Genomic DNA, 72,089 nt, shown 5'->3' with positions numbered 1-72,089 from the left:
AAAGCAAATAAATAATTAAAACAAAGCAAAGCACACTTTTGCACTATAAAAACAAAGTAGTGATCTCCAGAAGAGAAAGAAGAAGAGGGGTGGCTAAATTGGTAAAGATATTAATTATACATTGATTCATGGAGACTAGATTTTTGAGGTAGGTATAATGTAGTATATACATATTGACTTACAAGGCTATGCACCTAAAATGTATGTATAGCCATAAGCCAGTTACTTCAATAAAAGAAAGGATATAATAACTAATAATAATGTTAATATCTTTCACTTAAAATATGACACTAAAAATTAATAGATAATTTATAAACTTAATTTAATTGAATCATGTAAGATATATATGGTTGCCCTTATGTTACAGGTGAAGAAATTGTCTCTCAAGATGTTAAATTACCTGCCAAAGTCTATTTAAATAACTCTTAAATGACAGCGGTAAATGCAAGCCAACATGAAGCTGTTATGCCTTTCTGTAGGAGTCAAGAAGATAATTATTAGAATGCATGGAAACTAATATAAAAAGCTAGGAAGTATTCTGGGTTTTATTGTTTTTTGTTTTTTTGGTTTTTTTTTTAAAGATTTACTGTGCATACAGAACTGGGGTACAGGTCAGAGGCTCAGCGGTGGCGAGAGGCTTCACCAGAGACAGAGTGGGGAGCAGAACAGGCAGATCTACGAAGTACACTGCTGAGGGGAGCAGCGGGCAGGTCAGGAGAGGTTTGCCACACCATGTGGTCACCTCCGAAGCAGGCGGGGATCGAACTCATGCAGAAGTGGCTTTAGCTTCTTAGTGCAGTGCTTTAACCCGCTGCGCCACCAGGGAGGTCCCGGAAGTATTCTATTTTAAAAAAAAAAAATGGTAAAACATTTTGAAGAAAATAAGCCATTTATTAGCTATATTCTGTGTAAGTTTCTATTTCTTCATTTCCAAAATGAATAATAGTACCATCTGAAAGCATATTCAGGCTCAGTTGATATGATTCCCTCAACCGCTGCATCCATGAATGACATCAAAGTCCACCCATCTATATACTTCGAGCTCATTGAATCCTCACACCTGTACCTATTTTAGTCCATCAAATACAATTATTTTCTGTTCTGTGTAGTTTTTAATATCTATCTCTTAAATTTTATTTCACTAACATACATTAGTTCATACCCTGTCAATTTTCAAGTTTATTCTCAATATTTTTTTAATCTATTCTTTCCATTACTATGAGAAAGATCTTACTAAGGGGCTAATTTTATCAATTTCCTATGGTTTATAATCAAGCATATGCTATTATCCAGCAACTCTTGTTCACTTTTCTTTGTAGTACATGTCAATAAAAAGTATGGAAAAAATAGAAAAGAAATCCTTCACTCATTGTCTTTTGCCTCTCATCTTTTGTTTCTCTCCTATATGTACTTTTCATTGTCAGGGTTCTGTACAGTAACAAAACCACCAGGATATATAGATAGAGAAAATTATTTTAAAGAATTGGCTTATGTAATTGTGGAGGCTTGTAAAATCTTAAAACTGTAGGGTAGGGCAGCAGATTGGCAGACAAGAAAGAGCTGTACTTGGAATGCAAAGGTGGTCTCCTGGCAGTTCTCTTCAACTGATTAGATAAGGTCCACCCATTTATGGAGGATGGTCTGCTTTACTCAAAGTTTACAATTATATTTTTTAAGATGTTTATCTCATCTTTAGAAACACCTTCAATGAAATATCATGTTTGACCAAATATCTAGTATCTGTAATCTTTTTAGGTTGGCACATAAAATTAATATCATAGTGCCAGCTGTTGTGTCTTACTTACAGTTACTCAAATGTATACATTTCTGTAGTCTCTTTTGATTTGTAAATAACCTTACTGCTCCATCCCAAGAACTTTTTTTAGACTTTTGTTTATCACTTTTCCTTCTTCCTGTTCCTGCTTCATTCACTCCCACTCATACTTCATGTCTTTGTTCAGGTATTGCTTCCTCTCGAAAATCTTTCTGACCATTCGCCTTTGTTTAGTTTTATCTCTGTTATAAAACTTACCACTATAATATTGATTGGTCTAGTTTTCTTTTTCTTCCTCTAAGTCAATTCATTTCTTATAGACCAAGAAAGCATATATATTCTTAGTTTAAATCAAAGCCATCTGTACTTATTTGGGGATCTAGCAAGTTTTGGAGACATGGAAGAAGACCAGGAGATTTAAATAAATGAAGGAAAGACTTATATAGCACATATATTAATTTTATAGCTTCTAAAACAGATTTTCTAGACACTATTATTTTTGTACAGCTTTAGCCCTACCACACTTTACTTGCCCTTAACTTTTTCTAATATACAAAACTGTCATTATAATCAAAGATATTCTGATTACTTGCTTTTAAGATGATCATATTGATTGTTACTGAGCTAATAGCTTTGCAAAATAATTGATTACACCATTGAAAGTGCCATCTAAATTTCCAGTTACTTTAATGCATAGTCAGATAAACTGGAAATAGCATAAATTCCTTTTATTGGAGTTTTTACATCTAAAATCAGATTATGTTGCAGGTTAAGAAAAAAAACTCTCAACTACTCTTTTTTTTTTTTTTTGATAAAGTGGTTTACTGATGATTTGTACCTTATCTCTTACAATTTCTGAGCAAATTAAACATGGAAGAAGACCAGGTCTTCCTGTTCCTGTACCAGCATGTCATTAAAGATACTGTTGCTTTCCGTCTGATAAAATATAGTCCATAGACATTAATGAGAAATTTATTCAAGAAATCAAAAGATCATTTTTAATAGTAATATTGCTTTACAGATTATTGCTTTGTGCTAAATTATGGTCCATTCTAAAAATGCCTAAGTAAAAGAAAATCTTTGTTGGCTTGTTCAATGAAATTTAACGTTTCACAACTTAAAAATGTAGCTTGTTAATAATTTTCAACTTCATTTCCTTCTATAAATTAATTTTAACATTCCCAAAATCCAAAAAGGTATTTCATCCAACAGGGGAATTGTGTATTTAAACGTTTTTTTTTTTTTTAAAGATTTATTTATTTATTCATACAGAGCTGGGGTACAGGCCAGAGTTGCAGGGGCAGTGAGAGTCTTCACCAGAGACAGAGGGGGTGGGCAGAACAGGCAGATCAATGAAGTACACTGCTGAAGGAAGCAGCAGGCAGGTCAGGAGAGGTCTCCCACGCCATGTGGATCTCTTCCAGGGCAGGCGGGGATCGAACTCATGTGGAAATGGCTTTGGATTCTTAGTGCTGTGCTTTAACCCACTGCACCACCAGGGAGGGCCCTATTTAAACGTTTTTAATTAATGATACATATAACATATCAGCTTGAATAGATTCACTGAACTTACTCCTTCTTACAGTCTTTGAAAAGTCCTGTTGTAAGAAAATATATTCAACTCAACATTTTCCTAAACTTATATAATTTCCTACTTTTTAATCCAAATATGTTGTATTCATATATTCATTTTTAAAATTTTATCATTACAATTATTAATCTTCACTAATTTTTATTATGGACTTTCTCCATGAAGGGCACTATATAAGTACAGAAACTATAGAAAGCTATAAATGTGAAACCTAAAACTTCGAGAGGAAAGTATTTATTATCTAGATTAGGCTATTTTCTTAAATTACATTAAAAAATTTATAAAAAAAACCATAAGTTAGATTTTATAACATTTCAAAACTTCTTTTTTCTAAAAACACAGCTAAAATAAGGAGTTTAAACATAAACTGGTAGACAATACTTGTAAGTCAAATATTGCTAGAGGTCTTGTATTAAGAATATATTATTTTTAATTCCAAATTTAGCAAGAATATAAACAATTCAATTAACAAATGGGTAAAATACTTAAATATACTTCATTTAAAAAGATATTTGGATGACAAAATAAGCCCATAAAAATCTGGGCTTAATTAGTCATCTTAATTAGTCACTGAAAATGTGTAACTGAAAACCACAACAAAATACCACCACACACCTTTTAGAAATTAAAATAAGATCTTGTCATTCCATTCCTAAGTATTTATTTAAGATATATGAAAGAAGATTGATGCAAAGATTTAAAACAAATGTCCAAAGCATCCATGTATTTATAACTGTACTTGTAATTTTCATGTATTTGTAACTAAAAAAAATATTAGAAACACCATAAATATCTATCACAGGTAAATGGATAAACTAACTGCTGCACATTGATACTCCAGAATACTAATCAGGGACATGTAGAAAGGACTGTTTATATATGCAAAAACGTAGGTGCATCTCTCATTATACTAAATGAGGGAAATAATTTTTAAAAATACAAACTAATCTGTAGTGAAGCTGTTGCCTCAAGAAAGGAAAGGAGAATAGATTGGGATATTGCAAATGAACAAGGGAGAACTTTTGTAGTAATAAATCTGTTCAATATCTTCATTGGTAGTGCTGCTTTCATGGATGTTGATATGTTTAAAGTTATAAATTATATATTTTAAATGTATAACCCTCATTTATATCAATGAAAATTCAGTAAAACAGTTCTATGAATAAAGTGTGGTATATTCACACACATAAATAAAAATATGTTTATGTATAATATAGAGTTTCAGATTTTCAATGTATAGAAGTTCTGGAAATTAGTTGCATACCAGCGTGAATATGCCTCATAGTACATTTAGAAATGTTAAGATGGTTAATCTTATGTTATGTGTTTTATTTATGCCCTTTTTTTTTAATTATTGCTTTTTTAAGAAGTAGCTCAGGACACTGATTGAGTCATCCTTGGTGGCAGATGTGAGGTCGCTGCCTCCCTCTATGGCGGAATAACAGGAAGTGCTAAAACTCAGTAATATCTGAACGTCATCTATGGCTTTGTAATGAGTTTGATGATTTCTCACCTTTTGCATAAACAGATCAATGAAGAATAATTTCTGTACAAAGATCTCACAAAATGTTGCAAGGATTAGTTATTTTAGCACTTTATATTTGGAAAAGGTAGACAGTCACATTCAACCCACTTTATTGTCATGTTTATGAATTCTACTATTTCTGAAAATGATCTTAGTTGAGTGGAGAAAGCTGAGAAGGAAATTGTAAAACACACAAGGGGAATTTTACCCAAAACTGAATTAAGAACCAAGGTGTATTATAAGGGGGCCTTAAGTATCAACATTTTGAAGGGAAGAAGATATTTTAGGTATAAGAAACAGAATGGTTAAGTCCTAGTTTTAAAATTATATAGTGAAAAAAAGTGAAAAATATGATTTCCCCATACTGCTTTCCTAGCTTTTAAAATCTTTATTGAAATGTTTCTCAGACAGGGCTCCTAATAGCACATTGAACAATGTAAATTCTAAACTTCTATCTCTGTCACCTTACTCAGTTTTTCTCTCCTTTAGGTCATTGTCAGTACCTCACATCACATTATCAATTTATGACACCCATTCAGGTGTCACAAAATGTAAACCTGGAAGGGCACTAATTAATGAGATGCTTAGATCCTGGCCCAACTGACCTAAAGAAGGGATGATTAGGGAGCTTAAGTGTTTGGGGAAGAAAACGGTTTAATTAAAATGGAGAATGACACTTGATGATCTATTTTTAGTAGCTACTAGAAGGAAAGGTACCATCAACTAGTCTTAAGTGTTTTCCCATCTTCTAAAAAGATGAGAGCGAGAATAAACCTAATTTCCCCAACCTCCATTTCAAATCTTTCCCTACAACGTTCCAGAATTTGCAGTGTTTAAAAATACTTTTCTTGGACCCTCCCTGGTGGTGCAATGGGTTAGGATGCAGCACTGCAAGCAGGCCACAGTGGCTTCAGTATGATGTCAATCCCCCACCCCAGAGGTGACCCACATGGCGCGACAGACCTCTCCTGACCCGCCTGCTGCTCCCCTCAGCAGTGTACTTCGTTGCTCTGCCTGTTCTGCTCCCCACTTTGTCTCTGGTGAATCCTCTCCCCGCCCCTGCAGCTCTGGCTTGTATCCCAGTTCTGTATGCATACATAAATATATATATAACTTTTCTTTTGTGGAAGAACTCCTTTCTCAAGTTCAGGCTTGAAACCTGATATAAGCAGCAGATAAAAGAAGAGTTTATTTGGTGGGAGAGTTGGGGAGATAGCCCCCCAACTCTTTGCTTTTCCTATCCATAGCTGAAGCGATGAAGCAACTAGAACAAGCAATTATGAAACGATTGTTCCTTGTTGATCTCTGTCCTTTTTGCTATCAGTCCCATTCTTCTGCCCTTTTCCCTCCGTGGTGGCCTGGCCCTTCCCTACTTCTGATGCTTTCACCTTTCTGCATACTGATTCTCATTTATTAAAAACTAGCAACAGCTATTAGCACATTGATTGAAAACTATTCACATTAATACTCACCCAATCACAATCTAATTTGCCTTATAAGACTTTCTTTTCACTTTGATTGTGGGTTATAAACTCCTCTTCTATTGAACATGTCAAATGATTGGCAACAGTTTGGTATAATCATGTAGGTGACAGCGCTCCAGTCTGCCCCATGGACTCTAACCAGCTCCACTTATCTTAGTCATGTTTGGATAAGAATCAAGAAATATTATTTAAAATTCTCCTCTCAATTCTCCATGCCTGGGTTGTAAAGCTGTTTTAATGGGTGACATGCTTTTCTTAGTATCAATTTTCTAATTAGACAGAAGTTTATTAAGAAACTTTAAGTGTAATAGAAATACATTTTTATTATAGAAATTTTGTGAAAGACAAAAAATAAAAAGGAACTTTAATAGTAATAAAGAGCAGATTGTGCCTTATAATGCTTAGTACAATATCACCAACAAAAACATTTATTTCATTCTCTAATTAAAATGGACTGTGACACCTTTTTATCTATTTTCAGTAGCTTCTAAAAGGGAAGGTACCATCAATTAGTCTTTTGGAATTGGCTCCTATTCTTTTTCCTTAAGAATTATTTACTTATGCATACAGAACTGGACTATAGGTCAGAGGTGCAGGAGGTGAGAGAATTCACCAGAGACAGAGTGGGGATCAGAACAGGCAGATGTACTGAAGTACACTGCTGAGGGGAGCAGCAGGCAGGTCAGGAGAGGTCTGCCACACCCTGTGGGTCACTTCCTTGGCCGGGATCCAACTCACGCTGCAGTGGCTGTGATAGTTTCATAGTGCTGTGCTTTAACCCATTGCATCATCAGGGAGTGCTCCTGGCTCCTATTATTACTAAACAAATGCTCACCCAACCCTCCAGAACCTTCCCGACTTTGGTTCCTGCCCCACCTCTGTCTACTAGAGCACTAGCTATTTCTTCATTCAACAAATACATGAGTTCATTGCAAGTTAAAGACACACACACACACAATTAAAGTACAGGTCTTCCTTCAAGAAATTGACAGTTCAGTTATAAACAGAGAAAAGCTGTATGTTTTTCCCTTAACCATGCCTACCTAGGTATTTCACAAATTCTTAGAGTGGGGGGATGACAGGTGGAGAGTTGCTGATTAGTAGATTGCAATGTTGTGGTAGATGTATGTCTATATTCATAGATTTGTCTGTAAAAGGTGGTGGCTTCTCATCTAACAGTTGAATGAGTGGCATATGGTTTATTGTGTTAGGAGGAATCACAGTCCATTCCTCCTTACCTCGTGAGTAGGTGACACAGTCCCCACTATAATAATCTCTCAGTCAGCATCTGCTCTTTGGCTTTCCAGAGATTCTTTCACCTCTGTAACCAATTCCCATTATTAACCTCCTTCAGTTTTCTGTATTCCTTTGGACTTGGCCTTATACCTGAGATCTCTCCTAATGTAGGTCAACCTACTATACATTCAGATGTCTGTTGTGTGTGTCAGAGATAATGTAAGCACAGGCAAACTTACACTATATTAAGCATATTAAATGGAATGCAGTAATTGTTTAATGTGTATTGAGAGTGCGCTAACTTTAGGAAAATAATATAAAAGGCAATTCAAATGTGAAAACACCGAAACAATCCATCTAGTCTTTGAGAATGAGTAGTAGGTCACTTTCCCCTTCCCATTCAATTAGCGAGGTTCTGCTTTTATCTGTCTGATTTGTTAAGTTTTAGTAATATTTTTGTGCACCTAAGAATAGGTATATTATTGATCCATAGTATCCCTGCAATATCTACTCTGATTATAGATTCAAATAGAAAATGAAATGTGAAATACTTTACAATAACAAGAAGCAGAAAAGTAAGTTAATATAAGAGAAACCTACTTAACAAAGCATCCAGAATAGTAAGCAAATATTTTTAAGTTGATTAATTAGTAATGTGGCAAAATGAGTGAAAATTAGGATGCTATTAAGGTAATTAATGCATAAAATAACAACACAAATGACAATGATCATCACTTTATGGAAAGAATGGAATAAACTCCTGAAAATTGGTAAAGAACAAATGTTTAACAGATTTTTTTTTCCTTGACTAATAGCACACATAATGCCAACTTACATATTTGTGTCCTCTAAGAGGAGACAGCTACAATAGTTACTTCAGTTTTTTTTTTTTTTAAGATTTATTTATTGATGCATACAGAACTGGGTTTCAGGCCAGAGGAGGGGCAGTGAGAGGATTTACTAGAGACAGAGTGGGAAACAGAACAGGCTGACTGATGAGGTACACTGCTGAGGGGGGCAGCAGGGAGACAGGAGAGGTCTGCCGTGCCATGTGGGTAACCTCTGGGGCTGGGGATCGAACTCCCACTGAAGCGACTATGACCAGCCTGTAATGCTGCACTTTAACCTGTTGTGCCACTAGAGAGGGTCCTGGTCACTTCAAATTTTTAATCAAGATGCTTAGAGAAAGAGTAATGTGCTATAAAATTAATTAAAGGGGAAAAAGAATGGAGCTGGAAAGATGACTACTCCAGTTGGTGCACATAGGATGACATGATGGTCAAGATCCCAGTTGAAATGCTCCACAAGGTGGGAAGTTTGGGGCCTACAAATTCTCCAAGCTGGACTGAGTATTTGCCAAAAGTTACATAATTAAAGGTGATCACATTCTTGTCCAACTAATTGGTTTGTGAAATACCTTAAATGGAAGCAAAAACTTCACATCAAGAGGTCCATTGAGAATTGTTTCTAATGCACCAATAAGGACAAAGTTCAATATTTTGATTGGTTCATATGATGGACACTAATGAACAATTAGTTTGATCAAATAAAAGGATGGAAGTCAGGCTTTTCAAAGCAATAGCCAAATAGGATTTGTTGGCTTCATCTACAGTCTTCTTCTGCATGACAGTAGAAGACGTACATTTCTTCCTCTTAATTCCTTTGTAAGGGTGTGAAGTGCATTTCATAGTTTCCCCTGTAGCATATTTAATTTTATTTTGTAATTAACAATAAACAGTTTGGAAATTATACTGTGGTCTCATGGCTTTGAATTTTCATTGAATCTTTTATGAAAAATTACAAACTCCTAAGAGGGACTGATGTAGTTTGTTGCCATGGATAATTGTCTCTAAATAAACTCAGAGTAGTTAAGTGGATATGAACAGATGGAAATAAATTGATGGCAGTTGACTATTGTGCCTCTTGGCTCCTGTTTATTTGTCACAAGCAGCATATCTTTTGTCTTGTCGTGCCTGGCATTTTATGCTCTTGAACTTTAACAATATCAACTGGATTCCTCCTGAGAACCTGCATGAAATGAAGTCCAGGACAGATTCCTTTGCCAAACTGGCCAGAGCCACAGCAGAGACCAGTGGCCTCTCATAGTTTTCAAAGCCTTATAGAAAGGAAGGTCACACATATTAGTACAGCTGCCCACCACATCCATGTTTATTTAACCTCAGTTGTAATGGTAGGGAAGTTGTTAAATACCACCATTTCTCTACCTTTATTTTACACATCAGGAAATAATGCCTGGGAGAGGAAATGATTCAGCCTAGAGTTTAGTCATTCATTGAACTGATTCCACAATTAACTAAGTGCCAACCATAAGCAAGTCAATTTTGGGGACATTGGAAATAACACAGTGACGAGGCACCACAGTGTGACTAAGCTTTGATGGAGCTGATGACCCAGTAGAAGAGAGACATAAGTCCCTAGGAAATTTAAACAACGTGTTTTAACACACCAGTACCATCTCAGTACATGTCCAAATTGTTTTCTAAAAAAGGGATATCTTTCTCTTTAACTTAAATGATAAGTAAATGATTTGGCTAGAAAAATAGCACTGCCAAACTTACTGGTCATCCAATGAATCCTGGGTATTTCAGTTTAAACCAATAAATGTATATGTGAATCTTGTATAATTCTAACAATGTGAAAGAAATTTCAGGATACTAGAGAAATATAATACCAAGATCCATGCTCCCAAATGATTGCAATTTAATTAAAGAAAACAGAACCAAGACACTTGAGCATATCAGTGGACAATACACAATATTTGATTAAAAACTAACTTATATAGAAATATAAGCATTACTGTTATAGGAGAGTTCATGAGGCATAAAAAGTCTTTAGTAAAAGGATGGACCTAAATTAAGGCTTGAAACATGGGTGGGAAACGAAGCCAAGAATTTGCATCTTCTTCTGATACCACTAACCTCATCTCAAGTCAACTTCTACTCAAAACATTAATTCTCAATATGTTCTTCAGATTGTTTCTTTTGGAAATCATATTTTTTCTTAAACCAATTCTTATGGGTTAAATTGTATCATTCTGGAAGATATGTCGAAGCCCTAATCCTTAGTATTTGTGAATGTGACCTTATTCATAAATGTGCAGATGTGATAGGGTTAAGGTCAAACTGAACTAGAGTGAGCGCTAATCCAAAATAACTAATCCAAAAAAATTCATGGGTCCTTTGAAAGAAAAGGAAAATGAACTACAGTGCTACACATAGAGGAAAGATGATTTGAAGACACACAGGGAAAATGTCATGTGACAACAGAGGCAGAAATGAGAGCTATGTGTTTACAGCCAAGGAGCACCAAGGATAGCTGGCAACTCCAGAAGCTAAGAAAAAGGCACAGGACAGACTCTCCCATGGGGCCTTCAGAAAGAGCACCACCCTGTTGACACCTTGATTTGGAATTTTTCACCTTCAGAAGTGTGAGGGAATAAATATTTTGTTATCTTAAGACTCCCAGCTTATGGTACTTGGTTATGGCAGCCCTAGGAAATAAATACACAAACTAAGCATGTGACCGCTGAAAAGAATTTGGCATTTGTGAATATGCCACATGAATAATACCTTTATAATTGTTTGAAAAATCCAGTGATGTGGAAAGACAAAGAACTCAGCAGCATGGTGCAGCTGAACATTACTAAGAGTTGTTATGTAACCAGTGACTGAAGCCAAAGACTGTTACAGGTGGAGCCCCCTGGAGGGGTGCTGGTGATGGCAAACAGCCTCAGGGAAAATGCAACCAGTGTATGAGTGGGAGTGGGGACTCTGATAAGAAATATAAGGGACTGCACAATCAGCTCCCATCAGTCAGTGTTCAAGATTCAGCTTTTGGGATTCCAGCATTTTCAGATCTTCAGCAATTCCTGGGTCAACTATTTCTGCCTCCACCATGCCAGTCTTCCAGAAGGCTGTTGCAGGCCTCTGAAAGACATGGTGATGTTTCCAGCAACCAAACTCAGAGGAGAAAGGTTTGGAGACTTTGAAAGTAGCTGAGTGACTGAAACTGTCCCTGGCTTTACTGCTGTTATAGCCAAGTAGTGAGGAAGATCCAGAGCCAGTGCCTCACTGAGCTATACGAATGTGGCCACTTGTTGGTTTGTTCAGCCACTGCAGCAGCTGTCCTGAGTGTCACTTGTCTGCTGTGCTGGGGCATCTCGGCAGCTCTGGTCTATAATCTGGCCTCTATGTACTCGAGGACCGCAGTGGCAGGAAGTCTATCCATGGGAGGGCTTGTGTTTAGGACTTTAAAAAATTAGGCAGGACTTTGAGAGAGGTAAATGGCTGTTGTAGGCCTTAGTAATGCTTTGTTCTTTCCTGGTTTGTTAACTAAATCCCATTATCACTGTTCTCTGAACCTGAGAAGTCTTGCAATTGTGTGCATGGGTGATGAACCCAGTTGGTGACTGGTAAACCATTTGGTAAGTGTCCCTTGCTGCCCTGTGTCAGTTACTCTGTTGGTGCCCTCTGAGTTCAGGATCAGGCCCTCCAAAGCACCAGCTCAGAAACAACGATATAGAAAACCAGGGAGCATCAGCTATCATCACTGGTGCTTGTCCTCTGGGGTCTGGTTCTTCTCTCCCAGGAGTATCATATTAGAATAAAACACCATATTTAAGATGTTAACATTTTGCCTAATGAGCACCAAAATTGAAGTAGAATTTTGTGCATTACTGGCTAGTTAATTAAAATACATAGCATGGTATTTTATAGCATAATGTGAAGGGGAAAAAGAAGAACTGGGATGGATGGGTGATATGTAGTGTACAATATTTGTAAAATATACCAAATGTGGTATTATTTTAGTATAAAAACTTACTAGAAGGTCTGCAAAGCCCCTACTAGCCAAGTGAGATGAGAAGGAAAAATCCATCAATATCACAGGAAATATTAATAAATATATGGGAGAAACTTCAACTTTGTTAATCCATAAAATTAAAAGGAAACTTTGGAATAACTTTTTTTTTAAGATTTATTTATTTGTGCATACAGAACTGGGGTACAGGCCAGAGGTACAGGGGCGGTGAGAGGCTTCACCAGAGACAGAGTGGGGAGCAGAACAGGCCGACTGATGAAGTACACTGCTGAGGGGAGCAGCGGGCAGGTCAGGAGAGGTCTGCTGTGCCATGTGGGTCACCTCCAGGACGGGGATCAAACTCATGCTGAAGTGGCTTTAGCGTCAGTGCTGTGCATTAACCTGCCATGCCACCAGGGAGGGCCTGAAACAACTTTTTAAATTAAAAAATTATTTGAAAAATACATGTGCATCATATAAATATTTAAGACATAGACATTCATATTGATGGCAGCATTGTAAGCATCTTGTTGGCTCTATCCTGAAAATTTATTTAAGATCCATCTACTTTCCATAAACATCCAAGTTTTCACTGAGCATTGCCATCTTGCATCTTTATTATTACAACATTCTCCTAACTGGTATTCCTGCCTTTACTCTTACCACGTAAGAATCAAACCAGTAGCAAGAGTAATTGTGTGGACATTGTGTAAACATCATGTCATTTCTCTGCTTGAAACTTTCCTATAGCTCCCAATCTCGTTGAGGTTAAGAGAAACTCAGAGCCTTTCGAGAGTACTTCAAAGCTGTTCAAGCTCTGAGCCCCATCAGCTGTCTCGCCTCTCCCACTCTTCTCCTCACTCCGACTCTCAGACTCCCTGCTCTTCATAGGACCACGCCATGCTGGACATGCCCTGTCATCGCAGGATATTCTAGAACTTATCTCTCTCCTCTTTATGTCTTTGCTTAATTGTTACTTTCTCAGCATGCTCTCCAAACCATATTATTAAATGATAATCCCACCATCTTCCCTCCCACGCCCCTTGCCTGCTTTATTTGTCTAAATACACTGACTGCCTTCAGTAGACGTTCATTCATTTAATTTATTATTTATTGTCTCTTTCCCAGTGGTTATAAAGTTTATGAGGGGTGGCATTTCCATCTGTTGAGTCCTATTTGTTATGGCCTAGAATAGTTCTTGGGATATAGTAGGCACTAAATAAATATTCAGTGATGATAAACTATTTCTCCTGCATTGTTTAATATAGCAAAATATCAAAAACTCACATGGTTGAATGAATAGATACATTGCAATAGAATATATATACCTATTAAGCTATTAATTATATTAATTGCATTGCTTGCATAAGTGTATCTGATGAAATACTATAATTTAAAAAGCAAAGCAATCTTATTATCTCTAAATGCAACAATATCAAAGTGACTATGAATACAGAACAAGAGCAATAAAAATACTTTGTTAGTATAATGGGTTTATGGTACATTCTGGATTTTTAAATAATAATGCTTTAATGTCATCAATGCCATAATTTTTAATGTCATCAATGCCATAATTTTTAAGTCAAATTGAAGCTACATTGGAATACTGAAAACAGAACAAGATTTTAAGTTAGTTGGATTCATTATCACTTACCAAAATTAAAAACAAAACCAACTAGTTTATTTTGATGATTATAACTGGCAGCTTCATTCACTGACAGCAAAAATTTCATTGATTTATTCAAGTTACATTAATGAAATAGAATTTGTGTCATGGGATGCTGTGTTAAAGTATTATAAAATTTAATTTTACTCTGAGAATTATGAATGGAGTCTCTCTGTTAATTCAACAGCAAAGAGGTGTTATTATTGTTGATAGTGTAGTACTTGAATTTAAATTGGCTTAAGAAAGTTAGAAGTTTAAAATATCTTAAAGTGGAACCACAGATAACAAAACCAGAATGTCCCGTAGGGCAGCAGAGGGTTAGAGATGTAACACTGCACATGAGAAACAAGCTCCCAAGGATAGAGAAGGGTTGAAACCTTTCCAAGACGTGATGGTAACACATCTCACAGTTTGATGTATTTATTTCCTTGCTTTACTATAATCACCATATCGACAACCTTCTCTTAAAGCCTATGATGTCCAAACATTTGGATTTGGATTTTGGATCAATATAGGAGGAACAGGCAACAGCCATAGTAGCTGAGAGGACACTGGCACTGGCCTCTTGGGCCCACTGCACATCTGAGGAAGGTGACGCTGGAGAAGGGAGAAGTAGAGGGACACTGGCCCCCTGGATGGAGACCATGTAGCTGGGGAACACTAAGTTTATCCAGTCCTCAAGGTTCTATCTTGTTATGTTATATGAGAATTAGTGGGACATCACATGTAACAGTTCATTTTTTTCCATTCATAAAAATACATTTTTTAAAAGGAGATAATATAAATACATGAGTGAAGAAATGAATGAGAAGGAAGGGAAGAGAAAGAAAGAAAGTGGGGCCCTGCCTAAATGTAAAAATCAGAAGAAAAGAAAGAAAAGTAACTATGGACTATTGGAATGAAATGGGTAAAAAGGAACCCATTTCTAAAAAATAGAAAAAGAAGGCATTGAACTAAGATAAGAATGTTCAAAAAGAGACAAAAGAGAGCAAACAATAAGCAGTTGTTGGGAAAATGCCCCACTCCCCAAATGCCTAAGCTCGGAGGAATAGGACCTCCCAAGATATTCTGAACAGGTTTCCCTGTTCTGTTGAGGCCCACTGGGGCTCAGCAGACCCAAGGGACTCTTTCTACAACTCCTTTAACTACATAGAAGAATGAAAATTTGTGTTACCGAGATTTAGGGGAATCTCCAGGAATAACCTTTCAGAGAAACCTATTCCTATGGAAGGAAAAACATCTAGTTACAGAATACCTGGTTTTTATCTTATGAATTACCTTCTTCTGATGATGTGATGTTCTGTAACATAAGTGGTCCCCAGGAGAAGGGGAGGTCCCAGAAAGAGGATGGGAGCTGGGAGGAGCTGAGCAGGGAGGAGAATAATATATAAGAGGAGACTGAAGAGGATGGAAACAGGATAGGGAACCAGAAGGAGACATGAGGGAGCACATGGAGCAGAGACATGTGAAGAGGCAGCCCTTGTTTCTTGGCCTTGGACTAGTTGAAGCAGATGTGGGTGAGAGAGCCATGGGGAGATTCACTATGACAGTGTTTGTCTTGATTTGATTTTGCTCTTTTCCTCCCAGACTTGTCTGGCCATTTCTGACCATTTTCTATGGGTCCCAGACAGAAGGTGTTGTAGACTTGTGGGCTTTCAGGCCTTCTTTAAGCCAATCCCTTTTGGGCAGAATTTTACCCAAGAGGGTATGATAACCCTAGGTGTTTGATTTAGAAACTATATTCTTTGTCTTTTCTGTATCACACACTAATTGTATTAAAGTTCCTTCCCATTAAAGTCTTAATATGTTTTGTCTTGATGTGGTGGATGGCAGAATCTATTTAGAGCAAGCATGTTTAGGGGTTCAAGGGTGACTTTCTCTCCCAGCCCTGTAACAGTTCCTCCTCTCTCTTTAAAACCTTGGGCACCATTCTGTTCCTTAACTCTGGAAATACAGATTTATTTGAGAATTTATATTCTCTACTAGTCTTAGTCTGACTGTGCTACCAGCCTGAGGATCCAGGATATTCCTCAAATTTCTGTAGGAATCACAATGGCAGAGGGAAGGATGTCTGTGTCCTGGAGGAGACTAGAGAAATGACCATGGGAAGATAGATATAAAGCATAGGATTTAAAAGTAGCCAATCACATTTGTTCTTTTATCATGCTGTATCTTGGGAACTGAACATGTTGAGAGTATAATTTGCTATTTTTATGTTCATATGTACCTTGCAAGCAAAACACTACTTCATATTCTAGACAGCACATTAAATCCTAAGGTATATATCAAAGAATTTATCAAGCTTTTATGAAAAGCATTATAACTATTCATTTAAAAGTGACTAATATTTAAAATTATCTATTTTAAAGATGCTACATCTCTGATGAAGGTTAAGTTCTTATCCTAAAAGAAACTTCTGGAGATAGGCTCCACAACATAGTAAACACATTTAACATTATACCACACAAATTAAAATGTCAAAAATGGCAAATTCTATGTTATGCATATTTTGCCACAAGTTTTTAAAAGTTTAAAAAACAAGATCATAATGGTTCAGGGAGCAGCACTGGCTTAGATTATAATAAATATGATATAAATTTAAATTGCAAAACCCAAACACCTATCCTAAAGCAATGTTTTTACATTTGTAAATACTGTAAAATTAGGCAATGTGGAGGATTGTGAATGTAATAAGATAGTTGCCTAGGAGATTAAATTCTGTAAATAAAGCAGTGCCTGAATCTAGATGCCATTAACTTCTAGAAGCTTGATAAAAAAAAAATGTGTGCATTTATTCTTGATTTTTCCTGAGATCCAAGTGGTGAATATTACATGTGTGCATATTTTGTGTTTAGCTACTGAAATACCCTCATTGCTATCCTATAACGTCAAGGTCTCAGGTAAGTACTTATATCTCTTCTTCCTTCTCCGTGGATAGCTGAGTTTCTGTTTAACTTATCTGTTTTGAGAAAACACCACTCACATTCTTAATATTGGCAAAATACCTCAGAAGCCTTGGCTGTGGAGAAAAAAAAAAATAAGTGCTAAACTTCAGAGCAAATCAGCATACTATATTGTGGGAAAAAATATGAAAATGGCCCTCCCCGGTGGCGCAGCGGGTTAAAGCACAGACAGCACTGAGAATCTGAAGCCACTTCCGCATGAGTTCGATTCCCGCCTGCCACTGCCCCGGAGGAGACCACATGGCGAGCCAGACCTCTCCTGGCCCGCCCGCTGCTCCCCTCGGCAGTGTACTTCGTAGATTTGCCTGTTCTGTTCCCCACTCTGTCTCTGGTGAAGCCTCTCGCCGCCCCTGAGCCTCTGGCCTATACCCCAGTTCTGTATGCACAAATAAATAAATAAATCTTTAAAAAAAAAATTAAAAAAAAAAAATATGAAAATGTCCCTGTATAAAGACACTCTTCAGAAAACTGAGGTCTCAGTGCTACCTCTACATAAGGACACGAAAATTTCAGCAACAATGAGGCAGATGTTCTCATCGAAAGGACAGATGTTTGACAGATCTAGACAGAAAAAGAACCTAGTGTCAGTCCTGCTCCTCCCCCCATCAAGGAGGCCTGCCCCAAATAGCCAGTGAGGACTAGTTAACCTATCTACAGACAGAATAAAAATCTGTATACCTCCCACCTCCACTATCAGGCAGTGGGTAGACAATTGTGCTTACTAATTTTTATGTCATGGAAACATTTAGACTGCAAGTACTTATGCTCACCCATTCAGATTACATCCAGTTCCAATTTTTTGAAGGAATATAAATCCATAAATACATAATTTATGCTTAGTTGAGTATTACAGATGCAAAATACAGGAGAGAAGCAAAATAATCTTGGCTCACTTGACTGCAAAAGCTGCCAGTTTGAATGCCTAGGACAGGACTAAGTTGGGATTGGAAACTGCTGTGAACTACTGATATGCCATCTGGGCAAAATGTCTGGGGTCCTAAGGTCTCCTGGTTTGCCAAGGGAAATTGAAACATCTGTTTTTTTTTTAACAAGAAATACCCTGACTTTCAAGGTTGGCAAATTTGAAGTTCTCAACGCTCTGTGAGGGCCAAACTTCAAATACCTATGGGCTATATTCACACCGCAGGTCATCAGTTGTGACTTCTGCTTTACATACCAAAGACTGATCAGTCAGGGGTGGGGAGAAAGAGATAAGAAAGTAGAGAGTTTTAGGTTGCTGTCAACTCCAGGGAACTGGAATTTGGGAAGAAACAGATCCCTAAAGGGAAGTTTTAAGGAAGACTTTGGTGTGATGGGTAGTGTGATCACATTTATAAACAAAAACACTTTTAGTGCTTCTAAAATTGTATTATTAGGTTGTTTTTTGTTTGTTTGTTTATTTTGTTTTATTTTGGGGTGTTGTAATATGTTATTGCTGACTTTAGTGAAAGAAGGAACAGCCATACGTGCTTATATTTATAAACGATAAATTCGGTACCATGGAGTTTTTATGAGAAAATCACACTGGCTTTAATGTCAGAGTTTAGAATGAAACCAGAGACCTTAGAGGTTTAGTAAGGCCTTTACAGCTGTTCAAAGACAGCAGAAAGGTGGCATGACTAGCTAGGTTATTATCATCTCCAGCCATCAGATGAACCCAGTACAGAAGATAAGTGTCAATGATGGACTGACATGCTTCCAAGCACTTCTTTGCTTCCTGATCTTCATCAGACATGCACACACAGCTATGCAGACCTAGCTGGATGATAGGTGCTCCCTATGTGCAACATATCACTGGAAAGGTATTTGTAAAAGATTCTTCCACTGAGTCCTCAATCAGTGTCCATACAAAAGTAGATATTTCCATCATCTATTTGACTAACTAAAATAAGTTATAAAATCAACCCTGAGAGTGTCACCACATTTAACACTATTCGTTACATAAATCATTTAGGTACAATTTTAAAATTTAGATCTAGCAACCTTCATAACACTAAAAATATTACTTGATAATTTTCAATCCGCATAATGATGAAAATGTAATTTTATTTAAAGAAAACAGGATTTGACATTAACAAGACCAAATCTAGATTGTTAATCTATCACCTACTGTGTGATAGCGTGTGATGCATATGGGATTTTAACTCTCTAAAATGTGGATACAGCCCACCTAATATGATTGTTAAAACAATTAAAATGAAACTTGTCAAAGCTCTAGTGCAGTGGAAACCACAAAATTAATTTTGTCGTTCCCTCTTAAAAATGAAGTTATTGCTTAAATCCTATTAAAGTGATTTTTAGAATAATTCTTGGGTAGCTGTGAGGGACCAAGTTTTCCTTAAGGGCAATTGCTAATTCAGGAAGAGGTAGCTATAAGTATAAGCTTGGGTCAGAACAGGACCATGAGGACAAAAATAAAAATAAAATATTGGACTTTGAGATCTGCCAGAAATGAGTTTTTTTTTCAATTGCAAGCTTTAGGTTGAACCAGAAGTAGATCATCTGTTGTATTAATTAAAGCCTACCAGTGAAAAAACTCAATCTGAAAAGAGATCTTAGCTTTCCTGCGGTCAAAAAGAGATTGCCAGAAAAGTTAAAATCTCTCTGGAGGCAGATATCATCATGCTAGGTTACAAATTAGTTCTCTAATTTTGCTTATACAATATCTAGCAGTCAATGAAAACAATCATGTCTATGAATAAGAAAGAAGAAAATGTAGACAATAGCAACAGATCTGCAAGGCCTGAGAGAACAAGTTCAGAACTTGGAAACAGATTGATGTGGCTTTAAACAAGTCTCTCTTTTAAACTGGGTCAATCACACAGGGGCCAATGCTTAAGCGGCCTTTAAGTTTTTTCAGCCCATGACTCAAGCTAAGTTGAAAATCTTAATGATTTTGAACAAAGGACCTGACATTTTCATTTTGCACTTGATCCCTCAAGTTGTGTGTTTGGTTATGCTTTTAGGATGTTTTGGTGGGCAGCACAAAAAATAAAAGAGAGAGATATAACAAGTGCTGACAAGGATATTAAGGGGAAAAAAACCTTGTGTGCTTTTCAAAAGATTATAAACTGGCACGGCTACTATGTAAGAAAATATGGCGGTTCCTTAATAACTTAAAAATAGATCTGCCATATGATCCAACAATTCCACTTCTGGAAATAAATATGGAGGAGATAGAATACTGTTTTGAAGAGATATCTGTGCCCCTATGTTCACAGCAGCATTATTTATAATAGCCAAGTAATGGGGGTTGGGGAGAGACCTGTGTCTGTCTCTGAATGGATGGATAAGCTGTGGCCTCCATTCTCTTCCCCCAACCCTGCCTCTTCCCAGCCCACTACCCGGTTGCGTTGCGTGGCCTAAGGCTTTTGAAGGAGGTAGGGAAGGTGGGCAAAGGATGAAGGAGGTAGGGAGAAGGAAGGTGGGAGTGTTCCCTTGTACCGGCATGGGGAGAGTCTCAACTCTGCAAGGGGTTTGGAGGGCTCCATGTTACAAGTTTATTCTTGTTGCGTGGCCTAAGGCTTTTGAAGGAGGTAGAGAAGGTGGGCAAAGGATGAAGGAGGTAGGGAGAAGGAAGGTGGGAGTGTTCCCTTGTACCGGCATGGGGAGAGTCTCAACTCTGCAAGGGGTTTGGAGGGCTCCATGTTACAAGTTTATTCTTGTTCGCTTTGGAACTTAGGCACAATACAACATAATTCGGTTTTATTGAAAATAACTTAAAATACAGAACAGTTCCATTAGGGAAGATAAACTGTTGCTGTAATTCATTCAGTAAGCACACAGTTGAAGGCTGCAGCTGAGGGCTCTTTTTTTCCATGGAGAGAGAAAATAAGGTTTCAGGAGCCCACTTTTTCATGGAAAAATTCCACCCACAGTTGAGATGGGCAAAGTTTTTAAACTATGAGCCAGTGTGCTCCCTCAGCAACACACTGGCACTGAAAACAAGCAGGAGTGGCTGTAAGACTGAGGAGGAGGAGGTACTGAGAAATAAGCAGCGAAACAGTGGGAGGTGGCCCTTGCACTCACCTGTATTTTATCTTTGGAAAGTAAACTGCATTTCATGAAACCGCCTTTACTTCTATACTAAGCTAAGCAATATTCGTGCTTTACAAAAATAACTCCTGTGTTTTTTTTTTAATTTTAATTATATGTATATATACACACACATATATAACATCATGATTACATAGATTATATATATATGTTATATATATATAAGATTGTAAGATTTTAGCTTTATACATAATATCATGTTCATTTTTGTGTAGTGTATGCTTTCTCTTCTCAGATGTAGTCCCTGTAAAATCCCACCACCATTGCACCTGTGCACCATCTCCATAGTCCCTTGTGCTCCTCCCTCCCTGGTTTTCATCCCTCTCCCTCTGCCCCCTCTTCCTGCAGAATATCTCTGATTAATAGTTGCCTGCTAAATTGTTTTATTAATTTTTTTTCCTAATCCCTTATTTGGTTCCCCAGTATTCCTCTCATAAGTGAAACCATCCGATATTTTTCTTTTTTTCTTCCAGTTTATTTCATTGAGCATAATCCCCTCCAGCTGCATCCAAGTTGCTGTGATTGGCATGCGTTTATCCTTTTTGATTTCTGAATAGTATTCCATTGTATATATCTATAAATCACATCTTCTTAATCCAGTCATCCATTTTTGAACATTTTACCTATTGTAAATAAATATTGCAATACCTGTCTTACCTATTGTAAATAAATATTGCAATAAACATAGGGGTACAGGCATCCATCTGAATTATTATTATTATTATTTATTTTTTTTTTGCTTTGTTTGGGTAGATTACTACCAAAAGGGCAACTCCTGTGTTTTACAAGATAATTCCTGGCCACAGTTTTCATTTATATGAGATGATAATGGATGATGCTTGTTGTAGTAATCATTTCTATATATGTAAGTCAAGTCATTATGCTGCATACTTTAAACTTATTGTATTGTATGACAATTATATCTCATTACTACTGGAAAATAAAAATATGTGTGATCAGGACAACCAATGTGCTTCCCCCCAAAACATCAGCCTTCTAGATAAACTGGAGGAATCAGGCACTGTTCCCAACTCAGTATGAGTGCCAAGTATTATTCCCTCTGATATTCTCAAATGACTCAGGCATTCTCTACCTGCCTCAGGTAGTTTTCTTATGCCACATGCTCATCAGTATTCTTCACACAGAGTTTTCCAGGAGAACCCTTAAAATTCCCAGATTCCTCTTTACAGCTGTCTCCAGTGCTCACCCTTGTGAACTTAGGGAGTTCCTGGGATCCCCCTCTTGCAAGACAGCCTGAAAACTCTCTCAAGGCAGTAATCTGAAGTGATCCAAGGCTCACATCATTTGTCTCCCATCTCAGGTATCACAATCTTTCATAACCTGTGTCTAATTTTACTGAAAACAGTTACACATCTTGTCTAATTATGTGCTTTTTACTATTTCAGGGGCAATGATCTATTCTTTCTTCTTGTTTTTCTTTTCATCTTGTTTGGAAGTCATTGTCCAACAGCATTATTTGTAATAATGGCAAAGTCTAAACTTCCTCAATATCAGTAGTAAGTAGGTAAATTGTGGTCAGTTTATAAAATGAAATGCTATTACAGAAATAAAAATAAATTAAATAGAACCACATTCAACAGCAAGGATGAATTTCACAATGTTGTGCTAAAGAAACCAGACATGAAATAGTATATGGTGTACGAAGTAAACTAAACAATTGTTTAGATTTCAGAGTAGTGATTACCTTTGAAAAGAAGGGAGGGTAGAAGGGTCAAGATCTTGTGGGACCCAAAGGAGCCTCCTGTGCCCCTGACCTGGGTGGTAGTTAAGGAACCAGTCTCTTTGCGGTAACTATGGCACTGGACATTTGTGTTTGGGATGCAGGTCTGTATTCATGATGAGATATAACACAGCCATCAAAAACAATGACAGACAGTAAAAAGAAACATATAACAACAATGCACATATTTTCACAAAACTCAAGATTCCAGGGAGCACATTTCGAAAGCATCTTGTTAAGAGATGCACCATCATCTTTGCCATGAATGTTCTAAAATTCCTGAGATGCAAGCTGTAAGATTACTTCTTCTAGCAGAGGGGTTTTGACGTTGACATAAGTCAAATTTATCTTTTAAAACAAGTCACATTTTACCAAATAGCTTCTCTGTCTATGTAGATTGTTAAAGTGGGTCATTTCCCTTAATATTTAGTAATTATTGATAGGTGATTTGACCTGTATAAACCCTTTGAAGTTCACAGGTACTACTAACAATGTAATTTTGTACTTGTTTCAGCATTTGAGCTCAAGTTCATTCACATTTGCAGCCTATGAGGCAGGGCTGGAGGATAAGAAGAAATATGCTCTGGCTTTGTTTTGTTAACAAATCATATGTGAATATGTCACAATCAGCAAGTTTGTTTTTGTTTACACTGACTTGACAGTGAACTTAAAAAGTGAAATAGGTATGAGAATAGGAGAAATTCTGAATTCTCACCCTTCAAGAGTTTTGATGTTATCAATTTGCCCGGCTAGTCTTAAAAAAAAAGTATTTTGATTATCATCTTTCTGAGAGTGTAGAAGATCAGGACATATCCTGTACTAGCAAATTAATGACAATAATGGTCAAAGATATTCTGGTCACTTGTTAAGATGAGATATTTGGAACTGTATTATTTTGGATGCTTTCAAAAAAAAGATAACATGCAATCCATTTTGTATCTATACATAGAGCATAGAAGTTCAGGGTTCTAAGCAAGGGAGAAAATTTGAAGTAGAGGCTCAGGATGGGACACTTGACCCTAATGCTTATTACCTGTGTTACCTTAATAATATCTTAAAAGTTACTTAACTATCATTTTTCCATCTATGGAATAAAAATAGTATTCATAAATACCTCACTAGGTAGTTGCAGATTTAAAATGGGATGAAGAAAAGATGTTCTATGCCAAAAAAAAAAAAACTTGTATGAACACCATTTCTATAACAAGGACCTCATTTTTTAGTGATATAAACTGACACTCAGGGCAGTGAAGCGACCTGACTAAAGTCACATATATTAAGTCTCTTGTGTTGATGTTTCCATTTATTGAATAAACCAGCTGCATTCTTCACATTTGATGCTGCACTGTCGCTGTACTACTGTGAGAATCTCAGCCACTGAACAAAGCTAAGTGTTGTGTTCTAAATGGTGTGAATGGGGGAGACTTTCTTATTAGAACATGAGGCACTACAGCACGGCTTGAATATTCATAAACAATGGACTCATCAATGCATGCAAACGTTATAATTTTTCAGTCATCAGTTTTTAAAAATAATTCACTTATTATATATAAAATCTTTTCAATTATATTTTATCACGATTTGCTCATAGGTAGCCAATATGATTCTGAATGATAACTGTTAAAAATATTTTTATTTAAATAGATGGAAAAACATATCAACCTCCAAATCACCCTTTAAATTCAGATCTACCTGAAGAACACACCAGCTTTCTGTCCTATGTTTTTTTCCTTTATGAACAATCTTTCCTATATGACCACAGAGGCTGTGTCAGGGATGCTAGGGTGGAGCTATGAGAAATCTTAAATGTTCCTGGATGAACAATCAGACAATCTCTAGGTAAGGGACAAAAAATTGAAGTTTGTACTAGTTTCTAGAAGTCCTATCTCAGTGACCTAAGTGATCCCCTGATCCAGAATTGCACATTCAGACCATGTCATCAGCAAAATAACTTCCATTATGAATTTGACATGCACCTAAAATGGATTGAAGATGCTGCTGGATATAGCTGACAAACATGTTCTATAAATACCAAATTAGAGATCAGAGACAGGGATGAATGATCCTCCCCTGTCCGCACACTCATTAAGTACCGCAAATACTCCCTGCAAGCACCACTGGTATATATCAAGAAAGCATGATTGTTGGAAAGGAAGATGTTTCATCCTTAATATACTTAAAGAACATGTCCTATGAGTGGGTGATAGCATGTCTTATACTTGGCCAAGGATAGGGATTTCCTGTTGTCTACCCACAAGAGGCAGAATAAATGATAGAGAGAAGATAGTCCTGTCAGGAATTCTTGAATGCTTTCAGAGGTTAATTATGTAGTAATTTAGGGATAAGATCCCTATTTGCCTCAAAAAACAAAACATTTTTGGAGCAGCCAAAACTTTACCTTTTGAATTGTAACTTTTCCTTTTCACTTAATCTGAAGGATATGTTACCTATATTCAGGAAAAGGGAAAAAGAAAATCTTTCAATTCTCAATAAATAATACTCAATGAAAAATACTGCCCATAGCACAGTCCTAAAAATATATTAAAATCAGAAAATAAAGCTTAAAATTAAATATATCCAAGACTTTTACAAACATTTGAAATTTTCAAAACAAATGAAAAATCTTCATTATCATTAGCATCATCATCACCGTTGTCTTCAATGAGCTATTTGTAATTTAATAAATAGGATCACAGAGAGGATGTTTTGATTTGAAACATTTCTTTAAAATGCACTTTTTAAAATCATCCAAGACAAGGTTTATAATATACATTGATTGATCACTATCATGTATGCTATGTGTGTATAAATAGAGAAAGCGATAATAGTTGGAGACAGAGTGAGACAGAGACTAAAAGGAAACCATTTTTAAAAGGAAATTACTTGGCATATTGAAGATTAGATTTTCCAAAGTACAACTTGAGAACACTTTTTGTATTTTCCATCTGTTCACTGGCTATTCCAAAATTACAAGGCAATTGATGCCATTTGAGGAAAAAAGTCAATACTTAATACATATATTTGTTAATAATTAGTAAGACAAAATTCAGCACAGCAAGAAAAAGTTATAGTCCTCATACTATCTATTTTCAAATAACACAGTTTGAAACACCTTGATTCCCCAAAGACCAGAGCCTCCTAAGTCAGTCAAAACTCGTTATTCATACTGTCCTAAAAGCAATCACTAGCCCTGATTCAATAGCCTAAAAAGGGGATGACTCTGTAATTGACTGGAGGTCAAGACCCTGGTTCACATGCTGCAATTAGTTTTAGTGGGCTTTAAAATGGTTTCTTCTAGGACACCTCAGAAACATGAAACCAGACTATTGACTGGAAGCCAATTTTTGAAATTTCAAAGCACAGATAAAAGAAAATTAAAGACAAATTTCATGTGAAGGAAAATTAGAAATTATTCTATATAAGATTTTTAAAGATTTACTTATGCATACAAGAACTGATGTGTATATAGGCAAGAAGTATGGGGTGGATGGTGGCTGGTGAGAGGATTCAGAGACACAGAGGAGGGCGAACAGGCAGATTAACTGAAGTACACTGCTAAGGAGAGCAGCAGGCGAAAGAGGAGAGGTCTGTTGTGTCACGTGTGTCACTTCCCTGGCTGGCTGGCCATACCTGGATAGCACTGTGTCTTTAATGCCTATGCCACCAGGGAGGCCATATATAACATTTCTAAGTACAAATGAAAGAAGCAATTTTATGTAACATACCAATTGGAATTTTCAAATAAAAGTAAAGTTTATTTTATCTAACTATGTATGTGCATGTCTATATACGCATATGCATATATGCATCTATATAGTCATTTGTGCAGCAAAGATGAAGGGATTTTGCAGCTATAATAAAGGTTCCAAAGCAGTTCAAGTTAATCAAAGGGTGGATATCCTTTTCCAAAGGATCCAAACCTTCCCTAAAAGGAAAACTCTGTGTGAAAGAACATCTCCTACTGGCTTTGAAGAAACAAATAGCCAAGCATTGGATAAGGCCGTATTGCAGGGAGAGACAAGAGGATACTGGGTCCTGGAAATGCCAGCAAGAAAGCAGGGACTTTGTCCCATAGTTGCTCACCCTACCAACAATGAGTGAGCATGGAGGAAGTCTCTACTCTGATTAGCATGTTGCCCGGGTTGACACCTTGGTTTCAGATTCATGAGACCCTAACATGGAATCCAGCTATGCCATATCAAGACTGACTTTTCACCTACAGAAACTGTGAGGTTACAGTGGGTTTGTTTTAAACTGCTGAATTTGTGGTGATTTGTTATTCAGTGTAGAAAAAATAATATGATAGATTTGTTTAGATAACTCATAGTTTTGCCCTCACCCTACCTATCCATTTATCCACCACTTAGCTCATCTCTATTATTCTAGAACGTGTGTGTGTGTGTGTGTGTGTGTGTGTAAGATTTATTTATTTATGCATACAGGAACTAGGGTACAGACTAGAGGTGGGAGAGGTGAGAGGATTCACCAGAGACAGAGTGGGAAGTAGAACAGGCAGATTGACCAAAATACACTACTGAGAGGAGCAATGGGCAGGTCAGGAGAGGTCTGCCACACCATGTGGGTCACCTCCCTGGCTGGGAATCAAACTCATACAGCAGTGGCTGTGGATAGCTTCATATTGCTGTGCTTTAAATTGTTGTATCACCAGGCAGGGCCCTAGAATAAATCTTATATATTTTCCCTAATATCCTTTAACAAAGATACTAGTCTTCTAGATACCAAGTGAGCTTTTATTGTATTTTGGTAGCCAAATGAATATTGAGGTGGATATTGTTAACTAAGAGACCTACACATTATATCTCACCTTCTCACCCCAACGTTTCTACTGTGACATCCACCATATTTTTCTTGCTGTGGAAACTTAACCTAGAAAAGGTAAATCTCTGCTCTTTCTGTGCCAAATGCTCTAGCATAATCTTTTGTCTTCTTAAGTAGGAAGAGAGTAGAAATGACAGTCAATTCTTAAACAAAATGAAAGGCAGACGTGAGACATATTTGTTAACTTTCTTTTTCTTTTTCATCTCTCACAAAGTTCAGTTTTCAAAAAAACTACTGCTCTTTTGATCACATCGACTTGATGACACCCCAAAATGAAAACACCAGGCCTACAGAGAATCTGGTGAGAATGGGGGTCAGTACACACAGAAAGTGACCCACGTGCTGACTAAATTTACACAACTAACATTGGGGAAAAATATATGATATCATTTTAGGACTTGTGTGTCTATGTGCTGAGGCCTAACTATAGTCTGTCCTGGAGGATTTTGTGACTCTAACATTTGATACTTCTCTGTTTAACTTGTTCATCAGCAGAACCTACCTACTAACGTTAGCTCTAAACTCTCACTGGTAACTTCCTGTGTAGAGTCTGTCATACTAAACTAAATTTCTGATTCAGAGGGGACCTATCATCAATGGCTTACACTAGAGATTGACTTTTATTTAAGTGATGAAAGTGGGGGGAAAAAGTCATGACTGTGTACAATAATTTAATAAATATTCATTGAAGGAAGATTATTAACTGTGTTGTATGTGAGGAAATGAGAAATATGAAAAACGACTCTGCCCTCAAATGTAATATAATTGGGAGAAAGATAACCAAACACATAAAACTGCTAAGAAACTATAAAAAGATTGTGCATAGTTAATTTCATGAAGAGCTTAATACTTAATTGGGAATGAATGTTTGCACTGTACAGTTTATAAATATTAATTGTTCTTGGATTCAGTAGCTTCATCAATTAGATATGGATAATAACCTGCTTAAAGTGAGGATTAAATGGAATAAGTTTTTTTTTTTAAGATTTATTTATTTGTGCATACAGAACTGGGGTACAGGCCAGAGACTCAGGGGCAGTGAGAGGATTCACCAGAGACAGAGTAGGGAGCAGAACAGGCAGATCAACGAAGTACACTGCTGAGGGGAGCAGCGGGCGGGTCAGGAGAGGTCTGCCACACCATGTGGTCACCTCTGGGCAGGCGGGAATCGAGCTCATGCAGAAGCGGCTTTAGATTCTCAGTGCTGTGCTTTAACCCGCTGCGCCATCAGGGAGGGCCTAAATGGAATAAGTTCTAAAGTGGTAAGGACATATTGAATTATAGTAGATTCTCCATATGTGGTACGATTATTATTCTTATTATTCTTTTTTTTATATAGCTTATACTGCTGTCCCACTTATAGGTCAAGCAACTGAGTATGAAAAATCTAAACCTGTTAAAGTGAGTTTATTTTCAATAGAATAAAAGATTATCAGAGTGGACAATCTTTATTGCTAGAAATAAAATAGGATCTCAGAAACTTAAAAAAAAGTTTTTAAAAAAATCCCTGCAGTGGCCCTCCCTAGTGGCACAGTGGGTTAAAGCACAGCATTAAGAAGCTAAAGCCACTTCTGCATGAGTTCGATTCCCGCCTGCCCCGGAGGTGACCCGCCTGACCCGCCCGCTGCTCCCCTCAGCAGTGTACTTCGTAGATCTGCCTGTTCTGCTCCCCACTCTGTCTGGTGAAGCCTCTCGCCGCCCCTGAGCCTGTGGCCTGTACCCCAGTTCTGTATGTACAAATAAATAAATCTTAAAAAAAAAAAAATCCCTGCAGAAAGACACTGAAAAGAAAAGTGTAAAATGATTCATATTTTGCTTTTTAAATAACCTGAGAAATGTCAGTCAGAAACAGATTAACTAGAAAATGCTTAAACTAAGTCTGGTATTCAATGGACATTTGTTGGAGGAAAAAAAACGCAAAGAATAAGATTCTCATGCATATGAGACTTAGGAGTTGAGGAAATTACTTGAATTTCAGTGCAAGTAAAGAACAAACTAGTAGTTACATCCCTCACCAATTAATTCCTGGGATTTTCCCAAAGAAAGGCAGGAACAAAGAAAAGAGAATGAGCTTGTTCAGCAAAAGACCTAAGAAGAACTGCAACCCAGTTCACATCTATCACATCTAAACAAACTGATAAACCTCAGACACTTCTGTGTAACAATTCTGGTACTGCACTTTCAGAAGTACAGTGATTGCCTCAGTCACTTAGCAGTGACATAGTGTAGCTTTGGCTGTGTAAAGATATATCTGAGAGAAGAAATTGGAAATAAAATGAAAGGTGACAGTCCAATTCTAATCATTATTTTAAAATCAGTGAAGCAGAATTGAATAATAAGATTGGTATTTGTCATTTTTTTTTAAAGATTTTATTTATTTATGCTTACAAAACTGGGGTATAGGCCAGAGGTGTGGTGGGTAAGAGAATTCACCAGAGACAGCGTGGGGAGCAGAACAGGCTGGTCAACGAAGTGCACTGCAGAGGGGAGCAGCGGGTGGGTCAGGAGAGATCTGCCTTGCCATGTGGGTCCACTCCCTGGTAGAAGATCGAACTTGTGCTGCAGTGGCTTCGGAGAGCTTCATAATGTGGTACTTTAACCAGTTGCACCACTAGGAAGAGCCTGGTATTTGTCATTTTTGAGGTTTCTTACTACAAAATTTTGTTATCTTTGCACAGTTGTTTGCAAAAATCTTAGTGATTCTTACCAGTTCAACAAGGACCTGAAATATAGATCAAAAGTACACATCTAAATCTTGGAATTTCCTCTCATTATGCTTGTTAAATTAAATTAGAACCCTTGATCGAAACTGATGGGAAAAAAGCACATCAACCAATATTATTAGACATGTTCAGATGAAACATAAGATTTTAAAAATATGAATTTCAACATCATCTGGGGAAAATATGAATCTGATATTATTTATAATCACCAAGTCAAGAAAATTCAACATGACAACTTATTTTTAAATTTTGCCTGCAAGTAACCAAAAATTAAAAGTGAAAAGAAAAAGTGAGAAAACTTTTAAATAGTACAGTCTGTTTACCACCACACACAGCAGGCACACACCTTACCCTAGAATCAGTGTGCAGTAAGAGATACACCTCCCTGTTACTGCAGTCTGTTCCATTCCACATACGCTTCTCTGCATGTGATCACTTTACTGCATTGAATATGACTCAGATATTAAAAGATTAATATCAAGTGTAAAATGCATGCATGCATTCATATATTTATCTTTATATAGAGAGAGATAGATAGATTTTTTTCCTGACTAGTTTCAAAACAAACCAACCACTTCTTCCCATTAAAAAAGGAGCATTGCTGTATACATTATATATTTATGACTATATAATAGTATGCAGGGTTCTATGATTTAAAAAGCATTTGTTGTATACTCTATTCACACTTCAGAGTTTTTCTCCCACATATAATTTTGACTCTGGGCACTTTAACGTTACTCACTGACAGCAGTTACCTCGGGTCTGTCACGGTTGTTTCTGGCTTGCTAGTTTCTGTGGCAGGTAAGCTCGCTGGTACACTAGAAAACTGAAGGCATGTGGCAACTCTGCCCCACTCTGATCTTAAATGATACAGTGTCTCAAGAATCTGGGGTGTCCACGATAGAGCATAAGTTACCCACATTCAAATAGCAGTTTTAGTAAAAGCATGTTCAGAAATAGTGCAACTGTTTGATCAGAAGTTTGGCAAGAAGGTTTAGATAGTTGTCAGCATCAGATAAATACCAAGAGGGAAAAGCAAGCCTTTAAAAGACTGGCAGAGCAGGAAAAGGCAAATACAAAAAGCAGTATGACCTGCCTTAGAGAAAGTAAAAACAGAGGAATTTTAAAAGTCCAGCAAGGAACCAGGGTCGGGAAGGAAGTTATGTGAAAACTCAAAGGACAGGAGCAGAAGGGGAACAAATCAAGGTACTTGGGGTCAGGATGCCCCCAAGTGAGGGGGATCTTTCACAGAGATGCCAAGGAGTGGAAAGAATGGGCACAATTGTTCAGGGCTCAGAAGGTTACTTGTGCCTACATTACAGAGAGGACCTCAAGCTGGGGAAAGGGAGGAAAGGCTTCTTCTTGGCTGGAGGCCAACCAAGAGAGATAGTAGAAAGTGATGACAGGAGGCACAATGAAAGATAAAGTGATAAGTCTAACTGAAAGTAGAGGAAGATTTTCAGCTGTGGCAGGAATTAAAACACAGTCAGCTGTACAGACTGAGACTGTGGCCTGGGAAGGAGTGGTCCAATCCATACATTAGGCTAAAATAGTGTGTATATATGAGTCATGCAAAGAAAAGCAAAATATGGAAAGAATGAAAGAATGTACTTGCTTATCTTATGTATGCAATTTGTGGGATGGTTCGGATGAAGGATAGAGGATAAGAAAAGGGAGCAAGTTAAAATCAGGTTAAGAAAGGCAGTTCTGTGGATAGCTCTGCAAGACAGACTATCTGGAGATAGACTTCTAATGCACTGCCAGCTCGTTTCCCTAAAGGGAGAGAGAGAGCCCAGACATCATATTAAATCTTTAAGTTGCAGATTTTCTCAGCCAACTCAAACTTGCAAATGGCCAACACTGAATCTGAACTAGCAATTTCTCCAAACTGATAAGCAGTCACAACATGGAGAGGAAGTCATTGTGGACATAATACCTATTTTTTTCTGAATATTTTAATAAAATAACTGACCTTAAAAGAACTTAATTATTTTTTATCTGATTGAAGTGTTTATAACATCCATTAACCTAATCTCAAACTTAGAATTGAACAGATACTTTAATCTGAGCTTTCCCACATAGTAGATATGAAACTTGCAATTTTTATAATGTCAACAAACTCCAGTTTCTTTGCCTTTTATTAAAAAAAAAAAAAAAAAGGGTCCTCCCTGGTGGCATAGGGATTAGAGTCTCAGCACTATCAAACTGTCACCAGCCACTGTAGACTGAGTTCGATCCCTGGCAGAGAGCTGACCCAGATGGTGCAGCAGACCTCTCCTGTCTTGTCTACTGCTCCCTTCAGCAGTGTATTTCAGATCTGCCTGTTCTGCTCCCCACTGTGTCTCTGGTGAATCTTCTCACACACACCCACATCTCTAGCATACAGCCCAGTTTTTGTTTGCATAAATAAGTAAAAATAAATCTTAAGAAAATAAATAATTAATTTAAAAATCGCTAGATTGAAGATTTGTTTAAAGTATGAAACAAGATGATACATATAAGTACTTAGTATAAGTATGGCTGACCTTGGAATAATACAGATTAAAACTTTGTGGGTCCATCAGTGCCCAGAATATTATTAACATCAGTTTCTGCATTAATGTATTCAACCACCTATGTATGTCAGTTGTTTGTATCTTTGAGTGCAGAACCCAAATATGGGGAGTTGCAGCTGCACAGAGGGGCTTCTCCTAACCCAGATTTGCCCAAGGATCAACTGTACTCAATGGAGATAATTATACTTTATTACTGTTGTTCATATTACGTTCTATTATTAGCGCATCTCTTGAAATATATATATATATTTAAGATTTATTTATTTATTCATACAGAACTGGAGTACAGGCTAGATATGTGGAGGGTGAGAGGATTCATCGGGGACAGAGTGGGGAGTAGAACAGGCAGATCGACGAAGTCCACTGCTGAGGGTAGTGGCGGGCGGGTCAGGAGAGGTCTGCCTCGCCATGTGGATCTCCTCCGGGGCAGGCGGGGATCGAACTCATGCGCAAGTGGCTTAAGCTTCTTAATGCAGTGCTTTAACCTGCTGCGCCACCAGAGAGGGCCGAAATATATATATATCTGTCAGCTTTGCTTCTAGCTCCCACTTGAGACTAGTACAGGTCACAGCAGAGACACAGATGTTCACATCCAGTCTCAGGGGTCATGGGACTCACTAGGTTTCGGTAAACCTCCCTTGACAGAGCACCTTCACTTATAAAGCCTTAAATTTTGAAAGACTATGTCAACAAAAGCAAAACAGCATTGACTTCTACAACTTTACTGGAACAGCACTTTAAACTGCGTCCTGTGTAAAGATAAGTAAACATGCAAAGGAAACATTATGATCCAGAAGGGAAAATGAAAAGTGCTAAGGTGAATCTTCAAGAACTTGTTTATTCTCAAATAATAAAATATTTAAACCACAATATTCAAATAACTTAAAAATCAAATCATTCAGTCATTAAATATAACATTGGATACTGTTAGACAATATCCAAGGACATAGTTTCTAGTCATAAATATTAATGAACCAAGTTTTACTTCAAATTTTAGCATGATTGAATCAGCCAGAAGTATTCCATTTATTTCTGTTATTATGATTCCTGCCCAGGTATTCATGCTACCGGAAAAAAATGCCTTCAAAGATAGTGAAAATATCACTAGAAAATGAAAGATAGAAACAAATAGAGTGTGGTACAATGCCTGAAGCTTTATTGGGTCATACTTACAATGGCTGTATGAATAATACCATCAAGAAGTCAACATTTAAATTTAAAACTTCTTTATTTGTGTAGTGTCCTGTTTCTCATCAGCAAGCAGAGCAAAGCATATGTGGGGCTATCGTACCCCACATATGTCTTGACACACAGTTGACGGAAAAGAACGTTATTGTAATATTCATGAAAATGTAATATGGTTTTTAAAACTCTGCATTCAAAAAAGCAGTAATTACCTGTGAAGTATGTCTCCTGTTGGTTTCCTCTTACTCATTTATGTGCAGTGTCTCTGCATCTCAAAGTGTGTTTACCTCCTTAACATCTTTATCTCGTTCCCTAGTCAGAGTACAGCAGGTCCTTGAATCATGTCATTTAACTCAACATCACTTCATCACTACTTTGATGAGAAAAAAAATCAATTCTTAGCCAAAGCCATTGAGTAGTGTTTGTACATTCTCCCCTTGCCTGTCTTGTTTTTTTCTGGCTACACTGGTTTTCTCCCACATCCCAAACATGTTCAAAATTAGTGAGTGTAAACGTGCCTGGGTGTGTGAGTGTACTCCACAGTGGGAGGGTGTGACCCATGTGGGAGAGCATCCTGGACAGGATTGGTTCCCTTGTTGTACCAGGGCAGACTCTGAACACCCAAACCCTAGACTGAATTAACAAGTTGAAGAATAAATGAGTGAATGCAGACAAATTATTGTTTGGTTTTAGAAGTGTTTGGGACGTCATTAGAACTTTGGTGACATCTTTGTGAACAGAAATATTTACCTATGAGGGGATGGGTAACTTTGGGTGTTTCATGGGGAAACAATTATTCATTCTCTCTATTCTGTGCACACAAACTCTAGTAAAGTTCTATTATAGGTCTTAAACACTTTCTTTGTCTTTATGTGGCAGATGCAAGTTTTTTACAGTGTGCAAGTTTAGGGGTCCTAGGGTACCCTCCCACATTTGGCCCATTAACACTGTCATCTAAAATGACAACTCATTTTACTGACACCAGGAAAGCTAACCAAAATCAAAAGGCCTCCTATGTTTAAATAGGAATACATAAGTAACTTACAATATAAAAGGAAATGCAACAGAAACAGGGGTAGAAAAAAACATTTTTAGCTAATTATAATCTTATAAACCGGCATTTATTTTTAATCCACACTATTGTATTTATCATGGTCATCCTGAAAGGAAAGTAAGTGGAATTAAAGTTGATGACCATGAGGGAACAAATGAAGGACTAGGTGGGTTGAGGATTAGGAGAGAAGGAAAGAATAGACACTGGAAATTAATACTTTACATACTTTACATGAAGAGGGTGAAGATTGCCTTCCCCTAAAAGTTGGAAAAGGAAGAAACAGAGCCCCAAAACAATATAGACTTCCCACTGCAGCGGGGTCCATCTTTATGGACAGGGCTGCATCTTTACTTTTCTTCTTGGTGGTGAAACTGTGAGCCTCTGAGCCTGATGTCAATTGTGTTTTTCTGCCTCCTACTTTCCACGGATGAGTGATCCAGGAAAGGGTGAGATAACCCTAAGGACAGTTCAGATCATTTTTATAGTCCAGTTTGTAAAGCTCCCCATCACGTCCTCCTTCAAGACTGAACTAGGAATCACCTCCCCCTGGAAGTGTCCCTTCCTGAGTCCGCACACTCTTTTCCTTTCTTGTTCCTTCTTTGCATTCACATCTAGCATTTGTACTGGAGTCTTTAAATTATAAAGTCATAACACCAGAGGTCACTTAGAGTGGAATTTAAACTCCCTCCTGGTGACCTTTCTTATTAAGTTAAGATGCAGGACTTAGAGAGGTTAGGGCTTGAGAGATTTGTCAAAAATCACATAGCCAACTAAAAGCAAAAATAAGGCACTTACTCCTATTCCCAAGTTTTTTCTACTATGCCATAGTGTTTAATTCATTAACTACTTCAGAACAAAATATTATGGCTGTGCTATAATTTGAATTTTGAAAATAACCCTTCAGTCATTTATTAAGCTCCTTATAGTTAAATAGGCTCACACTTCATTAAATATAAAATTTAATATTAATATAAAATTCTAATTTTCAACAGCAATAGTACTTTCACATTTTTGAGAATACTAACATACCAACAGTTCAAATAATGCTATTTTTCCTCCAAATCTTGTTTGGGGTGTGAAAAAACAAATTTCATCCAAATAAACTTAGAGATCTAATTGGCTATACTAAATAATTCATGAATCAGGCAGCATCCCAATGAGCATGTGGGAAGAGTTGTATAAAAACAGAAGGTTTTTATAGTTAGGAAGAGGGTGGATATGACAGGATATTAGCAAGACAGAAAAATTATTTCAGGCAAAACCACCTTTTCTTAAGGGAAGTGGGAGCCTTGAGAGCCTGATCATCTCCTCAGTGCTGAGCAGCAAATTTCAGATTGATTGGTTCAGAATTCCACTTTGGGGTGAGGCAAAATTGCATTTGGGTTACTAATTAAGTCTTGATGGGGCCTGCATGATTCACTCCATTTGGGGCCTGTTTGTGTTTTTTTGTTTGTTTCTTTGTTTGTTAAACAGGGGAAATATTCAGGAAATGTGTATTTGCCTTAGTTAAATAAGGGGGAGGCAGAGAGAGAGAGAGACCCCTGTAACCTGAAAAAATGTGAGCTAAAATATTGTCATATTTAGACTTCATACTTAGCCCTTTGATAAAAACAAAAGCAATGGCTGCAGAAATGTATACAGCACTTTCTGTGAGCTGCCAGTCACTTTAAGCAGTGTTAGTAAGTGGAGGGAAGGATTTGCATTTGCCACTTAGTAGAGAAAATACACAGGTTAATTCAGTTTTTCAGTGGAAAGTGATGGCATTGAGACATACTGGGTACCAGATATATCACTAGGGTACTAAGTCTGAGCCGAGGATTTAGGAGAAGGGAATTTTGGAGGGTTTGTCTTAGAGAAATCTTGAAAAGTTAGCAAGAAAAATAGGAAGGACATTCAAGATCTAGTAAAGCTACAACACTAGAAAAAAATGTATTGCTTGCAGGGAGCCATAAACAATTGAAGTAAGTGGAATATAGCCTGTAATACCAAAAGTTTTGGGAAATAGATACACACAAGTTCATCAGGCCTTTCCTTAGTATAAGAGTATTACCTGGAATTAAGCGAAATAATATAATCTGCAGTTATCTCTTAGATACTTATAATTATTATAATTATAATTACTATATAATTTTAATATTTTCCTAGACTTCCATAACCACTGCCACCTTTCATGAAGCGTAAAATCAGTAAATGTGAGACAGGAACTAAATAAACTTCAGAACTCTTTCAAAGAGAGTTCTTCTAAGACTCACACATTAAATCCATTAAAAAAATGAAAAATTTTGCATGAATATTCCTGAGAAGTGATCATTTATATGCCTCCAACATGGAGTAATGAATTTTGACTTAGTTAAGTGTCATAGTAAATATTGTCTTTGACATGAATGTAGAGTACTAAAGTCTTGCTTTTTCAGTGACTTTTTAAGAAACAAATCGTAGCCAAAGCTTTTGAAAAAATACAGTTCCCAGAAAATCAGAAAGGACTGAAGAGCTCTGGAGCCCTCTGTTCTAAATCTCCTTCCAGGCCAAATGACTATTTCTGTCTTTGTAAAATGCAGGTGAATCAACAAAACCCAAATCAGCTTGCTCTGCTCAACAGCAAGGGCCTGACCTTGAGTCAGCTACAATTTCTTTTCACTCAAATGGGATGTCGCCTTTCAAATTCTCTACTCCATTTAACACTCTAGCTACGTAATGTGTTCACTTCTCTGGTTCTCCTGAGAAACGTGCCTGCTCTCAGTGTGTTGGGACAAGTAATTTTGCTTCAGAAGACCAATTTTTTCTAGGTTCATGGATGTACTCCAATCAGCATTTATCAGTATGGTGGGAGGGTATGTGTGTGTGTATAGAGCTGTGCTAACGTGGTCAGATACACCAATAAAACAATAAATTCCAGCTCTTGCTCTCACTGAGTTTATCATCAACTTTGGGGGGACAAGACATATATATGCAACAAATGGGAAACAGTTTGAGACAGTATATAATTAAGAACTGAATGCAATACTGACTTAAGTGCACAGTTCTCCACTAATTACCTATTGCTTTAAGGAATGAATACTTAACTTCAGGGATTTCTATCATAATTTCTCTATAAGCATTAATTCTTGTAACCAGCAATTCAATTTATTTCAAAGAGTTGCAAACATCCCCTAGTTCTAGCAAATTATCAGCATTGTTCTCAGAAATGTTTTTTGCAATTAAGCAATTAATTTAAATCCTGATTGTTCTGACCTCCAGGGCCTTTGGGAGGTGTTTGCTCCTCAGACATAATTTAATTTTCAAATGAATTTTTTGGCTTGTGCAGGATTCAGAGTCCTGCGGGAAGGGATCTGCTTTCTCCCCAGGAACAGGGGGACAGGAGACCCCTGGGTCCCCAGCGGAACCACTTTCCCTTCGGCCCCAGGAAGACAAACTCCTTTGCTGGCCTTCTCTCATTTTGTTGCCTTTTCTTTTATTTCTTTTTTTTTAAAGATTTACTTTTTTATGCATACAGATCTGGGGTTCAGGCCAGAGATGCAGGGGGTAAGAGGCTTCACCAGCAGCAGAGTGGGGAGCAGAACAGGCAGATGTACTGAAATACACTGCTGAGGGGAGCAGCAGGCAGGTCAGGAGAGGTCTGCCACGCCATGTGGGTCAGCTCCAGGGCAGGGATTGAACTTGTGCTGCAGTGGCTGTGGTAGCTTCATAGTGCTGAGCTTTAACCCATTGTGCCACCAGGGAGGGCCCTCATTTCCTTTTCATTCCCTTTTCCTCTCTCTCCTGCTTTTGCTCTCCCCTTCTACCTCTCCCCTAACTTTATTTAAGTTTAACTTAAGAAGTTTCCTCAGCTGATGACCCTCAATCCTTAGGAGGAGGTAGTAATCCCAGCTCCCCCAGTGTGCTGGGGATGGGCCCAGCAGGGACTCATGAACAAGCTTAATTCATCTTTTGAATCATTAGGCAGCTTTCCGTCAGTCATTAGGGGTGCTAGGAGGGTTGCGAACAAACTTAAATATGCCTACACACAGCATCCCCCCTGGCTCCTCCCATCTTTCCTGAGTGCTTCTGAGCCCCTGGCCTCCACCTGGGCCCACATGCAGGGTGTTGGCTAGCAAGAATAGGTAGTGTCCTTACCCAAACCTGCCTTTTCCCTTTAACCAAGAAATGATTGTCCACTGGTAGCATAAATGTCATTTCTCCCCCTCTCTGAGTGTGATGGCCAGGGAGAGTTATTTCCATTCCCTAAGCCTCAGCTTCTCTTCCATAAGAGAAGAGAAATATCAGTATCAGAAGTTTTCTGATACCCAGAAAATGAATTGTTCTAAGAATAAGCCAGCATGGTGGTGAAGAACCAGTACTTCTGGCTTCAAGCCCCAATACAGCCTTTTCCAAGATGGGTGACCTAATTGTGTTTCAAAATAAGAATACCGTCAATCTCATACTCTGTAGCTCAAGGTTCAATAAGTTTCAGAATGTAATATAGATACGAAATACTCTCCAACTATTAGTTATTTTAGTATGTGACCTGTATGCTGTTGATACTCTAGAAAGGTGCAGGGTAAATAAAGACTCTGGTGCCCCTGCTTCTGTGGCTATCACCTGTGGCCTTGAATACAGGAGGTGCCTGGAGCGTGGGCTTAGGGTGCATGTGCCTGATGACTGACACCTGGAGTACGGTGTGAGCATGCGTGAGTGGGTGCACTGAGCTTCAGCATATAGGTGCAGCAGAGAATGGTGGAGAGACCACTGGAGAATGCCAGAGACCCCAGCAAGAGTGAAAATTCACTGGAAACTGGGAAGCCCCCAGGTGCCTTACTATAGATGGTGTAGAAACATCTTTAAAAGCCTGAAAAATAGCCACCGATGGTTCTAGGACTCTCCTTTGCCAGCTCTGCCCTACTGCCTGACTGCCTGCTTGACCACAAAAGGTAAGTCCTTGCTGCTCATTTGTACCTAATTAGTGGAGAGTAAAAAGCTCTGTCTCTGTTACTCTGTTACTCTATGTAGCTTTGGCTAAAGCTACATAGATTTCAGATTGTTGGGTTTGGTCAGGCTTGTATGCCACTGGCATCTGTGAGTATCACCTGCAGCCTTGAATGTGGGAGGCACTTGGAAGCTTAGGCTGGGTACGCCTCATGGTAGTCACCTGGAGTATGGTGTGGACATGTATTGTGAGTCTGGAGACTGGAGATGTAAGGATGGCATCGCTGAAAGAACTGTGTGACCATGAAAGACAGCTCCAGAAAGAGCCTATAGAGATTTGTAGGGGCCCCAACTTGGTGCCTACGTGCTGGCTTGTTTCCCCTCACCTGTGGGGGTGATGCCAAGAGTTCCAAGGTTCTCTTTTAAGCTGCCTGAGCTGAGAGTGAACCTACCTAGCATGAGATGGTTGTAAGGCACAGTCCTGTTCCACCAGTCAAAAACATTGTATTTACCATCAGTAGAGCAATGCCTTCCATGCTCTCATGTACCTCAGCAATACGCACAAAGGTTTCCTTAGAGAACTGAAGATGTTTAAAAGTCAAAAGAAGACAACAGCAGATGTCACCATCAAAAGCATTTCTGTAGGCAACTATGCTCTATGAATTCTTGCAAAAACTGTGCAATTAGTGAATTATAATTTGATGAGAGTGAAAATATCTGAGTATTTCACCATTTTTAAGGTGAACATGGACCTGAAGGGATTTGGGGAAGCTCTACTGTTATTCTGCTTACTACAAGTCAATGAAAAATGTAATTTTAGGGAAGGAATGAATAAAGAGCAATTTTCTCTTAACAGGCAGTCCTACTATAGATAGTGTTAGCATTTCTCTCCTACCTAGAAGGAGAGTTCAAGAGGGATTTTGACTGTGAGCACATACATGGATTGATGAAACTGATAACTGGGAACTAAAAGTATAATTCCCAGTAAGTCCCTAACTTCCAATTGATGAAGGTTGCTAGAGCAATTTTTTTTTCCAAAATTAAGCTCATCAAGAGCCAAATAAGTGAGATGATGGTGATAATGATAATGATGATCGTGATGGCTGATATATATCGATTGCTTGCTATCTATATCTGGCACTGTCCCAAATATTTTACATATGTTATATCACATAACCCATTTGTATTTTCATTTAACCCTATACAACTTAGTGAGTAGAAACTATACTTATTTCCATTTAATTATTGAGAAATTTTGTTCAAAGAATTAAAGATAAAGCAGCTAGCAGAATTGTTTCTGCTTGCAAGAAGTCAGACAAGGCAAATCCAAAAAGATTTCACAGTAAACTCTGAAGGCAGGGGCCCTCCCTGGTGGCGGAGTAGGTTAAAGCACAGCACTAATAAGCTAATGCCACTTTAGTATGAGTTCCATCTCTGCCCAGAGGTGATCCACATGGCGCAGCAGACTTCTCCTGACCCACCCACTGCTCTCCTCAGCATTGTACTTTGTCTGTCAACCTGTTCTGCTTCCTACTCTGTCTCTGGTGAATCCTCTCACCACCCTTGCACCACTGCCCTGTCCTGTACCCCAGTTCTGTTTGCATAAATAAATCTTAAAAAAAAAAAAACTGAAGGCAATTGAATTGGATAAGGCTTCTTCAACAATGGGAGTTATATCCATAACATAAAAATCTGAACATTCATTAATTTTTATGATTGTGATATTGACCTTAGTACCAACTATCTCATTATTTGCGAAGCCATATAATTCTGATCTTAGGAACCAAAGAATAAGAAAACTCACAAGCTACCACCAATTTCCACATAGTTTACAAACCAGGAACTCTTTCACAACAGCTCAATCAGAATACAGTTCGTTATTTTTCTTTCCCAAAAACAAGAGTCACAGAGTCTGGTGGCCAGTTTTTACAACAGTTACCATGGACTTCAAATTCCTTACTGCCTTCTTAAGAAAGTTAATTATTATCACACGCACTGCCTTCTTACATCAAAAAAGTTAATTATTATCAAACCCAGGGCTCTCCAAAGGAGGTCAAATTCATCTTGCCCTAAAGCCCTTGGCAGGTAAAATAACATAAAAGAAAAATTGAATACTACCTTGACTTTTCTTGATGTCTGGAATAACAAAACTTTAGAGAACTGGAACAGTTTCTTATGCATTTGCATAAGAAAAGTTATTTATGAAGTTGAGAGGAAAGAGAAGGTGGAAGAGAAAAAAACACTCAAGAACTATAAGGAAAGATAGTTCAAAGTAGATAACCAACTCTTTCTAAGGCCAAATGATAGTGCTTCAGTAATATGTGTTAAAAAAAAAAAAAAGGGGGGGGGTTCATGAGTTCATGAGTAGCTAATTTTGTAATACCAAGTGCTAGCTCACTATGCTTAGAATTTTCAAAGCTACCCAGGTAATGTTTGGCATTGGCAGAGAAATGCTTATAAGAGATCGATCAATAGCATTGGAATTAGTGTCCTTTGGAATTCGTCTCATGCTCAAACCCAATCTGGAACATAAGATAAGAACAATGTTTACATGAAATATGAAGAGGAAGACCTAGGAGAAAGGGCAAAGAACAGATAAAATTTTTAAAATGCCAAAAGCCAGTACTTTTCAGCTTCTAGAGTCCTTACTCTTGTTTGCAGATAATTTTAGAAAACATGCATTGTCCTAAACAAAATGGGTAATGAATTGTTTTTTCACAAAAGTTGAAGTAATCATGATGTACTTGAACATTCTCACAGCTGCCTCTTTAAACATATGGACTGATAAATATGCGGTAGATTATAAAGAAATTCTAATTCATAAACTCAATTTGTTCACATGAATTAAGAAAAGAAAATAAAAAAACCTAAGTAGAAATATTTTTCACTGTATCTTAGCCAAAGAAGAAATGACTGTAGCGAGGTTGATGATATACATGAGGATTTGATGCCACATTTAAACTACAACACTTTAATTCATGAAATAAATATGTAATATAATATACAGGCATAAGACACAAAATAACTTCAGATAATTTACAATACCAGAAGTATGATTTTTTTCAGTTGATTGGTTTGGACAAAAAGAACCATGGAAAAGTAGAATGGGTTGGGAACACAGTCAGTACCTGAATAACATGGAAAATGTGTATACCAGATACCACATTCTTGAGAAAAAGGAAGTGCCTCTTTCAAATCAATAATTTTATGTTACCTCCATTTGCAACTGTGATTACATTTAGGTTTTACAATATAGGTGCAATAAGCTGGAATTTACTGCTTGAATAATAGATCAAAGCAAATCAGAAAGTACTTAGTTGATAGAGCAAAAGGCTGCTTATCTGAATGACTTGGTTTATGGAACATAAAGGAAAAGGAAACTTTTGACTTAGCTACTGAAAGAAAGAAGAGGAAAGACTATATCCATGTGAGTTTATCACTGGGGAGGAAATCAGTTACATCTATTCTTTTCTCTTGTAAATTAGTTTCCTTTCTTCCTTGGTACTAAACTTCTTAATCTGAAAATCCATTTTCCTTCATTGTATATATTTCTCTGGAGGCTGCATATTCATTTTCTGGATATTAGATACCCTATTTACCACAGTCTGTAACCTGGAGACATTTGCTGTGCAGGGCTTTTTCCCTCCCCTGTCAACACAGAATTTTACAGTGAAATTACTGATAAGGGAATGAATGACAGACCCCTGTTGGGCAGCCAGTGATCACTACACATTTAGATTTTATATTATTATTATTTAGCATATTAAGTACCCACTCTATCATCATCATGGGTGACTTCTCAGGGGGTAGCAAAGCATTCAGCTTTAGGAGGACAGAGTTTAATATTAGGTTGAAAATGGTTAACAACAGGCTGAAGGCCTAACGAAAACACATTTAGAAAGTCAACCAGAGGGATTTTTATTTTAATGAAAAAGAATAATGAAAAGCCCTCTGCAGGGACAGCAAGTTTGACAAGGTTATTTAAACATATATGTGGGCTTGAATGCTTTAAAAGAATTTTTTTTTTTAAATAATGGGATTTAATCTAATTTGTGGATTTGAGCCTGAGTCACAGGGTATTTACAAGATAGCCTTAGAACGCAAGATATTTGCCAAGTAAGAGTTTAAAATAGATTCTAGGATGTTTGAGTTGGATAAGAGCTTAGAGATGATCTAATTTGATGACTTCTTTCACTGGACAAGACACAGGGAGATCATAGGACGAGCACTTACACAGCCATTTAGTCTGTTGTAAATTTATATTCTGTATCTGGATTCCTTAGAGTAGAGTATTATTGATGGGACATAGACAAAGAAACAGAAACTCAGAAGAATTGCATCATTGCCAAAGGTCACACAGCTAGGAAAAGGACAGCTCAGATTAGCCTCTATAGTCCTAGGGTGTGCTTCACCACCCACCCTGAGGACACAGGGCTCTTTGCTGCCTTCCGTGAGGTTCTCAGCCTCCAGTACACTGAGTTTCAGCGGGTCTGATCAGACTTAGAACTTGTGTTATCACCAAGGCTAAAGGTTTAAAAACAGACAATGGGTCAGAACCTCATCTGTTCTGAGTCTGGCTACTTGCCACTACAAATGCAAACAAAAGGGTCTCCGGTTCAGCAAAAAAATAAAAAAAACCAATAGAATAAAGGGAGATGGAGAATTATGAGCATAGATGGAGAATTATGAGCATAGAAAGAGGGAGAAGGTCCAGCTACTGACTAGAGGCTTTAGGCAAAGCCTGTCATTGAGGTAAAGTTCATCGTTATTGCTTCCAGGTACCATTCTTATTTCTTGCAGACACTGAACAAGTCCTGCCAGAGTTACCATGATGCCTGGGTCCCTGTTTCTGGTCACCTTGATGTGTGTGTGTGTGAAGAGTACGTGTGCACACACATAAACACATCCCATTAATTTATCAGTTCATGTAATTGTGGATAAGCATGCCTCAGTCTACAGAGTGAGGGGCCTGTCTGGTGGCATAAGAGTTAAGTCATGCTATTGCTGCTGCAGCCTGAATTCAACCCTCAGAGGACTAACCCTCATATGGCACAGCAGAACTCTTTTGTCTCACCCATTGCTCCCCTCAGCAGTGTATTTTAGTAGATCTGCTCCTCATTCTGTCTCTGGTGAATCCTTCCATTCCCCTGCACTTCTGGCCTATACTCCAATTCTTCTATGCATTAAAAAAAAAAAAAATCTTAAAAAAAAAAAAAGATCTACAGAAGGAGTCAGCAATCTTGAGACTCAGGAAAGCAGATGGGCTAGTACTAGCCCAAATTCAAAGACCTGAGGCTTAGAAATGGTTTATTTCTTGTCCAAGTTCAAAGCCTGAGAAGTAGATCTGACAGTGTAGTTCTACTATGAAGATTGTAAAGTTGGAGACCGACGAGGAGATGATGTTTCAATTCAAGTCTAAAGGCAGGAAAAAGTCAACACCCTAGTCAAAGTGGTTAGATAGAAAGAATATCCTCTCTTAAGGAGGTTCAGCCTTTTTATTCTACTCAAGTTTTCAACTGATTGGATAAAACTCAACCACATTAGGGAGGGCTATCTGTGAATCAGATTCTGCTTTCCTCAGAACTCTTTGTGAACTCTTAAATGCTAATCTCATATTCAAACCCCCAAAGAAATACAAAAGTACGTTTGATTAAATATTTGTGACATCATTCCACTTTCTGGAGTTGGTCACCAACTTTCCAGTCTTCATAGTAGAGCTCTCCATCAGTTCTATTTCTCAGGCTTTTGAACTTGGACTAGAAATAAACCTTTTCTATGTCTCAGATCTTCGAACTTCAGCTAGTACTAGACCATCTGTTTTCCTGACTCTCAAGATTGCTGACATCACTCCTAGGATTTTTAAACATGCTAAACCTGAAAAATTTAACCAGCAGTTACATAAAAATACACTTACTGGTTTCTAAGCTTTATGAGATTTTCTGTATCAGGTGGATCATACAATATAATTTGTAATTCAGACTCCCAATCAAAGTGCCTGAGAAGTGCCATTAACATGGCACATACCACAAAATATGGATGCTTAGCAGAAGATATAAGAAAGCACATCCTAGTGAAATGAATTTTCTTGAGGAAGTAATTTGAGAATTTAATTTAAGGGGAAACCAGATTGCCTAAAATACCACTCAAAATTTATAGAGTCAAATAAGTAAAAAAAAAAAAAAAAGAAGTGTCTCTAACTTATTAAACCCCCTCCCATTTAAAATAATATATACATTTAACTATATAAACGATTTAGCACATAATACTTGCTCAGTGTTTCCAATAAATGTTTGATAAGTTTCCTAAGAGCAGATCATAAAGGAACATACTCGCTAGAGGGTAAAGGGCAGAATGCTGCTAAGAGTGGCTGTGACAGCACAGAAGCAGTCACAGGGAACGGCTTAGCCAAGAGGAAAGTGAATAATCAGACACCAGGGGTCTAGTGTTGTTCTGGCATTGTTCAGTAGAGAATAATTAATGAGGAGGAAAACTGGGAGATGAGTTCATGGGGATAGAGTTTGGCAGCCAAATCTGCCAATGACTCAACTCTAGGTACATGGAAGAAATCAGTCAACAATAATGAAAGTTACTGTGAAGCTCTCTGCAGACATTACATTAAGCGTTTGATTCCCAGGCAGGGAAGTGAGCCACATGACACAGCAGACCTCTCCAGCCTCCCCCCTGCTCCCCTCAGCAGTATATTTCAGTAGATCTTCCTATTCTGCTCCAAACTGGTGAATCCTCTCACTCCTATACCTCTGACACAAATAAATCTTTATTAAAAAGCTATCAAGTGAATTCAGTGCTTTGGGATTTCAGCAAAAAGAATGTACCTAAAATTCAACTTATGCAAATATTCATATCAGTAGGAATTAAGAGATTCCCTTTGAAGTTTCTTTTGAAAAGTAAACTGCTAAAGGAAGGTCTAATAACAAAGAACAGGCAAGAGACCAAAAAAAAAAAAAATGAAGCTATAACATGAACCAGCTATTTAAATTAGAAATTCAACAGGTTACTTATGGGTTTCTATAAAATTATGGTAACAAAAACAACCACTTGTTGATTTTCAAAGGATTTAATTGTCTTTGATCTCAACTTGAAGAACAATTCAATTTGAAGATGAATTAGGGACAAAGGAAATAACTGCATGACAATAAAAAATTATTGGTCTAAAGTTACACTGGATTAAATTCAGTGACTGCTGGATATTCTCATTAATTGCATTGCCCTCGGCCTTACCAGTCTGTGGCACAAATGAATTCACACTGGCATTGAGACACACATTTCCAACATTAATAGTCTCCATTTACATGTGGCATCACAGACTTCAGTTTCCTGAGGTGCTGGATATAAAACTAGCATTACTCCTTTCCTATTTTCTTATATGGCTTTCCTGTTAGGTCTTCTGCCTGAGAGCCAGAAAAAGTGCACACCTCACCACTAACTAACACAAGTGTCCAAGCAATGCATATGAAACCTATATTCCTAAAGTGTTCTCTGCACTTCTTCCAAAATTGCTTAACAATTGTGCCCAAGAATACCTGTAGCCCTGTGGACCTTGAAGAAAGATTACATTGTTTAAAATGGATCACTGGATTGCATTTGGTCCCACATGCTCTTTTAAGAGTTTGTCACTCTTCCTTCAAGAAGTATTGTCTCTTCTTCCACCTTGAATTTCAGAAGTTTGTGGCTGCTGCAAGCAGTGAAGCAATGCAGAAATGATGTTAAGTGACTTCCAAGGCAGCAGTGTGAGGAGGGTACAGCTTCTTGCTGATTCTCGCCTTCAGGATCCTGGCACCGGAAACCCAGCCATCACATTGTGAGGAAGCACAAGTCATATAAAGGGACCATGTGCTTTCGCTAGCAGCCCCAGCTATTTCAGTTTACAACCAGTAACCAGTGTCACTTGCTCGCTGTGCTTTAAAAAAAAAAAAAATCCTTCATATCATTTTAACACTCAGCTCTGTAGTTGAGTCATTCCTGCCAAGCCCTACTCAAATTGCAGAAAAGTGAACTTCCCAAAATGCTCTACTTAGGCCACTACTTTTGGGTCATTTGTTATGCAGTGCTACATAGCAGAAACAATCTTCCTTCATCAGAATCACATATTTTAACACCGCACTAAGGAGAATAACAAAATTCTCAATTCTATGTGGACCTTTAAACATAAATTCCAATCATAGACCTGCTCAAATGCTAAGCATTCCTCCATGATAGCAAGCCTTTCAGCTTCTGCTTTAAACTGCTCTAAATAAGACAGAGATGAAGATCCTTGGCCAGTACCATAGTCTTCATCTCACAATTTTTCCCAAGCAACATTAACCCTGTTTTCTCCTAGCAGCTTCCTGTCTTGCACACATTTCCAATCATAGAAGTAGAGGTCTGGAAATTGTGGGCAGGAGTAAAGAAGTGGTCTGCAATTTCAGAAGGAATGACCAGTGTGACTCAAAATGCCACGTCACACCTAAACTTATCCCCACTTATAGTTCATAAACCTCCTCTGAAAGAGAAGCTTGAGACTGATTTCATCCTTTTCCATGGTATTAGAACTTTTTTATGGAAACTACTGACCAGGAAATACAAAATAAAAATAAGAGATTTCGGAGAGAGAAACTTTTTTTTCTGGGAAGGTATTTGGTGAGGGCTATAGGGTTATGATATAAGAGAAATGAGGAATTTTAATACGTTTTAGGATGACTCCCATGCTACCAAAGCATTTAATGAAGTGAGATGGACAGTTAAAAAAAAATAGTAATAAAAAAATACCAGCTCTTTATGCTATCTTCATCTGGGAAAAAGCAACCAGCTGGAGTAGTAGCTATTCAAGAACTAAGTCTTCCAAGTAAGAGACCAAAAAGGGAACAAATTTCTTGTGAAGACATGAAAAGGGTGGACAATCGGATGAAGAACTATATGTAACCCGAAACCTTCCATATAAGATTGAGCAGAGAACTTTCCAACACAAAAATTGCATTTCAAGCTAGTGAACTGAGATAGTCAATGTCTAAAATAGGTAAAGTTTTATACTTCCTTTTTTGTTAACTCAATCTTACTATGCAATACAAATTGAAGAGGCAAATTTATGTTCTAAACTGATACAAATATGAAAAACACACACAGTGGCCCATAACATCTCAGGTTAACTTTAATAATTTCATTTTTGGCTGTGCTTGGCTTTATACATTCTTAAAAATGTTACCATCTAATTATACTAACAATAACTATAGCTTTCAGCCATTTAGGGCTCAACAGAGGCAGCTGCTGTACTAACTGCTGACAGAATCTCATTTCATCCTCAAAACAACCCTTTGCAGTAGATACTATTTTATTATCTGTCATCCAAAAGAACTTGACAACCTACCTGGTATCCCTATCATTGGTAGAAAGTCATCAGACACAGGCCTACCTGACCTTATAACCTATATTCTGGACTCATGAAATAAAATGCACCTGCTTATAATCACGCTCATTGTCACACCAAGACTTTTCTTTAAAAATCTTCTACCCTCGGCCCTCCCTGGTGGCACAGTGGGTTATAGCGCAGCACTGGGAAGCTAAGGCCACTTCCACATGAGTTCGATCCCCGCCTGCCCCCCAAGGTGACCACATGGCGCGGCAGACCTCTCCTGACCCGCCCGCTGCTCCCCTCAGCAGTGTACTTCCTCGATCTGCCTGTTCTGCTCCCCACTCTGTCTCTGGTGAATCCTATCACCTTCCACATCTCTGGCCTGTACCCCAGTTCTGTATGAATAAAATAAATCTTTAAAAAAAAAACCTTCCACCCTCAGCTTGAAGGTTAGAATGTACAACTGCTTGATACAACTCTGCTTTCTCCCACTCTCTCACTGCCTTTCTCCCAGAAAATGAGTTGGTTCTCTTTTTTTCTCTCCTGCAGTGACCACCAAAACATTTTCATGTTTTGATTTTCAGGTATCTTGATTTTCCTGTATCTTAAAGGAATATGATCCAGAGCTCAGGATTTGAGTTATATCAGAAAGAAGAATTTAGTTCTTAGCAGAAACAAAAAAAGACTTATTACCTGCATGCCAATTCTACCACAAACACATGCCTCAAAAGTCTGCTAACCTCCAAACTTCCTTCGATTTTGTTTTCTTTTTCTTTTCTTTTTTTCTGCTTTTTTAAGAAAATATTCAAAATATGTTTAAGCCCATGCTATGGCACTATATTTTACTTTCATCCAATTTAGAAGGTCAGGGAGTTTGGCTTGTAGAAAAGGAAGTAATGGCAAGAAAATTCCAAATATAGAAATGTCTAACTGGTTTGGGCAGGAAAAAGGGATTTCAGTCAAGCCCTCAGTTAGGGAGTTACTGAGCTAGTCATATATCACCAGCAGTGCCATACTCCTGAAAGGGCCTTTCTACTCTCTTGGGATGACCACTGAGTCTTAATCTGTCTGCTAGAATAATTTATTCTTGATACACTATATATTTGAATGGTTAAAAATTATATAATTTAATTTGCTCTCAGGTAACCTTTATAAATGTCGATTTAATCATGAAGATAAACATAACATTAGAAGCTCAAAAAGCAAAGAATATTCTCAAACAACCTTTATGGACTTGCAAGGAGCTATAACTGAGATTGACTACAGAAACAGACAACTATCTTCCTTGATCCCTGAAAGGCAAACTTACAGCTTTTTCCATAAAAAAGAGGGTTCATTTCTTCTACTCTTTAATCTTCATAGGAATTCAGACTTCTTTGACCAACAAAATGTGACAGAAGTACTGCAGCTTCCCCTTTTACTCTTGGGACCAAACTTTGCTTCATGAAAAATAGGTCAAGATGGACTGGAGTGTAACAAGACCTCCCATGGGCTTAAACATATTTTGAATTTTCTTAAGAAGGCAAAAAAAAAACACCTTCCCTGACATATAAGGACACATTGGGCCCTCAACTCCAATCCAGATGACCCCCCAAATAAATGAAAAGCTTGAGTGATGCTGACAAGAACAGCAGAAGCCTCCACAGCCAGGAGCAGGAGTGTAAGACATAAGAAAACATGATTTTAAGTACAAGTTTTGAATAGTTTATTATCCAGCAAAGGATAATCAGTATAGTGCGTTATGTAATACAAAAATGTTTGACTCATTGCTCTAGCCTTCAAATACCATTAATTAGAAGTCCTTCTCAAAGTTTAATCATACTGAAAACAGTTTAGTTCCCAAATTATTCTATGTGCTTTTCCTACCATATCAATCCTTCTTGTTCAATGTCAGATATAAATCAGATATTAGATCTTGCTCTTGTTAATAGTTATCTTATTAACTGTAATTGGTTACCAGTAGTTACCAGTATAGTTACCTTGGTTCCATATTGATTACCTGGACTAAAAAAATTATCTGCTGCTTAACACCATGTTTTGGCTTTTATGAAAAAAATTTTTTTTTCCTGAAACACAAATGTCAGCTGTCCCCACATCATTCCAATGGATAAAAGGAAGACCCTTATCCTCCTAAATGCCATTGTAAGCCTAAAGGCTTGGGCTCAAGCCCTAGGGGGTTTCAAAATTAAACATCTTTAAAATAAAACCATGTTTCATGAGAAAGACAATAAATACTAAGGCAAAAACTTGTACTGAATCTAATTTAAAATCTGTTCACACTTGAGCTGCCAATGTCACTTAGTTAAGAACTAAACACGACCTTGAGGGGGTCACTGGTTCATTGTTTTTTAAGTGCTGCTTTTAATCCACAGATAATTCTTTCCTTCGCTGATGCTATATTTTTCCCCAAATCAAAAAAGTTAAAACATTTCCCAGCTTGATAATAATTTGGCTAAAAAGGCTTTTATTCAAATAATAAAATGTTAGAGTAAGAAGACCATTTTACTTTTCTTTCTTAATTTTTTGCAGTGGTGTGCTAGTAATTGTTTAACAGACAGTTTTCTGAAAGGGGAAAAAACTGTGTAAATATATGTACTTAATTTTACTATGTTATAATGACATAAACATACATAGCACATTACTTACAACAAGCAATAACATAAAATGTCATTTATTATAAATAGCATGTGGCCATTTGATTCTCATAGAATATATTAATTAATGCTAATACTTTTTATACACAGACAACCTATGCTGTAATTCACTCGTGATTTGACAAATAGAATTGAATCTTAATTCAGTAATGGTTTTCCTTGTAAATCTATTTGTTATTAAATATGATAGGCAATATGTTATTTAATTCTCACTTTTGTATAAATTCTGTGTATTAAATTGAAACCTCTTCCAGCTTTAGCATTCGATGAAGATACACTGTTAAGTTAAATTTTCATTATTAACATTTTTTCCTTATTTTCTGAAGTGTAGACAATTAACAAAACAATAAATGAAGTGCTTACATAGCTTATTCTGATTTTAATCAGGTAAATGCTTTCACAGTGACTGGTTTCAAGCTACCAGTGTGATTGAATTCAGTAGTCATGTGCAGCAGCAAAGCATTCAATAATATTTTTACATTCAAAGACATAAAAAAACACTAAAGTAGTCAATTAAAATAATTGGGAAATGATAAGACTTGAACATTTATTACCTTTGTTTTTATTATAATTTAATTTTAACTATATAATTTCATCTTAACAGCTATGATAACAGTCAATTTGTAAAATCTTATGAACCTTAGCTGGATCTCATACACTGTTTAAGAGCAATTGTATGAAGGTTATTTTTGTTTTAGTTTCTAAAGAAGCAAATAATTTATCAAGGAACAGGACAAGAAAACTAAATTTAGAGAAACTATTTCAACATTCAGGTGTCCTCATGTCAATCTAATCACAACATAAATCCAAAAGTGGTTATTCCACATGGACAAGCTACTGATAGATTCTGAAACCCTGTACTCTTCTTCTTCCCCCTTCAGATTAAAAACCCTCCTGATCCCTAACCCAGCCCTCGGGACAGAGGAAGTTGAGATGAATGCCTTTTAAACTTGGGTACTGCAGTTGTACTCAGGAGAACTTCTGAAGAACTCATTAGCACATCAGGCTAATACCCTGACTGACTGCTAAGTATGCAGGAATGATCTCCTTTTGTACTGAGCTGCCTTTCAGAACCCCCATGAACAGAGCACATATTCCAGATTGCATTTTCACACTTGACTTTGGCCAGTTGCTGATAATAAGCTAAGCAATGAATTTAGGTAAATTCTTTTATTTCATTGGCTTTCATTTGGCTGTAGGTTTATGGTTTCTCTGGAGCTACTTTTGAAAGCAAACTGCTTTTTCTGTTTGAAATCATTTATGGTCTTTACCCTAATTTTTGTATTTTATTCTTTGTATGTCTTCCAAAAAAAAAAAAACACTCTACCTAGCTTGTAATTTCTTTGAGAGAAGGATTGGTGCTTTATGCTTCATGTTCCTATGAAGGAAGGTCTTAGCAAAATACTTTAGATAAATCATAATGAATATGAATGTTCTACAAGGAAGCTCAGGTGTCTTAGGGGAAACCACATAGATAATCTCTTGTAGCCTTTGTCTTATATTTTTGGAGTGCATGAATCTTAAGAATACTAGACTTGTAAGCTCTCTATATCTACACAAAACAACTGTGTCAATCAGACAAATAAATCTTGATTTATTTAAAGAAAATTTCCCCATATTGAATAAATTATTTTTGGACAAGTAGCTGAAGCACAGTCATAGGACCAGAAGTATTTAGTAGGTCAGTTTCAAGTATCAAAAATGAAGATATAAGAAATGTACAAACCATGCTCGTGACAAATGAGTGAACTTTTAAAATTTTGCTTGATAAATATTGCAGCTGAAGGGTTCAGAAGATATGTTAAAGAATCGCACCTTTTCTCCTTCATCTTCTTTTCTTCCAAAAGAGTGCTTCTTATACATGCCTACTTCCTACATGTATCACCAAAAACACAAAAGTTAGTCAAACATTGATCTTACCTTCATGGAGCCAAGGGCAACCAAAAAAAAAAAAAAAAAAGAATGCATCCCAACTTGGGGAGAAACTACTAACATTTTATGTCTAAACAGGAGAAAACCATCCAAAACAGATAGAACATTTACCCTATGCTACATGCTGACTAAGTACCTTGTATGTGTTTATTCTCTCGGGTGTTACTGTGCTCACTCTGTACCACATTTACACATTAGCTTATATGGCTGTGGGTCTCTCTGCCCACTGAGTTTATAATCTTCATCTTTAAATTCTTTATGCTGCCATGCTACTTTAGCAAAGTAAGTAAAATATTTTCCTAATTGGATTTTATTTTCTAATGTTCAAAAAATTGCTTCTTTTATCTCCATTAAATTATTTTTGCTGTTTTCTATAATTTCTTTATCAGTTCTATGACAAATTGTTCTTTAAAGTTCCTAATACACCACTTACCTTTTGTATAATTTTAATACTTATAGATTCATATGACTTCTATGCTTTGTCCTCCACTCCTCTAACTGTAGATATGCATTTATCAATTACATCTACTTATCTGCTCTCTTTATGCTTTTATAGGTGAGATTCAACAAACCTAAATAACAGAGGAGGCAATCTTCTTAGGAGGAGATCTGTTGCTTATGTGAGTCTACTACATCAGCAATATTATTCAATAAATTAGTCAGCTTTTGTTATCACAATAACCTTTACACCAAATCACCCAAACTCATTGACTTATATTTACATTGTTACCAATGGGTCTGTGAGTTAAGCCATTCCTATTTTAAGTTGAAGTTGAATTTTCAAGATTTCCTCATATACACTCATTCTAGATTACTCAAGGCTGAAAGAATAATGACTTTCCAGGGCATGTTCTTTTTAATACAAGTCACAGAATGAAAAGTAGGCTTTCCAAAGTCTTCAAAAGGCCTTAATTTAGAACTGGCACATTGCCACATCTGTCTTCATTCCACCCACCCAAACAATCTGTACAATGAAGCTCAGGTCAGTCGGTTGGAAGTACAGGTCACTCACACTATGCAAATACAAGACTGCCTGACAGTGCAGAATAAATAGGGTGAATAATCCAGTCTACCACAGCTTGTTTATCCATTTATTTCGAGTTTGGGAGGTCCCAATACCCCCAATTTAAATGTGAGTAAACTGAGTCTTTCAGAAATTAAAATGCTTAAAGTCACAGAAAATGTTAGCAAAAGTAGGTATTTGAATACTGTACAGTTTTGACTTCACAGACCACACGGCTTCTTGACAGCAGCAGACTCTTTTATAGCGCTCATAAATCCTAGTTTGAAAAGAAAAGTTGAGATTTTGCAATGTTTTTGCTATAAAATGGTTCAAGATATATAAACAAATGAAGGTACTCAAAGTCCATGCCATCAATCATTAACTCTGTTCTTAGAAATGGAATGTAATTGGTCTCAAAAATGACTCTTCTTTTTATTGTTATATAAATTATCTATTGTTACAGTCCATGGACTGTTAACAGTTTATGCTGTTAATAGCCATGTGTAGTGGCTTAAATAAAGTCTTTCATCTGACTTGTAAAATCAAGTTAACTTTCTTTTTGGCTAAAAAGAGCAAGTATAGCAATATTTGCTAGTATTGTTAGTGATAGTAATTCTAATGCCGTCTTCAAAAACAAAGATGAGAACCAATACAAGGTGCATTAGCAGCAGATTTGCTTGTCTTTAATGTGCTATAAATTTTGGGGTCCACCTATAATGATCAGTACTATAATCTGAAGGACCACTAAAAAGAGGATCACGTGGTACACGGCTGTCCACCCAGCATTTCTCTTCTCCACAGATAGGGCTTAAAACCATGACTTTGGCATCTAATCAACTTTCTGTTTGTACTATTTAACAAATTTGCCAGATCATTAAGATCGCCCTTGGGTATTGAAATTATAGCTTGCCAGTTTATTTACCGGGAGAATCAAGTTCAGTAGAATTCACTTCGCAAACCTGAATTTTGTACATATTTTTCTGCTGGTTCTCTCGATCAAGCAGATGAGTATAGGAGTTAATGTAAAAAAAAAAAAAAGTAGGAGGAAAATTATACTAATTCTCTACCATCTCTTTCAGAGGATAAAGCAGAAAGAATACTTCCTAACTTACATAAGTTTGGCAATATGCTAATACCAAAACCAAAGTCTTAAATGAAAACTGCCAACCAGTTACTCCAACGAACATAGACAGAAAATTATCAACACTATGCAAGCAAATCCAAGCCAATGTATAAAAAGAATAATATACTACAACTAAGAGGGGTTTATTTCAGGTTTAGAAGGTTGTTTCAATATTTGAAAACCAATTATTCATGATAAAATCCCTCTTATGAACAGACTTCACAGGATAAAAAAGAAAAAAATAACATGATCATATCAAAAGAAATAAAGTACTTGGCAAAATCCAACACCCAGTCATGATAAAAATTCCAGGAAAACTACAAATAGAGAAGACCTTTCTCAACTTGATAGTCTTTTTAAGGTGTAAAAAAAAAAAAAAAAAATGTGTTCAACTAGAGCAGTTGCTAGGGAAGGTTCACAATCATAGTCAGCACCTTGAGGTTTCCAGAGTTCATCAAGAAGTCAGTCCTGAGTGTCCTGTGACAAAAGCTGAAAGAAAAAAATACTTAAGACATTGCTTTTTTCTTAAACAAATGTCTCATGTCTTCAACGGGTTCACAATGGACACAATGGACTTTGGTTTCTGTGTCATTGTCTCTTGGAACTTTTTTTTTTTTTTTAAGATTTATTTGTTCATACAGAACTGCGGTACAGGCCAGAGGCTCAGGGGCGGCTAGAGGCTTCACCAGAGACAGAGTGGGGAGCAGAACAGGCAGGTCGACGAAGTACACTGCTGAGGGGAGCAGCGGGCGGGTCAGGAGAGGTCTGCCATGCCATGTGGTCACCTCCGGGGCAGGCGGCAATCGAACTCATGAGGAAGTGGCTTTAGCTTCTCAGTGCTGCGCTTTAACCCACTGCGCCACCAGGGAGGGCCCGTCTCTTGGGACTTTATAGCCCCTTTTCATTCAATCCACCCACTGAAAATTGATGAAGGAAATATCCTGCACCGGGACAATTCCTTTGGTCAAATTGGGTGCCCCATCTGGTATGAGAAGAAATCAAACCTGAAGTAGTGGTGGTCCACATTCTCTTTTCTCCCCTTTACAGCTATCAGGCTGAAGGAATGGTTGGCTGTTCTGCCTTTCTTTTGACATGCCTTTCCTTTATGGAGAACCATGAAGGTTTGTGTATAAGGTAGTTCTTCCCACCCATCTGCTCTTTTATGAAATTTCTCCAATTGCAAACTAGCCTTATAGTTCAAAGATGCATCAATAGAAATTTTCCCAACTCTAGATATGCAGGCCAAGCAGTGTTACAGATAAAATGGTTCACTTCCTCGACACTGACAGACAGTTGCACTTGTTCCATTCAGCCAAATGGACCCTTGATCAGAGTAGAAGGCTCACCTCCTCACAAAAGAACAACAAAAAAGTTATAGCATCTACAAAAAGACACATCTGTAAAGCTCTCCAGAATAAAAAGTCATGAGCCAGATATTGAAAAACATCCCTACACATATGTCCGTATGATTTCATATAAAATCAAAACCAACTTCCATGTACCAGGCTTTGACACATCAGCCAAATGAAAATTTAATGAAAAAAAAGCAGGAAGGACAAAAAATTCAAACTAAAGTTTGAACCCATGGCTGAATTAAAACACACACGCACAGAATTTTACTAAAGTTCCTCTAAATCAGAAACAGAAATTCTGTCTTATGTCCCCACAACTGCAACACACAGTGACCAATTCAGAGAACAGAACAGCAGATAGCTTTCTCCAAATTGTCTCTCAACAAGTTGAAATCATAGAATTTCATAAATTGACTAGTAGCTTAACACTCATGAAGAAATAGAAAAATCTGATGGAATGTCAGCTAATTGTCTATCTGCAAAATAATTATCTAAATACTTAATCATATCAGGGTTATACTGATCAAATCTAATATTAGGTTCATTTTTTAAATCAAATCTCTTACGGCTAGGAGTGGATTCAGTTCAAAATGAGAGTGTATCATCCATTAGCAGCAATTGTACAGGATGCCTGAATTTGCCATAATTGTTTTATAAAATGCTTATTAAAAGAGATCCTTTTGACATCCATAAAGCTATAACTTGATCACACCTTATAATGTATCCTCACAAGCATATTCTAATGAATAGCAAATTACCCTAAAGCACAGGAAGTTGAACTCTATTCCTGGACTTGGCTACTCATTGACTGCCACTGAGGTCAAGTCCTCCAACTTTTTCAGTCTTCAGTTTTTGGTGTATAGCATAAATAAGCTGATGTAAAACACGTTCCCCCAAAAACAGCTGGCTTCAAACTTCTAAGCATAATCACTTGTGATTGTTATCCAGGCAGTTTAGCAGCAATGGAAAAAGTCAATCTCCTTCCATTTTTAGCTGTAGCAACACATATTAGCAATAATGTGTCCAAGAAGAAATCTTGCTGGTGTATCTTTCAATCTTCTTTTTATAATCAAAGATTTTTTTTCTTTCTATACCATTAATACACGAGGAAAATGTCTTTTTTACTGCCTTTAATCGGCATAAAAGAGCTGTTAAGTCTTTGAGACCCTTCTTAAAATAGGTAGAACCCCAAAGACTGTGTCTTTGCGGTCATGAGCATGTTGTATGGAACTGATGGTGTCTGCCACACCACTAGTAAGTCTTGTTATTGTTGTCTTTGTAATAATGAGAGAAATATGGGCTACTTCAGTCATTTGTTTGTTGTTTATTTACATGTTTATTTAATGTTCTGTCTCATTGCTTAGGGAAATATACATGATTAAATTGGATAAAAATTTTAACTTAAAGAAAACAACATAAAAAAGGTAAAATCAGAACTTAATTATTTCATAAAAGACTTTCCTTGATCTGGTACATTTTCTGAAAATAGGACATGAATTTACCTTTGAGATTTCTAAAGCTATCCATTGGTCTGACTTTTGTTCCCTGGAGCTATACATAATAAATCTAGTCCCTTTTCATAAAGAAGTCCCTTGGATGCACAGAAAAATTTCTGATTCCTCTAGGCCAAATCAGAATGAGTAATCTTATACATTGCTCAGAAAACATTATTAATTTTCTTCACCTTTGTAAGAAAATTCTAATCTGTTCTATTGCTTCTATGCCTAAAAAACTCTAGTGCAATAGATTGCCTAACCTCAATCTATTTGACTTTTTTAAAGTAGAACACATTTTTACTTGTAATTGAGCTATTTGTAAGTGAATAGTCACTTTGACAATGTCAAGTCTATGGAGGTACAAAAGTTTATATTTGAAACTTCCTGTCCAGACTTAGGTAAAATAGGAACATATAGTTGCATTTCCTCATAGTGACCCGCAATAGCGCATAAATTGAGAGTCATTTTATTATTAGTGATCTGAGTGGCTACTGTGCTGATAGAATTACAATAAAGTCAGATATCTTATTTTTTAAAATGTCTGGCAAAGAGGATCATGTGCAGGAACTAATTGGGGTTACATGATCTAGCCTGATATTTACCCCTACATTGTCAGAATGTTCAATCTATTTGCCTATTAGAAGAGCTAAGACTTTCTCTTCTATTGCTCTGTGCATGAACAAACAAAATTTTAAAATATTTTTATGCTTTGGCAGCCCTCCTTTACCTTTGAACTGTGAAATGTTTTTGAATATATTTAGACCCATTCACCTGACGTGCCCATTACCTCTGTAAACAAGTAACAACCTGTGTTTCTGTCTTTAATATTCACAACATATCATTCTAAACTATATACATGCTGGCAGTTTTCATGTTTAAATATCTCTCAATTTCAAATGGACAATTATGTATCAGTCAGTCGTGATCTTCATCCAAGTCATCACCAAATTCTTCTTAGAATCATTCAAATCTGATTCAAGATGAACCAGAGACCTCCCTGAGATTAGAAGTGATGTGTTCTCCGTGGTTGTGTCCAGAGTAATTAGAGTTCAGAAGTCCCAAAATATGAAATTGTTAGTATAGGTACATCATGAACTGGTAAACTCTCTAAGCATCTTGTTATTCTCATTATAGATTTAGTCTCAAGGATTTTACCATTGTGTCTCCTGAAATTTATTTTTATCTCCAACTTCTCCAAATTGAATGAGTCATAGTTATAAAATCATTTTTTTATGATAATGTGGTGATAGTACCTTTAGCAAATAAGGCAATATTCAGTTGTCTTGGTTACAAGAATTCAAGCATCATTCTTCTATCCTTTTTGGCCTTAACCCCTATTCATCAGTGTCTTCTTCAGCATCTAGTTCCCAGAGCAATGATAACCAGGTAAGAGATAGCTACAATAGCCCCGACTAAGAGAATATCAAGGTTTTAATATTTATCTAAGACACTTTAAAAATATCCTCAAGTACAGAGACCAAGAAGGAATAAAATAAAGCAATCCAAACTACTCCAAGAAAATAAATATAAATATATGAGAAAAACAGGGTCCAAGGGAAAGGCAAATGGTAACACAGTACCATGATTTGAGTAATACAATTTAAACACGATACCAAAACTCGTTTATTTTGTGAGTATAGGGGAACTATAGAACTATAGAAGAGGATATATGATCATTTGTAAATTACTTTCTTATTGTAAACTATTCTTATAAAAATGTAGTACATTTTCCCCCTCTTTATCTTTTAAGATCAATCTATGTACTAATCACAAATCATCAAGCTTGACTTGTACACAGATCATTATAAATTCCCAGATAGAAGGGAAGGGACTCGGCAAAGGAAATATGCTGTCATTGTCCAGGGTGGAAAACAAAGGGTCTATATGATTAGTAAATGTGGGTAGACGTTGAAATGAAAGGGAGAGTAAGTATATTTGCAATAAATCAGAGACAGAGATTGATAAAGGAGAAAAAATTAGCATTTGTTATAGTAGGAGGCAAGTTAAAAGTAATTTCTAAATTAGGTATATAAAAATAGCAACTATAAGAATATGGTTAATAGAATTATAATGATAACCACCACATGAACTTAGAGAAAGGGCAAGAAATAGCTGTTACTGCAGAGTGGTGCAGGGAATGAAGGAAAGAGCAAGATAGTGTTCTATTACAAAATTTCCTGTATCATATATATTTTAATATTATATAACTAGATAGATTTGGTGCTATTCCTGCTTGTTTACTCTATATTTCAACAGAAATCATAGTAGAAGGTTATCAAAGTAAAAACTGTGGTGAGACCCAATCATTTCCTGGGTGCCTCAGGAAATGATTAGAGCATTATTATTAAGGGCATGATGAGATGGACCTATTAAAAGAACTTTATAGATTTCTGCTTTAAAATAAATGTAAAATTAATTTTAATCTGAAGTTTGAAGTATCACACATTAGTATAAACCTTTCAAAAATCTACAGATCAGTTTATGATTCCAATCACCCCACAGAACCTCCTTTGCAACTACATGTGATTCCACTATGTTAGATCCCTGACAGAAATTTGTTAAAGATCAGAATGATAGTGACGATATCACCATTTCTTTGCTTGTACAGCACACACACTCCTGAAGGTTCAGATTTCTTCTGCTTCACTATCAATTTATCTTAATTTTAAATGGGAGGAGTAAGGAAGAATGAACTTCTCTAAAATTAAATGATTTCTTATAAGATCACATCTTTAGAGGGGATGCAAGAATCAAACAGTCTGACACCAATTCAGGGTTCAGTTGTCAAGACCTAGACTTTTAACATTAATAGACACCATTTTATCGGATATTAATTATGTACTAATTTCTCTATATAGCCCATTTATACAATTATTATACCCACTGTTATACAATTATACACTGTTTATACAATTATTATACCCACTGTTATACACTGTTATACAATTATTATACCCACTTTACTTATAACTTAACCAAGAAACACAAAGATTCATTTACCTGAACAAATTTGGTTAGGATTAGATTGGAAGGAACAATATAATGATTTCACTTAACTTTAGTTTATAATGGAGAAAAGTCTACATCACAGAAGAAAAGACAACGCAGCTGGCTAATTTCAGAGCCAAGACGGAACCCACGTATTCTGGCTTCCAGTCCAATCTCTGACAAGCACAGAAGGTCAGAAAATCTTAAACTTTTTGAAACTCTTCAGCCCATCTGGGTTTTCAAAGTGCCAGAATTATAAATCTTAATACCAAGTTAAATTCAGATATGAAGATATTTAATAGCGTCACATTTTCACACTTGGCAGAGACATGAGATTTCATGGAAAATCACTGCACCAAATAGTACTACAATCTCTCTATTCAATAGTATCACATAAAAAAATCCCACATTCACAGCTTGGTAAGGACATCTTCAAGAAATCACACTATTTGTTATTTAGGTGGGTCAACTTTTAAAGAAACATTTCTTGAAAATGGGCAGAAAGTTAAACTTGTATAGGAAAATTCATGATACAGGAAAAGTAAACGCAAGGTGAAGAATTTGATCTAGGTCATCTCCCATTGACTACTAGTTCATGATGCTCTTAAAACTGATGGTTAATTCAGCAATGCAGCTCACATTTGTAATCTTTTTACCAAAGTATAATGTTATCATGTCAACTGAAAAATATAGTAACAAGTTTCCAAATTTATGCAAAAGAATTCAAAACATCAAAACAACAAATAGATACAAAGAAATCACATTTCTTATAAGCATTCTGCAATGATTGTTTTATTAACCATGATGGTATCCATGCAACTTCGCATTGTAAGAAAAGACTTGAGAAAAGATAGTTTGCAATTAATTTAATGGTGATATTAAAATAAGATCTTATGTGAACTACTTACTCCATGATAAAAAGGGGGAAAAGAAGAAAGACTAGTGGAATTAAATGAGATTTCGTACAGTTGGCTCTATTCTGAGAACATGACAAATGAACAAGGGTTGGGGGTGAAGGAATAACTGAAGAATTGCATAAAGACTACCTCAGCAAAATATTTGTAGCAAAATAATTTTCCTTTTAAAAATCCCTACTAAGCTTTGGATAATACTAAAATATTTACAGCTCTCTGATGTCTGTGTCTGCAATAGATTGTTAAGGTAAAAAGAAAAGAAAAAAAAAACTACATAGTTGGGTATGCCTTTAAGAATGTAAAGCAAAAGTATTTCCAGACTTGATTCAAATGCAGTCTCATGGAACATGAAATACCAGAGGATGTCTAGTAGCTTTCATAAAAAGTCTAGGTACGCTTAATACCTCCAGACACACCTGTCCTTAAATTAATATTTTCTCTTCTTTATTATAGTGTCTTAGGCTCTTATCTTGTTATGTAATCCAAGCTATGTTTGAGATGTCTATGTGGAAGATTTCTTTAAGTTGGTACAGGCAGTAAATCTGCAAAAGAAGCCCTGTACTGTTTCCTAGTCAGGACTCTGATATTGAGACTATTTGACATTTAAATAATACTTGTGAATTTTTCCATTTCAGCTCAGGAAATAAAACCTGCAGCTTTTCTACTTGGTATCCTTTTAAATGCAGTAATAATTATAGGAAGCATGCATTGTGCACTGGTTGGCTCATCAACTGGATTTGGTCTATGGGAAAATATTTTATTGGGTTTATAGTCTCCAGTTCACCTTTGGTTTCACCGGGTCCAATTCATATTTTTATTCACCATATTTGGTGTCCAGACATTCCTCCTAAAGCAATATACAAGCCTCCTTCTTTTAGATTTAGATATAACAGCTTAGACTAATAACTGTAAATACTAATTTTTTTAACTGGGAGAAAATAGTGAAGAAGAAAAATCTTAAGCATTCTATGCATATGCTCTTTTCAATTGTGTTTTCCTTCTTTTTCATCCTTCTTCCTAGGGTCCTTGATTTTGGCTTTTGTAGAAACCTTTCTCAGATTTTACATTCCATATGCAACTTATCAGATCATTGCCCTAATCCGTCAACAAACTAAACCCTCAGTTTCCAAAATCTGTTCAAATTGATAAATCAATAAATATAAGATAATATATTGATGTGTTTCTCATTCAGATAACAAAGTAGAAGACAGAATCTTTAAAATCACATCATTATCTCAAAAGCCTTTTAGAATTTCACAAATTGTGATAGACCAAAAAGATATATATTCTGGGAAGCACTGACTACACGTTGGCTGCCTAACTGGTTATCCATTGGCTAATCTTGCTTTCATGAAGTGCAGGAATGTTTTCCACTAATTACTTTCTACTAATGATGGGAAACCAGAAAAAAAACAAACAAACAAAAAAAAAACTGTTCATAGTTAAAAACTCTCTCAGCATGATTTAATTAAAAAAAAAAAAAAGCTTTAGTGTAACAGCTACCATGACATATTTCTAGTCCATATGTGGTGACAACAGTTCTTCTCATGTATTTCCAACAAGTGAAAGCTTCCACCAGCGGTACCACCAGTGGAGTTAGTGGGTGGAGAGATATGTAGACAAGCGCCCGACTTGAAACACACAGTTCTTTCATACTAACAAAGAAGAGAAAATAACTGAGGTAGATTTTACTAGCAAGGCCTCACATTTGTTTGAATAAAATATTAACCAATTAAGCAAGTATTCACTCACAGTATAAAAATTGAGTTTTTTTTTTTCAATTTGTTTCATATTTTTAAAATAATAAACAGGACAGCTTGAATTTGTGTGTATATAGCAGTAATGCTGAGGGGAGGTTCTTGGGCAGTATTCATGGAGGAATAAGCTTACAGTATTTGTGGAGGAATAAGATTATATTTGGAAAACGATTATTCTGGAGTAAGTGCTTATGTAACACAACTAGATTCTGCTGAAATTCAACAAAAACATGAACAAATGTGGACTAGGACATTGTTATACACTAAAAATTGAATGGTAAATCAGCTCCTACATGAGCTAATACCTACGAGGGTGCTCTTAGAGTTTACATTTGTTATTTCCTTCGTCAACTCTCTCTGATTTCCATGGAGTCTGGCAGTTTTCTGTCCCATAGAGGATAGTATTACACAGGAAAGTTTAGGAGGGTCTCAACAACTCTTTATGCTGTTCTTGCCTACACATTTCAGTCAGGGAACTAAAAAATGACTAGGAACTGAACCCTCCTGAAAATAGTGTAGGCTAATGCCCCTTTTATAAGGCAATCCCTACTTGAATCAAATATACTTACTTAGAAGCTGTCTCAGCAGAGATGTAGAAAGCAAAAATCCTGACCCAAGGGAGTAGTATATCCAAGTTTAATGAGAAGTTAAGGCATCTTTTTTTATTAAATTTGTGATTGAAAATGTTTTGCTGAGTCAAGATTTCTGTTGTTCTTTATTTTTTTTTTTAACAACCTCCTGGCTTCATCCAAACACCAGCCACATCAACTAAGTTCAGCATAATTGCCACAAGAGGAGAAACGCCTTTGGCCATCAGGAATATTAATTAGTTCTGACTACAAATTTTCAAAGAAAAGTTGTCATCATCATGTATGTTAAAAAAGTTCTACAACTTCTCTGTAAGGACAAAATCATGACTGAGGGAAATATCAAAAATGAATAATCTATTAAAGACTTAATATCATACGAATGTAAACATAATCAGCTGATGTAGACATTGTTTAATATCACAAACTAGTAAAGGAAAAGAAAGGAGTAATTCAGTAAGTAAAAGATAAAGGGAAAAGGAAACCTAAAGACAAGAGATCAAGTTAAACATTGGGTTGTCAGTTTCCAAGAATCTTGCAGGTCTCCACATACTTAATAGATCTGTGTGATGCATCAATAGACAAGGCATGTACATTTGATTCCAGATATTCATTAGAGTATTATGTCTTATAATAAGGAGAAAATAAAATACTTACTGCAAACCTATTAATTATATGAATATAATGGGAGGGAGAGTATTTTTTATTGAATGGACATACTAATGACTAGAAAGTAGAAAGCAGTTGTCCCTAGTATATTATAGATAGCTAGAATAATGAAAGACAGAAAGTAAGGCATGAAGCTTTCTCAATACAGTGACATTGGAGATAGTGGTTGAGCCATATGATTAATTCTCTGGCTACTCAATATCATGACTTCAAGAAAATGTCAAGGTATATGGCCCACGGAGATAAGATAAGGCTAGGCGGTAAAGCCCAAAAGAGCAGTTACACCATCTGCTGTCACTACTGAATTCCCAGCATTTAGAACTGAGCTGTGTGCATAAGCACACCATGGGAAAGAATGAGACCGGGGTGACCTAGACAATGTTGAGAAATAATTCCCCTGAAGTCAGCCCATACTCAAGAATCTTAGGAAACTTGAAGGAATGAAAGATGGGAGGGAAAGAACTTCATAAATCCTGGAAAAGGTACTAAATATCAATGATTATGAAGCAATGATTTGCATAGAGTTTGCAGAAATCTGACTACATGAATGGTATATTTCATGTGATCTATGTATTATAACACATGCTACAACATAATTTTATTAATTAAACTTTCTAAAATTATTTTGTGCAAGACTGTTTGCTCCATGTTTTAAATGCTTTCCAGAGTTTGCGGAAAGTTGATTCTGTCATCCTGAAATACCCCCATGAAATAAATTGCTTAGGGAATATGTTACAAATTTATGATATAATGCTGAAAAAATAAATTTAAAAACTTGGAGCTGAGAGAAATTAAATAAAGTAGAACATAAATACTATGGTAAGTAAGCAAAATATCTAGGCCATGACCAGCAAATACACACATGCTTGCAAACTCCCTATATTCTTATGGATGGAAGAGTAAGCAAAGGTTCGCAATCTTTTTCTCTTTAAGCTGTTTACTGCTGCTGAACTTCCCAGCCACTGCTGCAGATACCTTCAAAAAATTAAATTTGTTATCTGCAGGATGAAACTTCTTCACAATCCCAGATTATGAGACTTTGTCTATAAAATGTAAGCTGTTGCTAACACACACACACACACACACACAGATTTTGCATGAAGCTTCCTTATAACCTAGGCAAAATCTGTATTAAGTTCTTCAGTTTTTATTGGTAAAATCAAAGGAGTCCCTGGAGGGAGCAATGTACTTGTTTTCTAATAAAAAATAATTCTGACACAGAATTTTTATAGGAACACAGTATTCTCAAATATTTCCATAGGAGATGTAACAGGCTTTATAGTATCCTGGAGCATGACCCTATGAAACTAGGGTAAGAGCATAGAAACACTATAATGAAGGCAACACTATTTTGTGAAAACAATGGCCCAGAAGAGCAGCCTTCTGCCCTCCAAATCCAGAAGTTGTCCAGAGTAGAGAAGATTTAGAATGTATTTTTCAAACAGTCTTCTTTTGATAATAATTTGTAGTTGTAATACCTGAAAAGGGCTACTTTCTGTGTTTTTATTCCCATTAAAGATCAGATTGCTATTTTTTAATAAAAAATAAAACATAATCAAGATTTCTCAAGGGATTCTTCCCTTGGAGGCAAGTAGATGATTTAAAAACAAAAACTTGATTTTAAAAGGTTATCGAATGCTTGCAATGTAGCCATCGCTATGGTAGCCACAAGTGAAACACAACTAATTTATAATTTAAAAATATATGGTTTTGGTGAGTTGAAGAATGATGGAAGTAGGAAATGAAGACTCGGTGAAACAGGGGCAAATCTTGTAAGCAAAACACTTGATCAAAAAATAAAGAGTGATAAGGCTAAAACTAAATGCAAGTTCAGGCTAGTCATATTATGTAAAAGCCCAAAATATAAAATGATCAGTTTTCCCAAAATATATTCCCAGTATCTATGATCTCCAAACTTATGGCTTTAGGATTCCCTGATGTGTGCTGATTTGCTTTACTAAAAAGAGTAAAAGATACAAAAACAAGATATCCATTAATCAGAAACTAGCTTTGTAATTTTTTTATACTGTAATATTCTAAATATTAGTGTGAGAGGTTAAAACTAATCATTATAAAAACTGATCCTCAACAACATAATATACAAATAAAATTACAGCCAGACTCTGCATTAAAAAATATACCTGAAAAAGTCACGGGGATTTTGATAAAATCTCTTCATTTTAAATGTAGTTCTTGAGTTGGTTCAAGAGATGCCATTCCCTCTCTATTTCCTTTGTCTTATAAAATATTCTTTTATTCATTAAATATTGATGTTGCAGGGAATCTTATGGGGGTAAAGTGAAAATGCATCCTTCTTAGAGAAGATAAAGAGAAATGGAAACTGGTCCTTTAAGGTTGCATTTATAGTGCCAAAAAATGGCTTGGGAAGAAAATACAGAGTCTTGAGGGTTCCATGGGACAGTAAAATGCTTTAAAAACATATTAAATCATTGGTTTTCTCTTTTTTCTATAAAAATAATTACCACAAATATAGTGGCTTAAAACAACACAAAGTTATTTTCTTACTTTTTTGTTTTGAAGTCCCAAATCAGTTTCACTTGGCTGAAGTCATTATATCCTCAGGACTGGCTCCCTGAGGAAGCTTAAAGGACAAAACTGTTTCCTTGCTTTTTCCTACTTCCTGAGGTCTATTCCTTGTTTCAAGTCCTTTACCCCTGTAGTTAAAACCATTAACATAGCATATCAAATCTCTCTTCTTCCATCTTCCACTATTGTGGTTTACAATCTTGGTCATTGCGGTTACCCAAATAGAGTTCTCATGTATATTTGATCTTAATCCACAGTGTTTGGCTCACGATTTCCAAACACCATGGAATTCCCTAAACCTCCAGAATGTGGAAGGTGTCTCTTATTGTGTTAATGAACAATGGTAGCAATGGAAGGATTGGGGTTGGTGGCCCGAGAAACCAACAAGAATAGACTGGAACTTTCAATCTCACCTTCAGATATCCAGACTGGATAGGGGGCCCAGTATTGAGTTCAGTTGTTAGTGGCCAATTAAATAATCTTGCTTATGCAATGAAGCTTTCCTAATAACCCAAAGGAGGGACTTTTCCCCATACTTTTCCTCTGTTTCTCTTCCATATGGCTTAAGTTATATCTCTTGTAATGAAATTGAGATCTAGTGGGTAAACAGGTTTCCTTAGTTTTTTAAACTATTCTAGCAAATTAATAAAATTTGAAGATGTTATCCTGAAAGCCTTTGGTCTAACATCCTAGACTTTCAGCTGTCACCAGAAGACTAAGGGAGGGTTTGAGAACCCCCCAGTCTATACCCAGTTGGTCAGAAACGCAGAGGACTGACTGGGCTTGAAACTGGAACCTAAGTCTTAGAGGGCGACCTTGGGAGGTAGAACCCTTTCCCACTATCTGACACTATCTTCAAGTAGATAGTATCAATCTGTGCTTTCTAGGGTTACATTTTCAGACCCCCCTGCTTGTTCATGTGTATGGACATCACACACACACACATGCTGCAATTGGATCACAGGACTCCTAAGCACATGCCATCCCTTTTGGTAGGAAGCTTCCCTCTGCCTCTATCTTATAAAGACACTTGTGATTACTTTAGCTCCCACCCAAAATGTGAAGGATAATTGCCTCATCTCAAGATTCTTAGCTTTAAAACATCTGCAAACTATTTTTTTTTTTTTGTGAAGTTACATTTACAGGTTCCAGAGATAAAGGAACTATTTTAGGGGTTAAGTATTGTGCTTTACAAAGGGAAACGTGTTTCAGAACATTTAGGCTCTTCTGAAGTTGCTTACAAATAATATATTCCTGCCTTGCTGGTTAGGATAGAAGTAACAGTAGCGACAGCGAAAGGGTAGGGATGAGCTAATGTGATGTATTTGAATGTTCACACATTCATCTTTGCCACTTAACCAAGTCACCTAGTATTTAAATAGAAGTACATTTTAAGAAGGAATAAAGTATCAGCTAATGTTGAATTTGAGAACAGGATCAAAGTATCATTCATTAGATGGATGATAAAACCAAGGCCCACCAAGTTCATCAATTGTTGAAGTTATATAACCACACTAGAGTGTCAGCAGACTTTTTTTTTTTTTAAGACTTATTTATTTGTGTATGCATAACTGGTGTACAGGCCAGAGGTGGTGAGAGGGTTCACCAGAGACAGAGTGGGAAGCAGAACGGGCAGATCGACGAAGTACACTGTTGAGGGGAGCAGCGGATGGGTCAGGAGAGGTTTGCTGCACCATGTGGTCACCTCCGGGGCAGGCGGGGATCGAAGTCATGCTAAAGTGGCTTTAGCTTCTTAGTTCTGTGCTTTAATCCGCTGCACCACCAGGGAGGGCCAGTATCAGCAGACTTTTGTCTAAGTCATTTGGCTACACACGCGTAGAATTTCATGGATTAGATTATTTTGTTCTTCAGTAATTTTTCTGTTTATCAAGACAATTCATACTAAAATTTTAAAAATAAAAATTTGGGAAATGAAGAGGAATGACATTAAACATTACTCATTACTCTAGCATTCAAAGATTAACAGGCATGTAGTCAGCATATGGTTAAAAAAGGAATCCCAAATTCATGCCCTCCCCTTCAAAAAAATAATCTGACATCTACCCTTGGCCAAAAGTAACTTTTTGGAAGCTGTCTGATCCAGCATCATACATAAAGGTCCCTAGCAGGTTGCTTGCCCATCCACGCATTGGGTAATAGCCATGCAGACCTTCATCTGGCTTGTGAATGCTGCAGCGCCCTGTGAATCAGTTATAGCAGGTTCCTGTTGCAGTCCCCGGAAAACACTCTTAGGAAATCACCTATTAACAAGAGAACTTTTGTAGAGTTCATATTTCTGGCATAGAAGTAACAGCACACTGTTAGAGGGGGAAGATGTGAACCCAGGTGCTCTGGAGAGGCTGAGTGGTTTTAATTTACCATTATTACCTCTCTCCCAAGATGTCACAGCTTAGGCCAAAGATCTTATCCCGTGGTTTTTCGTGCAGGGGAATGTAAGATTGAACTCCAAATTTCACCAAAGAGATTTGGATTCTTCCAAAGAGACTCATTCCTTTCTTTCTCTCTCTATTCAGAATACTGAGTTATGAGTTGCATCACTAAAGAGCAGGAAGAAGCAGAGGGAAATGCAGTAGAACCTCAAGGGTACTACAGGAACATGTAGCCTGAAAAGTTACGTAGCAAACACCATTAAGGAGCCCATCCATGAGCCATGAAGATGCTCACCTTTGAATTCCACCAACTGACTCAAGAACCCTCCCAGCATTCCTCACACCTTGCTCCACACCCTTTCATCCTGTTGTGGGTTCACTGTGCACAGTCCCTAAAATAGATGCATAACAAGTGTTGGCAAATGATTATTTAGGACACATTCAAGTCTTCCAGTATCTGTTAAGCAGGAAAAGACCACAAAATTGAACTTTCACACCACTTTTGAGAACAGAAGACTGTCAGTATTTACCCCAGTATGGAGAAAAATGGAGAAAAGGCATTAAAAACTTAAGACTTCTGCCACCAGAGGGAGCAAGAAGTGTAGAGCGGGTGTATCCATAAAATGTCTGAGAAAGTCTCAGATCCAGTGATCTGAAAAAAGGTGTTTCTCTTCCTACAACAGTTAATAAAGACAGCTACAGGAGTGACTTCAAATATGAAAACAGCAATACAAAATTTCAAGGAATATGAAAAATCAAGGATACCACCAAAAGATCACAGTAATCCTCAGTAAACAATTCCAAATACATGGAGCCCATGATCTATTCATTAAATAAACTCAATTTAAACATATCCTCTTCCAGACACATTATAATAAGACTGTAAAAAAAATCAATGATAAAAAGAGAATTTTAAATACAGAAAAAGAAAAAACGTATAACTTACAAGGGAGTCCCCACAAAGCTGTGGGAAGATTTCTCAGCAGAAACCATACAGTTTATAAGAGTGTGAGAAGGAAAATATAAACTACTAACCAAGAATATTTTATCCACCAAAGTTATAATTCAGAAATGATGAAGAGATAAAGAGTTTACAAACAAAAGCTTGGAGAATTCATCACAGTAGCTCTTGCTTTACAAAAACAAAAACAAAACTAAATATAGTTCTTTTAACTGAAATGATAAGTATTTAGAATAGTCTAATGTTTATTAGTATAGT

Source organism: Condylura cristata, unplaced genomic scaffold, assembly GCF_000260355.1.
Source record: "Condylura cristata isolate star-nosed mole 26May11 unplaced genomic scaffold, ConCri1.0 scaffold00003, whole genome shotgun sequence".
In the NCBI taxonomy this organism is placed as follows: domain Eukaryota; kingdom Metazoa; phylum Chordata; class Mammalia; order Eulipotyphla; family Talpidae; genus Condylura; species Condylura cristata.
The sequence above is the reverse complement of the archived record's forward strand: the minus strand, read 5'-3'. Positions refer to the sequence as shown.